This window comes from Lissotriton vulgaris, chromosome 1_1 (assembly GCF_964263255.1).
Source record: "Lissotriton vulgaris chromosome 1_1, aLisVul1.2, whole genome shotgun sequence".
Lineage (NCBI taxonomy): Eukaryota > Metazoa > Chordata > Amphibia > Caudata > Salamandridae > Lissotriton > Lissotriton vulgaris.
In genome coordinates this window covers 976,389,804-976,461,892 of record NC_141685.1, presented here as the reverse complement: position 1 = coordinate 976,461,892, position 72,089 = coordinate 976,389,804, and the positions used below count along the sequence as shown (strand labels likewise).

At 44.9% G+C, this 72,089-nt stretch overlaps 1 protein-coding gene across 1 annotated transcript; it reads left to right on the top strand.

The window, feature by feature from the left end:
* The first annotated feature begins 15,046 nt into the window (after window positions 1-15,046).
* On the top strand, window positions 15,047-68,252 carry PET100 (PET100 cytochrome c oxidase chaperone). Its single transcript, XM_086960318.1, has 4 exons — window positions 15,047-15,133; window positions 24,342-24,428; window positions 55,918-55,950; window positions 67,741-68,252. The coding sequence occupies exons 1-4, from the start codon at window positions 15,107-15,109 to the stop codon at window positions 67,822-67,824; spliced, it is 231 nt and encodes a 76-aa protein (XP_086816444.1). The 5' UTR covers window positions 15,047-15,106; the 3' UTR covers window positions 67,825-68,252.
* The last annotated feature ends 3,837 nt before the right edge of the window (window positions 68,253-72,089 follow it).

The window sequence follows — 72,089 nt, the reverse complement described above, 5'->3', positions numbered from 1 at the left end:
GTACTTTTGGTCTTATGATTGTTTGCTTTCAGTTCTTGGTACAATGACCATTTGCATTATTGTTCTTGTTCTCTTTATGTATAATTTGAATCCTAATCATTTTCAAATACACTTCATTCGTGTTTGCATTCTTGATTTCATGGTTTTTATGCCTGAAAGTCCTTTGCTCTCTTTTTAGGGCTCGGGCCTGCCGTACACTGTGCATGCAGTGTGGCGCAGCGAGAGTCCTTTTCCTGGCGTTTTGAAAATGGACCTTGAAATTCCACGCAGTTCGTGTGTGTTATTTCCAAGGTCCATTTTCATTGGCCTTGCGTGCGTGCTGTTTTGTAACAGAACACGCAATAGGCCATAGGCGGTCGCGTAGCTCCGCCTATGGCCTATTGGTGACTGTTACGCGCACCAGAGGCCATATGTTTTGAATTATCGCGGCTCGACAGCCGCTATAATTCAAAACATATGCTCGCAGTGGCGCGCGCGCACCACTCGCGGGCATTTTTTTCTTTTTTAGTTCGATTCTCTCTCATGGTCTCTTTCTTCTGCAAAAAAAGACCGAGCACGTAAGACTGTTGAAGCGCCACATGTGTTGGCCTTCCTGTCTCATACAAGGCAACGTTTGGTAACAGTTGAAAAGAGATAACGGGTGAAATGTGATTTCTCATTAACGTATCCTGAGAAAAATGTAACTATAAGAATTCAAAAATAAAAACATTTCTGCTAATATTGGCTTGCATGCATGTCAATAGCAACAGTGTTACTGTTGTCACTAGAGACCACCACCGTATGCATTATCTCTGGCTTGGACATCTCCCTCCCCCAGATCCGTGACTGCTGCCACCTTAAACTCCATTCAGCGACAGACAGAACCGGCCACGGAAGGGCTCTTACAGGGGCTTCCAGGAGGGGGGAGGGATTTGTGCGGGCTGAGGCCGTTAGAAGGTAAGAAAGATCCGAGGATCCCCCGCCCGGGAAGGTGCCTCGCCTTTACGTAAGGAGTCCCTGGAGCAGGCTGGGCTCTCATTCCTTGCTGGGTGCGTCAGAGGCAGGCGGGGAGCGCACGCATCCGCCGCCACCAGCCCCCGCCTCCCACCACACATGCAACAGGAGCTGAAGAGTGGCACCCCCTCACACACACAGGCCACTGAACACGGGGAGTATCTTCCCCCACTAAATACTGACAACCCGGAGGAGTACCGCCACTCACACGCACAACAGCACTGACTGAGCGGCGTGAGCTCCCCTCAGAGTGAAGGCACCACAGCTCCGAGTTGACTAATGCTCCTCCACACATCAACCAGTGCATCCCAAGGACTGTCCACATAGGGCCATACTATGAGCCCCTCCGAGATCCCCCTTCCACATTAAGCTCCCCCTGTACCCCAATAGGGGGATTCCCTAAAGTAACATTCAGCTCGCTCGGGTTTTTCAGGTCCACTGGGGAGTTCGCAAACTGGTTTGTTATCTGCCTTTTGGGACTTCGTGAGGCATGAACCTCTCAAACGTGAAAGCAACACCCTACGGGCCACCCAACCCGTGCACACCGATAAAATCCAAGGGGTGTCCCTGCGAATGCATCGCCGAATGAACTAATTCTCACAAACCATACTAACTAAACAAGAGGCACGCGTACGCAAGAGGGCGAGTCCTCAGTTACCGAGGCGTAGCTCGCTCAAGATATCCGTTAAAGTATATCTTGGGAACTAAATTGTGTGGTAAATGACACCACCCATCAAAATAAAGTGTCCTGACTACTTTCCCAAAAATATTTAGAGGCCCAGCGCAGGCTCACCCCAGAGTCCGCATCAAATGGCATTGCTGAGCATGGTAGGGTGTGGAACGGCAACTGCCCGTTCAGTGCCAGCCAGCATTGCCCCCAGCATTGCTCCTCTAATAGAGATTTAGAGGTAAGAAAATGATCTACAATTCCAGAGTAACGTGATCGAGGGGATTACAGTAATCAGACCCCCCTGGATATAGCGGCATGGAATAGCAAATTTAGCGGCACAAAAATGGAAATTTAGCGGCACAAATATGGAAATTTAGCGGCAATTTTGCGGCATTTTAAGTGGCCATTTTTCCTACAACAAACACAGATATCTTAGTTTTTTTAGTTATTTAACAACGTGAAGCTATGTATATTTGGTTTCTTTACAATGTAGACACTTTGGGGCAGATTTACAAGCCCCTTGCGCTGCTTTTTTGCGCTTGGTGCCACTGTACCTGCTGCACTAATGATGGCTATACCTATCGCCCCTTTTATTAGTAAGCACGTTAAATAGTACAGTGTATTTTGAACACAACCTGATATCCCACCGGATGCCCGTTCCATCCATCTACCCACCCACTCTTCATCCATCCATCCTTCCCCTCATCATCCATCCATCCTTCCCCTCATCATCCATCCATCCTTTCACCCACCCCCTCATCATCCATCCATTCCCTCATCATCCATCCACCCATCCACCCTTCCCCTCATCATCCATCCTTTCACCCACCCCCTCATCAAACATCCATCCATCCATCCCCTCATCATCCATCCATCCATCCTTCCCCTCATCATCTATCCTTCCCCTCATCATCCATCCATCCTTTCAACCACCCATCCATCCATCCATCCTTCCCCTCTATCCATCCCCTCATCCATCCATCCTTCCTCTCATCCATCCTTCCCTTCATCCATCCATCCTTCCCCTCATCCATCCTTCCTTTCATCCATCATCCATCCTTCCCCTCATCCATCTTTCCCCTCATCCATCATCCAGCTACCCTTCCACCCATACATCCAGCTATTTAAATTTTCTCTCCATCCTTCCCCTCTCATCAATCCATCCATCCTCTCTCATTATCCATTTATTCAATCTTTCATTCATCCATTCAACCCATATCCTGGAGTACAGAAAGGTGCCATTGCTTGTTTGCCTTCTATGGCCGGTAGTCCTTTTTTTAAATCGGAAAATTGATACTCTGCTAATTCTTTAATCTATAGAATAAAACCATGATTTCATAGTATGCTCATAGAGAGCCCAGCGTTTTGCACTAAACTTCAGCTTTAAGGAGAAGCTTGCTACGATCCAATGCTAAAAATCGTACATGGATGGAGCGCTTAGTGCAACATCTTTAAAGCAAGGTCAGACATTTGGCTAATACAATTCACATTAGAGTAGAAGTGCAAGCACATAGACAGTTCCAGGTGTGCATGCTGCAGATAATCTCTCAGCAATGCAAGATTCGAGTTAAAAAAATATATATTAACAGATTTAAGGTAGCGTGTCTTTTGTTTTCAATTTAAATTGTTCTCCGTTTCTTTCCCAAATTGACTTGCTGACTATGTTTAAATTTGCCAGGTCAGTAAATGAGCCTTCTCACAGGCCTAAGACTCGAAGTTCCTATTCCTGTCACTGCAAACCCTTTCACATTACACTCGAAGGAGAACTGCTCTGTCCGATTCCTGCTCCATCCTCTGTGACAACAACCCATCCCCCCCTCCCCTCCTGTTGATGTGCAAGGTGAGGGCTCCCATTGTCATTCTTGTGGGCCAGGAAGAGGTGCGAACGAGCGCAGTCCCGGGCAGCTCTGAATGACAAAGAGCCTAGACCTTCACACTGCCAGCTGCAGCCGAGCTGCTTTAACCCTCTGACCCCAGTGTCTGTAGATCATCTACAGGTGTGGGGCAACCGGTGCATGTCTTTGGATAAAGCAGACCCCCCAGGATATAGCGAAAAATGCCGCGATTTCTACAAAAATGCCGATTTCGCGGGCATTTTTGTAAAAATCGCGGCATTTTTAAAAAAGTGCCGATTTCGCGGCAAATCGCGAAATCGCGATATCCTGGAGGGTCTGAGTAATGCATTGCAACAGGTTCAGGTCACGAAACTCATGCACTGTCTAAGAGGAGGTAAGGGAAACAGGTCCCCCCACCACACACACACACAAACAAACCCACCCCAGGGCCTTTACCTCGCGCTGGCCGCCACCCACCAGTATCCACATACTAAACCACACTGACATATTAACACGGTCACCCCAACACATTATAACCCATTAAACAGCCTCAGACTTTGCGCCTTTTCTCACAACGCCGCGGAGGGCGAGAAACGATGCTCCCTCCGTGGATAATTACCCTGGGCACACAAAGCACGCCCGCCTGCCCACACACCCTGTGCAGAGTGAGAGTCACTGCAGAGTGAGAGTGACTGCAGAGTGAGAGTGACTGCAGAGTGAGTGACTGCAGAGTGAGAGTGACTGCAGAGTGAGAGTGACTGCAGAGTGAGTGACTTCAGAGTGAGAGTGACTGCAGAGTGAGAGTGACTGCAGAGTAAGAGTGACTGCAGAGTGAGAGTGACAGCATGAGTGACAGCAGAATGAGAGTGACTGCAGAGTGAGAGTGACTACATGAGAGTGACTGCAGTGTGAGTGACTGCAGAGTGAGTGGCTGCAGAGTGAGAGTGACTGCAGAGTGAGAGTGAGTGACTGCAGAGTGAGAGTGACTGCAGAGTGAGGGTGACTGCAGAGTGAGTAACTGCAGAGTGAGAGTGACAGCAACATGGGAGTGACAGCATGAGTAACAGCAGAGTGAGGGTGACAGCATGAATGACAGCAGACTGAGAGTGACAGCATGAGTGCAGCAGAGTTAGAGTGACTGCAGAGTGAGAGTGACAGCATGAGTAACTGCAGAGTGAGAGTGACTGCAGAGTGAGAGTGACAGCATGAGTGACTGCAGAGTGAGAGTGACTACAGGGTGAGAGTGACTGCAGGGTGATAGTGACTGCAGGGTGGGTGACTGCAAAGTGGGTGACTGCAGAGTGAGTGACTGCAGAGTGCGAGTGACTGCAGAGTGAGAGTGACTGCAAGGTGAGTGACTGCAGAGTGAGAGTGACTGCCGAGTGGGTGACTGCAGACTGGGAGTGACTGCAGAGTGAGAGTGACTGCATGAGAGTGACTGCAGAGTGAGAGTGACTGCATGAGAGTGACTGCAGAGTGAGTGACTGCCAAGTGAGTGACTGCAGAGCGCGAGTGACTGCAGAGTGAGAGTGACAGCATGAGTGAGAGTGACAGCATGAGTGACAGCAGAGTGAGAGTGACAGGATGAGTGACAGCAGAGTGAGAGTGACAGCATGAGTGACAGCAGAGTGAGAGTGACTGCAGAGTGAGAGTGACTGCAGAGTAAGAGTGACTGCAGAGTGAGTGACTGCAGAGTGAGAGTGACTGCAGAGTGAAAGTTATTGCAGAGTGAGAGTGACTGCATGAGAGTGACTGCATGAGAGTGACTGCAGAGTGAGTGACTGCAGAGTGAGTGACTGCAGAGTGAGTGAAACTGCAGAGTGAGAGAGACTGCAGAGTGAGAGTGACTGCAGAGGGAATAACTGCAGAGGGAGTGACTGCAGAGTGAGTGACTGCAGAGTGAGAGTGACTGCAGAGTGAAAGTTATTGCAGAGTGAGAGTGACTGCATGAGAGTGACTGCATGAGAGTGACTGTAGAGTGAGTGACTGCAGAGTGAGTGACTGCAGAGTGAGTGAGACTGCAGAGTGAGAATGACTGCAGAGTGAGTGACTGCAGAGTGAGTGAGACTGCAGAGTGAGAGTGACTGCAGAGTGAGAGTGACTGCAGAGTGAGAGTGACAGCATGAGTGACAGCAGAGTGAAAGTGACAGAATGAGTGACAGCAGAGTGAGAGTGACTACAGAGTGAGAGTGACTGCAGAGTGAGAGTGACAGCATGGGTGACAGCAGAGTGAGAGTGACAGCAGAGTCAGTGACAGCATGGGTGACTGCAGAATGAGAGTGACAGCATGAGTGACTGGAGAGTGACAGCATGAGTGACTGCAGAGTGAGAGTGACTGCAAAGTGAGAGAGACTCAGCAGTGTGAGTGTTCCAGAGAGAGCAGGGTATGCATGTGCGCTTACACGGTGCACTGACACACAGGAGCTAAAACAAAGAACAGCTGAACATGTGTCTTGGGAGCTTCATGGAGGCAGTCGGCCCTCTGTTAAGGGAGAAGCAAGGAGGGGACGCCCCAACCAATCAAGCGCAACTACTCACAATCTACTCTACGATTACAACACAGGCCAATGGGCAGAGCTAGGTCTTTTCGCATTACGTAGGGTGAGCAGTGTGTGATTGTGTAGAATGAGCAGTGTGTGAGTGTGCAGGGTGAGCAGTGTTTGAGTGTGCAGGGTGAGCAGTGTGTGAGCGTGCAGGGTGAGCAGTGTGTGAGCATGCAGGGTGAGCAGTGTGTGAGTATGCAGGGTTAACAGTGTGTGAGCGTGCAGGGTGAACATTGTGTGAGTGTGTAGGGTGAGCAGTGTGTATGTGCAGGGTGAACATTGTGTGAGTGTGTAGGGTGAGCAGTGTGTGAGTGTGTAGGTTGAGCAGTGTGTAAGTGCAGGGTGAGCAGTGTGAGAGTGTGTAGGGTGAGCAGTGTGTGTGTGTGTAGGGTGAGCAGTGTGTGAGTGTGCAGGGTGAACAGTGTGTGAGTGTGCAGGGTGAGCAGTGTGTGTGCAGGGTGAACATTGGGTGAGTGTGTAGGGTGAGCAGTGTGTGAGTGTGTAGGGGGAGTGTGTGAGTGTGTAGGGTACGAAAACTCAAACTAAGTCCACCACACACACACATAACACCACACACATAACACCACACACATAAGACCACACACACACACACACTCTTACCACCACACACTCACCACACACACACACACACCACCAGCCGTCAGGGCACACTTTCACCAGGCACAAACACCATCAGTCGTCAGTGCACGCTTTCACCGGGCACAAACACCACCAGCCGCCAGTGCAGGCTTCCACCAGGCACACGCCACCAGACATCAGTGCACGCTTTCACCAAACACACACACACCACCAGCCATCAGTGCACACTTTCACCAGGCACACACAACACCAGCCGTCAGTACATGCTTTCACCAGGCACACACACCACCAGCCGTCAGTGCACGCTTTCACCAGGCACACACACCACCAGCCATCTGTGCACGCTTTTACCAGGCACATACACCACCAGCAGTCAGTGCACGATTCCACCAGGCACACACACCTCCAGCCAGCAGTGCACGCTTCCATCAGGCACACACACGACCAGCCATCAGTGCACAATTTCTACAGGCACACACCACCAGCCATCAGTGCACACATCAATTATTAACGCATCCACAATTTATCTATTGTAGCAATCGCAGTATGGTGAACTTTACTTTTAAACATATTCATCTAAAGCGCAGCATGCCACCATTGCTACAATTCCAATCCAACCCACATAATTCCTCTACACACCACATGCATACACTCCATAACACATGGCTAAAAGACATTGCCATTTACAATGCCATTAGCTCTAACTCAAATAAATCCGAGACCTATCGCATTTCTAGTGCTTGTTATTCATGTGTTTGCTGGGCCTGGATATTATAGTGTTTTCTGTTCCCATAGGATCTGATCCCAAAGCGGAATAGGAGGCAGATGGCTTAACTTCCTGCAGCAACGAAAGAGGAAGGACTATGAGGGACATTTGCTTATATGGACTGGCTTTATGGACTGTGATTGGTAACTTGGTACCCATGGTTACCGACTAGGTTCATGGGAGATGTAGTTCAAGGAGTGTGTTTTCGTTTCACTTCGAACTTGCTGTTTAATTAATGAAGAAAGATTATGCATAATCCTCGCTTCCGCGTCCTTAATAGAATTGAAACTTTACTTTGTGCTAATTAGGAAATTTCTCAGTACTGCACTATCAATGTGCATGAGCCACGTTTGCATTGACAGAATGTCTTTTTAAAGATGCAGTGCAAGCGATTACAGAGGTTAACTGGTGGAACTTAAAATTGCTCAACAAATTATTTCAGTGTGGTAATGCAGTGATAATAATGCATTTGCTTTCTTTTACCCCTGATGAGTGACACTTGACAGGGCTGGGTTTCCTAAGAAGGCACATTCCAGCTTTTTGTTTCCTTCACTGGCTGACAAGGTGGCTTCCAGAGGAAATTGTCACAGGTTCACGCCTCGAACCATCCAGTCCAGACAACCTGCCTTGCGTCCAGCTCTTGCGACATATGTTCATGTTTTAGGATTTCACAAAGGACTAGCCATGATACATAAGCAAACTTTACATTAAAAAAAATGCATGGCAACATTTTAAAAGTAGACAGTGGGAGATTAAAAAAAAAAAGATGAAAAAGAATCGGGGGAAAATATATTTTCCCCATTGACACATATTAAAGCACAGGCAGTTTTTAAGAGGGAGACAGCTAAATTGCCATTTTGGCTTCAAAAATCAGAAGGCTCCCATCGGAAATGGGTTTGTTGATATGTATCATAAAATTCCCTATATTTATTTTATGTCAAAGGCCCGGAGGCCAACATTATGCATATCCCTTTTATTACCGCCCAAACACAGCAGAAACAATATCTTATAACTTAGAATACTATAAAACATTCCAGAACTTAGAACATGAATAAGTCCCCATGCAGCAGCCATCTTCCTCTTTTGTTGCTGCTCGAACCAAAGATAAGTACCATGATTTTTAGTCTGACTAAGAAATTTAAGAAAGAAAGATTTATGTACAAAGGTATGAGGTTAATTTCATTGGGGATTATAAGTGAAATGTGTTTGCTAGATAAGAGTTTTGTGGAGCAAAATAGAGGAAATATTAGCTTTTTTGTTGTCGAACGAGTCAAATGATATAAATTTGAAAATTAAGGACTTTTATAGATAGGGAGGAAAGTTTTTATGAGGTATAATAGGAGAAATGTGTTGCGAAAAAGGTAGCGGAATACCGTTAGTTTAGGTTCAGTTGGCCGTTGATGAGCGCGTGGTAGTGTCTCGAGAGCTTGTTGCGTAGAAGGGGGGCATCGCGTGTCCTAGTGTCTCGAGAGCATACAGCGTAGCTGAGGGGCATCGCGTGTCGTCATGATCAAGCACATCTAGGCGCGTGAGCAGAGGCAGCTTGAGGAACGTTGAGGGGAGAGAATTGCGTGGACTGACGCGTACAGAAGGAGAGAGGCTTTCTGGGCATTAGGGGCCGCCGTACGTACGTTACGTGCGCCGGCCATTTTAGAAGATTGGGAGACGTAAGGAGTTTAATAAAGAGACGTAGTCGGCCATATTTTGGGATGAATGTTTTTGTCTGACTGAACGGTGTCAGTTTCAGTCAGACGAAGTTCGGAAGGTCAGAGGGAGGTGTCGGTTTGTGGTTTTGAGAGCGGAGAGTTTAGATTTAGGTAGTTTTTTGGTAGTAAATACTTTGGATTGTATCAAAGGGGAGATTCAAAGGAAAATAATTGATTTCAAAGGAGGATTTGAAGGAAAAGGGAAGAAAGATGAAGAAAGAGGATTTAAGTATGGAGGAAAGGATGAAAGAATTTATGGAAAAGAATTTTGGAGAGTTTTGTGCTAGTATGGAAAAGAGAATTGAGAGCACAATAACAAAGAGAGCTAAAGAAGGTAAGAACAGACAGGGAACTGGTGAGGAGGATGGTTTCTACACCACAGAGAAGGTCGAGGTAGAGGCAGGTACTTCTTCGGGAGGAGCAAAAAGAAAGGAAAAGAAAAAGAATGTGATGAAGAAGAAATCAACAAAAGAAATGGAAAATATAGGAAAGAAGGAGAAGGCTATAAAGGCCAGAGAGAGTGCTATAAAGGCACAGAAAAAAGGACATAGTACTGTGGCATGTGATAGTAGTTCGACTAGTGGGGATGTGGAGCTTACGTGCAGCTCAAGTATGGAGGATTCTGATGTGGAAGAGGTAAAGGCTAAGAGAAGGAAGTTGGATGAGGAGATTACATTGGAGTTGGAGGATTTTGTGGATCCTCAAGGAGAACAGATGTTTGACCCATTGTTGATTCAACGTCCACTATCTCCTCAGTGGTCCACTGTTGAACATGTTGCCAAGTACATTAGATATTGGATCAGGAGGGAGATGCCAAAGGAGGTAAGAACTTGGTTGAGGTCGGAGTGCTTGAGACCAACTCTAAATAGTAAAGTGGCCTTCACGCCAGAATTAGTTCAAAAGATGTTAACTTTTTTGAATAACAAAGGGGGAAGAGACCCAAGAAGGGGACTAGACAAAGGATTGAAGGGATGTCAGGATAGGATGCTTGATATTCTGGGTCCCTTTACTAAGATTTTTGATCTGTGCGAAGAAGCACATACTAATAACACTGGAGTTGACGTGGCAGAAATGCGTCAATGGGTTCAGCGTGCTGTATGTTTGCTGGGAAATGCTAACGCAGCACTCTGTTTGGAAAGGAGAAAGAGTATCTTGTTTAAGATAGATCCAAAACTTGCAGATTTGGCTGGCAAGGAATTGGGTGAGCAGAGCAATGGGCTGCTGTTCGGGGATGATTTTGTGAAGGACATGTCTAAGTATGTGGGTACTTTCAATACTTTACAGAAAGCACAGAAGGATATTAGGCGTGTTTTTGGTTGGGCCAGGAGAACAAGGGGTCGGTTCCCCGGCCGAGGAAATGGAGTTACCAGAGGTTTTTATGGAAGAGGTAACAGACCCTATGGAGCAAGTTATGGAAATGGATTTGGCTATGGTTATTCAGGAGGATATGGTTATCAGAGGACCAATCAAGGAAGTTTCTTCCCACAAAGACAGAGGGGAAGAGGAAGAGGAGAAAGATCAGATAGGAGGCCAAGAGGAGTCTCAGGTAAGCTTCTTACAAGACCCTTTATTTATGGAAGTAAAATTGGGCGACAGACTAGCCCAGTTTGTTTCCAGATGGCAAGAGATAACGCAGGATCCTTGGGTTTTGGAAACTGTAGTTGGATACAGGATAGATTTTATCAGTGTGCCAGTTCAGGAAAGGGTTCCAAAAGTGTTAAGGTTTTCAGAAGAGGTGGAAAAATTAGTAACAAAAGAAGTGTTGGAGTTGGAGAGGAAAGGAGCAATAGAGTACGCAGAGGAGGTGCAAGGTTGTTTCATAAGTAATTTGTTTCTTGTGGAAAAGAAAGACAAGAAGATGAGACCGGTAATCAACTTGAAGGAGTTGAACGATTGGGTTGTTTACAACCATTTCAAGATGGAAGGGATACATATGTTAAGAGATTTGTTGAGAGAAGGGGATTGGTTAACGTGGTTGGACTTAAAGGATGCATATTTAACTATCCCGATGTGTCAGGAACAAAGAGATTACCTTCAGTTCAGGCGGTTGGGAAGGCGCTGGAGGTTCAAAAGTCTCCCTTTCGGATTGACCTCAGCTCCTTGGTGTTTCACCAAAGTGATGAGGCCAATTGCGGCTTGGTTGAGGTCAAGGGGGATTCGTTTGATTGTATATCTAGACGATATTCTGATTATGGCAGAAGGGAGAATTTTGGCGAAGGAACAAACAGAGTTTGCGGCGAGAGTAATAGAGGATTTGGGATTTGTTGTGAACAAGGAGAAGTCTTGTATGGTTCCAAACCAGGAGATGACGTTGTTAGGTTTCAAGATACAGATGTTGGATTGTGTATTGAAGTTGCCTATGGAGAAGATGAAGAAGATCAGGAAGGAAGTAAGGAGGGTGAAGTCTGCGGAATGGATTACTTTGAGACAGTTGGCACGACTGTTGGGTCTTCTGTCTTCTTCGATTCAGGCAATATTCCTAGCTCTGCTACATTATCGTGCATTGCAGAGGCTGAAGGCGCATTATTTAAGGAAAGATGTGAGGTATTCTCAGAGGATTGTGATAAATCAGGATTCACAGGAGGAATTGGAGTGGTGGCTGATGAGTCTGGAAGCTTGGAACGGTCGAGTGATTTTTGGAATGATGCCAGAGGTGGAGATAGAATCGGATGCGAGTTTGTACGGTTGGGGAGCACGTGTGGAGAGATTTCGAAAGGGGGACAATGGTCGGAAGAGGAAGGACATATGCACATAAATTGTTTGGAGTTGTTGGCGGGATCGTTTGTGATAAAGAGCTTTGTGAGGGACAGGATGAAATGTTGTGTACTTCTGAAGATGGACAATTTGTCTGCGGTTCAGTATGTGAACAAGATGGGTGGTCCGCGTTCAAAAGGGTTAGCGGAAATAGCGAAGGAATTCTGGAAGTTTTGTCTGGAGAGGGAGATTGTTGTGCAGGCTCAATATATACCAGGGTTGAGCAACGTAGAAGCGGATTGGTATTCAAGATACCTGAGGGATGCGAGCAGTTGGAGGTTGAAGAGAGAGGTATTTTTAAGTCTGGAGGACATGTGGGGGCCTTTGCATGTGGATCTGTTTGCAGACAGATTGAATGCTCAGCTGAAGGAATTTTACAGTTGGAGGCCAGATCCAGAAGCGAAGGGAGTGGATGCTTTCCTGCAGAGCTGAAAAGGGGGAAGATGTTATGCGTTTCCCCCGTTTTCAATGATTCAGAGAGTTCTGAACAAGGTCAGAAGGGAGGAGATAGAGTTGGTTCTGATAACTCCTTTTTGGAAAGCACAGGTATGGTTCCCGGATGTGATGAATTTGTTGGTGGAGGATCTGGTACTTCTGCCAGATTGCAGAGAGATTTTGATGGATGCTCAAGGAAATTTTCACGACCTGGTGATCTCAGGGCAGTTGAAGTAGATGGCATGGTTGATTTCAGGAGAATTTGGCAAATGCAGGGATTATCAAAGGAGGCTGAAGAGCTTGTGTCAAAGTCGTGGTCTAAGGGAACATCTAGGGTGTATGGATCGGCTTGGAGAAAGTGGAATGGTTGGTGTGTTGAGAAGAACTTGGATCCCGTTTCGGCACCTGTAGTAGAGGTTAGCAAATTATTTGTCAAGTCTCTTTTGTAGTGGTTTGGCATATAATTCGGTTAATTTGAATAGATCTGCAATTTCAGCAGGTCATGATTTTGTAGATGGAGTTCCGGTGGGACGACATGTTTTAGTAAGGAGGTTGGTTAAGAGTGTTAGGGTGGTTAATCTGTCGAAGGCAAAGTATGATTCACTTTGGGACGTAAATTTGGTGTTGAGAGAGCTTGAGAGTTGGGGACAGAATTCAGGTTTGGAGTTGAAGTTTTTAACATGGAAGGTGACAATGCTTTTATGTCTAGTCTCTTTTAGGAGGGTATCAGATGTTAGAGCTTTGGATGTAGATTTGAGGCTTTATCAACCAGAGGGAGTATGTTTTGATTTAAAGAGAAGGACAAAGACTATGTCTAGGACGATTCTTTACTCATATTTAGAGGGTGAGAGTTCTTTGTGTGTGGTTAAATGTCTTAAAGAATATGAGAGAAGAACTTTTGCATTGAGGAAAAGGGATTGTAATCAATTGTTGATCTCATATGTTAGTCCTTATAAGGCTGTGTCAACTCCTACTTTGGCAAGATGGATAAGGAATGTGATGGTCAAGGCAGGAGTGGATATTGGCATTTTTGGGTCGCATTCTGTGAGAGGGGCTATGGCTAGTATAGCCTTTGTTAAAGGGTTCAGTCTGGGTGGTATTTTAAAGGCTGCAGATTGGTCAAACGATTCGACATTTAGAAAGTTTTACTTTAAGCCTGTGGAAAATGTGTTAGGGAAGGTTTTGGAAGAACTTTGAACATGCATAATGTTGCCCTCCGGGCCTTTGCCATAAAATGCAGATTTTCCACATTTTTAATGTAAAGAAAATCATGATTTTATTAAAAAAGGCACGGAGGCTAATATTATCCCTTCTCTGTGCCCGCCCTGTAATTAATTTGTTTGGTTTGTTTTAAGGATGAAGATGAAGAGGATGTTCGAGTTGGAAAGAGGAAGTTTGGAAATGGAGTCTGGAGAAGATTGAAGACAGAGGAATTTTGGAGTTTATTATTTATAGTTTTTTCGCAGTCACAAAAGGGGAAGATGGCTGCTGCTCATGGGGACTTATTCATGTTCTAAGTTCTGGAATGTTTTATAGTATTCTAAGTTCTAAGATATTGTTGCTGCTGTGTTTGGGAGGTAATTAAAGGGATATGCATATTAGACTCCGTGCCTTTTTGAATAAAATCATGATTTTCTGTACATTAAAACTGGAAAATCTGCATTTTCAACATGGTTTTTCTGTCTTTATTTGCTTTAATTATCAATCAGTATTCGTCAAGGCAGTACTATAAGAGGTTTTCTTCTTATATTTACTGTTTAAAGTATGTACAGATAAGGGGGGGGGGGGGCAGCTGTGGGCTACTTTGCTAACTTTTGTCCCCGCCTGGATATTTAAATATTGGTCATGCCAGCCAGCAAGCAGAAAGCCATGTGGCAACCCAAAGACCTCGTGATGTATCAGTCTGCCTTACAGGAAGGGCTTCCATTAGTATGCACAAGGAATTATTACAAATCTGAAAAATAAACTAAACTATGCTGTTTGTCACATTCAATTTTTTCCTACTACATGCAGTATACACAGAAAAATACAGGGCAACAGATCCGATTTAGGGGGTCAGTCCCAATTTTTGGAGTAAAAAATGGCTTTATCTTTTCTCCCGCATGAAAATGGAGAGAATAAACACCCCTGCCGGTGCACCCGATTTTCTTTTAAATCTCCGTTTTTGCTTTCCAAATGTTAACATGGATACGTATTAATTCCTCATCTCGGCACGTGCATAACAGAGGATCGTACGTGTTTGCTTTGACTACAAATTGATGAAGACACGAAGTCAGCCAATCTAAGATAGTCGTTCATTTTCCATTATGATCCGGCTTCCTCACGACCAATGAAGTAATAAGTTACATAGGAGTCTATCGGCGAACGTTACGATGAAGGAAAATTAGTTGAGGAGCACGAGAAGAAAATGGAGTGAGCGTGGTCAAAATAAAAACGTTTTGTTTTAAGAACATTTAATCTAATGTAATGAAACACATATAAATAACTGAATCAGAAAGTCAATATAGTATTTACTGTGATTTATTTGGGCATGTACTTAAAAAAACACAAAACATATATAAATATATTTACAAATTGTTTTTGACATTTTTCATCAAAGTGAGAAAGATTTAGTCATAAATAAATACAACTGTTTATGAAAACTAATTGATAAATTAATATTTTACAATGATACACTGATATTTCGGCATACCTGACTCCATTCCAAGATGGTGGATAGATTAGTGTCCGCCGGAAAGTCGTCAAAGCAGTAGGAACTTTCTCACACTTCCTGTAGAGGTCCTAGCGCTGCCTGCTGCTGCAAGATGGGGGTTAGATTAGAGGTTTTCCGGGTGAGTTTGACAGAGGAATGCCGGCGAGTAGTACTGTACTGCAGACCCTAAAGATTTAGAGAACAGCTGTGGTGACAGCTTTTAATACCCATTAGGGCAGCACCAGATTTGTGCCCGTGTATTGGGTATATGAGCTGTAGCTACTTTAGAGGACACAACAGGAGCATATGGGCACACATCTCAAATTTTAGCTGAAACGTAAATGAGAATTTGTTCTAGCCACTACAACTGCGGCGTGTGCTTCAGCCCGCAGCACCAAGTGCCATATAAAATATACACTTTATGACCTCCTTGAAGGCAGTCGCAATGGGATTCAGGGTGCAGGACTGCCACCAGCTTGTCGGGCAGTCCCGTTTCCCACCAGGATGGCGATCGGACATAAGTCTGTCTGCCAACCTAAAAATCAGACCCTAAATGTGTGAATTAAACAGCCCAAATGTGTGAAATAAAACAACGTGGGGGACATGTCCTGGGAGTATGCCCTTGGTGTTTATTTATTCTATTTCACATGTTTTAAAGTTCTGACTATTAAGATCAGTAGATGGAGGCACATAGAAAGTAGGATTTGCCCAAGATCCATCACTTTGTTAAAATAGGGGATCTGAGACTGTAGCACACTGCTACTTGCTGCAAAGGATGTTCATTTGCTACCGTATTGCATTTTGATTAATATACCATGCGTTTGCGCACCTCTGCCATTCCAGTTCAATTAAATACATGTTAGGTGGGGCTTTTAAATGTATTCTAAATACTCCTGTTATTTCTAAAGAGGTAGGAGAGGAAATCGTCAAAAAATAATTTCCCAAGAGCACACAGTTTGGCAAAACGTTTGGCCGGGATTCAAAAACGTGCCTCCAGGTTCTCATTTCCAACAATTCCATTAGACCACAACTACGGTGGCAGTAATTTGCATGGCAAGGCCAAGGGATTGCATTTCCCAGGGAAATATTGTGCTGTGGGCCCTGCACAGCATTAGAACACAGTGTTTATTTCCAGCATAGTTAGGAGTAAGGGTAAAGCTATTTGATGTCAAGTATGCTAGTTCGATGGCTAACACCTACCCATTGGACCAGGTCCTGTAGCAGCAGGTGGTTACTGGGCAGTGTGTTTGTTAGATTCTGATATTTACCATTGGTGTTTCAAAGCTTAAAAATATTGTATTCCATTTGGCTTCCAAAACTGTTCATTTTCTGAACTTGTTTCTCAAGAGTTGCAATATTGAGCAGTCATGGCTTGCTCCAGGAGGTGGTAAAGGGATTACAACTCAAATACTGTATGAATAGGTATTTGCGGGACATATGCTTAATCTCTGGTAGAGTGATATCTTTTAAAATGGCACGATTTAGAGGAGATGTATTTAGAATGAACTAAAAAAAAGTGCTTTGTGACTCAGTTCCCCACACCCCAACAAATGTCATCTGATATCTTTGTGTGAGTAAAGTGTGGCTGCATGTCAAAGTGTGCTGCTAAGGGTTAATGGAAAGTTGGTCACCCTGATCCTAATATGTTTTAGTTGATCTAGGAAGTCCACAATCAGTTCCTATAACAGTATATTGTAAGTGAAGGACACGAGTGTGCTGGTGCTTGCATGCCAATCTTTGGTCAGAGAAAGATTTACACCAAATGACCAGACAAAGCCATATTTAATTTTTAGAGCCACAAATTGCTTTATTATACTGTTCTAATGCTTAATACTGACTTTGCGTCATTATAAGTTAATATAAAAATTAAAATCCTCCTATTTTTCCCTACATTTCACTTCTATGTGTGTCTAAAAACGAGCATTTTTACTTGTGAGCAGGAAGATGGGTTGGGGTCAGGAATATGGCATTGCATACATGTGCCAGAGTGTGTGAGTGGTGGCTTTCCTATTTGATTCAGTATGTGCTTGTGCAAGGTCTGTCATAAGTGCTATTCTTAAGAGAGGAGAACTGAGGTCATGTAATGTGTTCATTGCAGGGCTCAGCATGTGTATCTACAGGTCAAGGGAGTGACGCTGTGCTGCTTAGGGGATTGTGGTGCAGGACAAACAAGTATTGGTTCTGGTTTCTGGGTTGTGTGAGACACTATTCTTAAGGTTTTGGGAGACTGCAGAGAACTATTTCAACTCCAGCAAAAGGCATTCTGATGATCTATATAACTTGACAACATTCTCTAATTAAAATGAGTCCAGGTTTTGTAGGTTTCAAAAAGACTTTTTTGCAAACTTGTGACATCACTGAAAATTACGTCACATTAATAGTGGTGGGTGGAGTTTGATTCAGCAGAATTATGCTGAATTACAATAAAATTCCACCGCAGAATTCCGCAACAGGCGAGTGAGAATTTGGTGTTATTTTCAAAGTGTAAAATGTACCCTTTTGTCCAAAGATGGATGTTAAGTTGCATTTTGCGCTATGATAATAGTGCAGCCAAATACCATTCATCGCCCTTACATACTCTACAGTGATTAAACGTTAATCACTACAAACTATGTAGGGCAACAAGTGGCTAATAAAACTTGTATTACATTATATTATGAATACGTAAGGACGCTGAGTGGTATGCTGTGGTTTCTAAACTTTAACACCACTGCATATCACTCAGCATTCGCCCCTTAATATTCTGCAGTGATTAAAAGTTAATCACTACAGGTGCACAAGGGTGCCGATTGGTATGCAGTGTTCTCTCAAGTTTAGAAACCACTGGATCACTTAATTCCACCAGTGGAGTAGCATAATTTGAATTAGTCCATAATTCCCTGTTACAAGAATAAGACAGAATTACCAAAATTCCTGCAGTTCTGCCCTCGAAATTGAAACCTCTGCCTTGGCCTACGCATTACATTTGGCCTGGCAATGAGTTAATAGAAAATCACAAAGCATGAAACGGGATCCAAATCAGAGAAAATGATCTTGTGGCTTCTGGCCCAGATACAACCATGAGACATAATTTCCATGATAGAAATGAGTAAGATGTTATCACTGTGCACAGCTTTTAATTTGCTTGTACCTCGTTTAATGAGACATTTTGGAGAGAGTCACAAATGGTACATTGTCAACAGCATGCACAGAATAAGCAGAGATGATTGTGTAATCAATTCAGTTCAATGTTATTTGTTGCATTCGGTCAGCGACGGGCCTTTACTCACAAAATAAAAAGTTTGCAGCTGCAGAGCAAGTTTATTTAATAGGGGATGGTAATGCAGGCGTAAGAAAGGAATTGATCAGAGCAGAACGCAAACTTAGAATGTGCCATAATCAGAAAGGTGTACTTGGTAATAGTTGCAATCAGAGCAGAGTTGGCATTAAAAGTCCATCTGAGGCTTTCATGTGGGAATCATTTTTCAAAGAGTTTCGTCGGGTCGGCTTTTTTTCCGGATTTGATTAGAGCGAGATTTATAGAGCACGCCAATTTCCCGTAGGTGTAAAGGTGCTGTAGTCTCAATGTTACGATTCAGCCACAGCCAATTAACAAAAGTGCAGAAACACAAAGGGGGATTCCCTATAGCGTGGAAAGCCATGTCTTTAAGGCTTTTCTGAAGGGAGAGTGTAATTTAATATCAGACAGATGATTTGACAGCGAGTACCACCGCCTTGCTGCCGCGATCGAGAATGCTACCCCTCCCCATCTCTGGGCATTGTCACCAAGTTAAGGTGAGCTGAGTGAAGTTTGCTGTCCTTTTACATGTATTAGATCTTTGCGGCTTCCTTTAGGATTTCTTTGACTGCTCTGATGATTCTTCCACAACTCTCTGACTTCCACTTCTCGGCTTATGTGAGTTGCTGGTGTTTGGGAAAAATGGGGACTATATGTTTTAGATTGGGAGAAGAGAGGGTTTGGCATTGCATGCAGCTATTTAGTACCTAGCTTGAAGGTCCATTTCTGGTGTTACTAGCCTTGCAAGCATTTTTCGGCCACTTCACCTTTGTTGTATCCTTGTTCCTTAATGATGGCATTTTTTGTTGTCTCTCGTTCATCTAATGCTTTAGGAAGCAAGCCACTGTGGCTATGTTTTGGTTGATTGGTTCCCTTCAAGATATAGTGTCATCTCGTCATAGTTTCTGATGCTTGAGTCCTTTGAGGCTTTCCATAGAATCCTCTTCCGCAGGACCTTGTATCAAAAAAAGAAGTAGTAGAGATTCTTTATATTTCTCACAGTTGCCTCCATTTAGATTTGAGTCACTTTTGCCCGAGCAACATCTGCAATGCTGTTGGTCTAAGGCAGGGGTCCCCAAACCGGTCCTGGAGGGCCGGATCCATGCAAGATTTTTTGGATATCCCCATTGAGATACATGTAGTAATTTAAAAAATCTGGCATGGATCCGGCCCTCCAGTACCGATTTGGAGACCCCTGGTCTAAGATCTTACATCATGTCATACAGAAAGTGACTTGTCCTTGTTGTTTATGATCTCAGATATGTTTAGGTGTACATGGTTGGAGATGTCTTCTCAGGGTAGATGAAAAGTTCATGAACGCAGCAAATAGGCAGCCTTGCTTGTGTTAAGTGTACTTCTCCATTTGGTGTTGTTAAGGTGAAATCATAGTTCTCTGGTGAGAAGGGTCTTAAAAAATCTCCCTGGTAGGGCTTAGTAAGCTAATTGGCATCAGTCTATTCTTGTCGGTTGTGGATAATTATTTTGGTGAAGATCTTGCCTTCAGCATCAACAGTTCGGTCTGTAGGAAGTAGGACTCTCTGTACTTGTAATTACTTATATAGTGGGAGTATGACACTTGCGCCAGGAGATCGGAAATAACAGTTTAGATGCTCAATCAGTGAAAATTGTTCGAAATAGGGGAAGCCACTATATTTGGAGCTGTTTGAGCATTCATTTGGTATGAGATTAGGTCTGGTGCTTTTTTTGTCTTTCTGTCAATTACTTTATGGATTTGTTGCAACAAAAGCCAATACTGGGTTTCTTGAATATTGGAGTTGTCTGCCGGGAAGTTAGTCATTCGGGGCTCTTCCTTCAATTATTTGGGCTTTTGGCACTGATTGACTCCCCATCCTTTTATCATGTATAGTAGACTGTTGAAATCTTCCACTTTTTAGGTCTCGCTCTCGAGACCTATTGTCGTCGAGATGCCTCTCAAGGGAGACAGACCGGGGCACGCGCGGCGATTCTGGTCTGTGGACGCGCACGTCCAGCCCGGCGCCGTGCACATCTGTTGCTCCACATTCACACTCACGGAAGCACACACACACTCACGGAAGCACACACACACACACAGGCAGGCACACACGTACGCACACGCGCACACATGCACACACACGCAAGTTCGCTCCGGCACAGGCCCCCGCCGGGCCTCCCTCTCACCTGCTTCGATAGCCGCTCCTCACCGCTGCTGTCGGGGACAATCATTTTTCATACTACGATTCAATGTATTAAAATGCCGCTCGCTTTCACATTGCGTCATGACTTAATAAGAGACTCGGTCACGAGATTCGTCTGGTTTTTGCCTACTGACGCTGCTGGTAGTCACCTGACCCGAAGTCCTAACTGTGCTTCAACAACAAAATCAGCAGCCATGCGCAGACTGGAAACCAGGAAGCTGATGCTGGCAGAGCAGACAGTAGTAACGAACCAGCAGTCGGTAACCATATTTTAACTAAATTCTTAAGCAGTCTACGGAATTTCGGTTCCATTTTTAAAACGAGTTCAAAATGTAGATAATTAATAAGCGATTTACTTTAGAGAAAGAGTAACACACAAAAAGAAAAGGAGACACTCGTAGCTCAAATTAAATCTCCGCTTGAGTGAAAGAGCAGAAAATGCTCGATAATGACTTGCAACGATGTTCAGAAACCTCACTCTTTAGTACCCGATGATTTGATAAACACTATACAAAGCGTATTGCAAGATCATTGGAATTTCTTTTTTAATACAGAGAGATTTCAAACCTGCTACTATTTTGAAGTTCGAAAACAGGTCAATTTGAGTTAGCTTGGAGCAATAAGTTCTAGAATGAGTGTCCGTGCCTTTTACTATGGAACAGTGCAAGGTTTGCCTAAACTAGTTTAAAATAGTACAATGCAAAGATTATTTTTATATTATATTGGGCCAGATAATAGGATTTAGAAGCAGTACCAAATAGGGACACATTAATTTAAATATTACTTTAACACGACCCCTGATATTCGAAGGCATTATTGTTCTGAAGCTTGGGATGCGTGTCTGGCTGAAACCGTTGTTTCCATTACATATAATGAATTGGGCATACCATTGAGTGCCACCCATGTAATAGTATCTATCTGAAAGAATTTGACATGATTAGAGCTGTAAAAAATAAATCCTGTCCCAGGAGAATTAACTCCCCTTGTGTAAAATGTTACTGAAGACGTAGTGACCATCAAGTAAGTAGATGTGAAAGAGGAAAAATGTTTACTACAATCCTATTTACAATGAATATCCCACAACAATTTTGGTACTATCATAATTAAAATAACAGTAGTGTTGGGTATTTGATCACAGAATCCTCTTTGGCGGGTCAGCAGTATATACCATCTCTGATACCTTCCGATATGCTATAATTTATATTTGGACTAAATTCCTCCAAAAGCAGGGCTTTAGGTTGGTAGGGTCTCAGGGATACAGACCCTGCAGTGATAAAAAAAATTATTGTGAAATTGGTCCTTATTCCGCTCTATATTCCTTTACATTTTCCCTGTAAATTTATTGTTACTTTACACTTACAGGCAAAACGTTTTGGATTTCTGAACAGTGTACACACCTTTAAGGTAATTAATTTAAACGATATAGTCTCAGAATTCGAATTATTCACTAGGAAATCAACTTTTTCTCATTTACCTGATATTCAAAACAGGAGAGACCCTTTGGGGAGGCGTATAGGTCTATTTTGTTTTAGGTGCATGCCCGTTACTGTGTCATACATTTGGATGCAATAGCTGTAAGCTCAGAGAGGGACCAAAAAGCTGGTCATGTGGCATGCTATACTAAGCACAGGAATTTTTATTACGTGTTTTAAGCAGCATCTGTTCTCTTCTGCTGTGCTGATCTGCTGCTCTCTTCCACATACATCCTTCTGTAACCGCACACACACATACATACAACCACACACACAACCACACAAACACACACAACCGCACACAACCACACACACACACCACACACACACACACAAATATCACCCCACACACAAACACACATCACCCCACGCATCACCCCACGCATCACCCCACACTCAACCACACACAGAACCACACAACCACACCAAACCACACCCAACCACGCCAAACCACACCTACAACCACATACACAACAATACACACACCCAACCACACACCCGACCACACACACAACCACACACACAACCACACCCACAACCACACCCACACAACCTCACCCACACACAACCACACACACACAACCACACACACACTCTATCTATCTATCGCCCTCACTCTATCTATCTATCGCCCTCACTCTATCTATCTATCGCCCTCACTCTATCTATCTATCGCCCTCACTCTATCTATCTATCTATCGCCCTCACTCTATCTATCGCCCTCACTCTATCTATCTATCGCCCTCACTCTATCTATGTATCGCCCTCACTCTATCTATCTATCGCCCTAATTCTATCTATCTATCGCCCTCATTCTATCTATTTATCGCCCTCACGCTATCTATCGCCCTCACGCTATCTATCTATCGCCCTCACGCTATCTATCTTTCGCCCTCACGCTATCTATCTTTCGCCCTCACTCTATCTATCTTTCGCCCTCATTCTATCTATCTTTCGCCCTCACTCTATCTATCTATCTTTCGCCCTCACTTTATCTATCTTTCGCCCTCACTCTATCTATCTATCGCCCTCACTCTATCTATCTATCGCCCTCACTCTAGCTATCTTTCACCCTCCCTCTAGCTATCGCCCTCACTCTATCTATCTTTCGCCCTCCCTCTAGCTATCTTTCGCCCTCCCTCTAGCTATCTTTCGCCCTCCCTCTAGCTATCTATCGCCCTCACTCTATCTATCTATCTATCGCACCACCACAGCATCACTCAGGGGTACCACAGCATCACTCAGGGGCACCACAACATCACTATGCGCTACACAGCATCTCTGAACGCCACAGCATCACTCGTCGCCACCACAACATCACTCAGCGCCACCACAGTATCAATCTGTGCAACCATTCAACAATAACTGGTTCAAATATTTTCTCTCAATGTTTCAAGCTTTATTACAAATGTCACAAAAAGATGTTATTATTTCACTTCTGTTCTTGGATTTTCGTCACAATAAAATACACTGAACATAATCTTCACAAAAGTTATTTACAAAAGTTTAAGCTATTGCCATTATAAATTACAATAACTTTTATTTAATATTAATTATTTAAAAAAATTAAAAGCCATTGTTATTTGTAATATCAATACATCTAAGTCACGTAAATACAAAACATGTTGCATTACAAATGCTATAGGTGTCACATTTGCAAAAGATAAAAGTATTGGCATTGTAAATGACAAAGCTATTAATTTAGCTATTTTCAAAACCAACACATAAATAAAACATTTGTCATTTACAAGACCAATAGCTCAAACTTTCCTAATGCGAGACCTATTGCATTGCAAATGCTTGTTTGCAGTTTGCGGATGCTCTTGTGTAATCACAGTGTACTTGAGGTGTCTGTGACTCAGCCGTGATGCTATCACAGCTCACTGGCTAAAGAAACAATACATAACGGGGACAATTAGCCCTAATCTCACTAACACTGTGTTAGTTAGTAGCCACAGGAGTTGTGAAAAATGCGATGTGATCTACAAAGGTTATTGGTTGACTGTGATAAATCTGAAGCAATAGTGTTGCCTAAATAGCAGTAGCCTACAAAAAGTGATCTGGTAGCGTTTCGTAAGGCTAAGGATTTTTGCAGCTCTGTTGAGTCAATGTTTATTTGGGCCCAGGTGAGGGTCTCTTGCGGGTTAGGAGATAAAGTTGTGGGCAGTATGAGATTGGTTGTTTGAGGTTGTCTGTGGATTAACAAGGACAATGTTAGGAGCTGGGTGAATTTGTGCTGGGGGAAGTTCTTGAACTGTGTGAAGATCTGGAACTGTGTGAAGATCTGCTTGCACCGAGGTGTGCTTAGAGATCTGCAATGGAGCGGTACTTAAACCACCACTGGTTCCAAGTACTGTTTTCATGAATGTGGTGTAAGCATTGCAGATCAGCACACATTTCATGTTCTATTTTTTCTTGCAGATGATGCTCTATCTGTCGTTCCCAGTTACCATGTTCTGGATTTCCAACCAAGCTGAGTACTTTGAGGAGTACGTAGTGAAACGAAAGGCGAGTATCTGCCCACATGTTTAAGCTGTCTCAGTTAACTTTACTGAAAACATCATTGCTGCTATGCTACAAGCATTGCTGAGTGTTCTCAACATTTCATAGATTCCTACCAGTGTAAACAGTTGCAAAACCTGCATAGCTGGTTTATAACTCCAGCCAGTGGTGGCGTATTGCAGACTAGCATACAGAGACTGCAAATGGCTAATACTGCTCATTTTTAATAAATATTTGCCTAATAGTATATCTCCGCTTCTCAATGGCGCGCAGATATGTGCGGTCCTTGAAAGGTGCACTGGATGCATAAAATGAACAGTTCACTATACTATATAGGCTAGATATAACTTTATTCAAGAACTTGGCGCTAAGCAGCGGTGAGTATTAGTGGAGTAAATTGTCTTTCCGTCTGGTTTCACAGTCAACCAAACAGAAGCAGACAACCTTGAAAGGAGGTGATCTTGTAGGGAGATCAATTAATTCAAGAAAAAACCCGATATAATGCATTCATTTCTAAAGTGAGGTTGGCTGAACATCCTAACATTAACTTTAAGTAGAGCTGTCTCGTAAAGTGCCAGTTGGAAGGTTGTTTTACTGGTTTTTGCAGTTTTGTACTAGAGGAAAATACCATATCATGCACGAAAGGTTGAATCACGGGCAACATTTATAATAAGGATATATAGTAATAAAGAGGAACAAAACAGTAAGTAGTGTTTGTACAATGAATGCTTTTGGCATCAGTATGGTTTCTGTATTGCGGAGATAGTCGTTTGCCCATCCCATGAGAGCTGGTAAGCACCCCTACTAAAACTAAAAGCGCACGGGAGATAATTCGTACAAATAAATCACACTTATTATGAGTAAAAAAATTAAGCTCAAAGCAGAGAACGAAAACTTAGGGGTACATGTGTTTTATTTACATCTGATACTTAATAGAGCACTACATGCAGCTTTGAGGCTGATTCCGAGAACGCAGATCTATTTTATATTGGCACAGAAGCAGTGTTACAAGTTTGCCCGCTGATCTAAATTCAATGGCATGCATTGGTGGACTGCAGAAAGTAGTCCACACAAGAAAGATACAGAAATAGATATGGCTACAGGCTGTCATTATTGCATTTGTAGTGTTGTTAAAAAAGGCTACTTATTGTCTCTTTGAGCAAGGCCTGCTACAAGAACTTTGTCCTGGATGCCATAATAAACTTAAAAGGGCCTTCTCTGGTGGATGCTTCTATGTGCAGATTCCGCTCTTGAGTTTCCACCAGGAGCCAAACTAGATCCAAATAAGTTGAAATAGTTCTCCTGCACCAGCAAGAAATGCCAACTCATCTCGAATCTGGGGCCTCTCCTGGTGTGATGTCACTGGGCTGTACATGTGGTGCCACTTCGGCACTGTGACTTAAGTTCTGTTTTACTGCATTTTTCTGTTTTTGATGTGGACCTGGAGTTGCTCTCTGTTCCAAAATTATCCTGTATATTTTCTGCTGTGTAGGGCTTAGAGGCAAATCAACAGAAAAAGAGATCAAGCTGCCTTGGGTATCTTTCCTGCCGTTTCTGGGACTCTTCTTCGGGTCAACATGATGTCTGTGTGTCAAGTCTCGTACACGTCTTGGGGCCTTTGGGATGGATAGAAGACCGGGAAGGGTCTTACTACACATTTGGAGGCAACCATGAGCTCCAGCCTCTACATGAGTCACAATCGCAATATAGATAGTTTGATGTGGCCTTTTTCATGAGTAAGTACCATGTTTCAAGTTTAAGACTTACATTGCTGAGGACTCCTCTTCATGTGGATGTCCATCTCCCTTCAGGGACAGGGCTTTGGATCGGCGCAGACGCTGTCTGACCTCAACTTCTTCTTCAATATCCAGCTCTGCTGAACATGAGCCTGATGTTGGAGCCCTGCCCTGTTCCAGCTCAACGTTCTGTGCTGCCAACTCCACTATTGGCTTTTCTGACCATTGGGGCTGGCCCTCTTGAGGTGGTGACTTTCACCGAACCTCTTAACTATGTTCCACCCTACGCCACCTTCCTATGTTAGACCTTCAGATCCTCTGCATTGACAGCTGTTGTTTTGCCTTTTACTTTGGGGTTGTCATCGACTTCGTTCTCAGGACACAAGAGGAGCTCTTCTTTTGATACTTTAACGGTCCTGCACAAGACTGGTTTGGAAATTTTACAGCCCTAAAAGTAGAGGTGGATATAGATTCTCTGTGTTCTTGCTCGAACTCTCACGAAGTTCTCTGATTTGTGCCCTAGACACTACATAACCTCAGCACCTCTGGTGCAATGAGTCCAGATTGCCTCCTGTCAGCCCCATCTATCTTTTAACGAGGTGTTGAGCAAGGCGTTTGACGTCCTGGAATCGCCTCTACGCTTGGACACTTGGCAAAGATTAAAACTACCATTTTGAGCGAAATTATGTAGACTGTTTGCTGCATGTCAGAACCCTTATTGCCTTTTAATGAGGCATGATTGAACTCAGTCATTTTAGTTTAGAATAGATCAGTTTCTACCCAAGCCTTCCACTGTAAGGTGGCTTGCCGTCACTGACCCTCCTGGGCGACTTGCCATTTTTGTCTTCACTCACGGCTATGTAGGGCATAGGGCCATGGGTTCTCAGTTATACAGGTGTCTGTGCTGATCTTTCCCTACCGTCTTAAGCAGATTGGTAGTTTTTGTTGGCAGAACTGATGGAAAATTGTTTTGCTTTGGGAGTTTTGCTCTTAGGTGCTATAATACCACACGCCTTTTGGTGCATTACTTGCACACTCTCTAGGAGTTGGCACACCTAGTGGTTCCTCTCTTACTGGATTGTATGAGAATAATAGCAACAAGGGGTTTGGCCCCAGGCGGCTGGACAGTACCGTAGTAAACGAAGAGAAAGGGGGCGGGTTTGTCCTAGCCATCACTTTCAAATGCTGCTAAACCAATTTAACAGACTAAAGGCCTCACGATTTATGTATCGTTTGTTACATCATATTGTTTCATCACAAAGTTTGTATGTTTTTATTTTATTTGTTGCCTTAATATGTATAATTTGTTATTGATTGAAACTTATCCGCACTTACCTGACCCATTCATAAATGTAGAGTAAAGTGCACAGAACGAAGTAGCAAATAAATGCTTTTAGTCCATATCAATTGAATTGATGGCCTTTAGTCTGTTAAATTGGTTTAGCAGCATTTCAATGTGACGGCCAGGACAACCCCCCCCCCCCCCCCTTTCTCTTAGATTGTATGAGAGGCCACTTTGCTTTATAGGTTCATGATGATTTTTGGGTTGCTAGACCAGTTCTTAGGCTTGGTTATAATATCGCTGGCTCAGGGGCTACATTTATGGGCTCCTTGGTGGTCTTTTGTACATGAGCCTGGTTGAACTCCTTGGACCTTCAGCGATATTCTTGTGCAAATGTGCTGAATGCTTTCTTTGATGGATCTCAACTTTTTAATAAGCATACTTCCCTAATTGTATTTCATGCTGGGAGGGAGGGGGCAGGGGGAGGTAATGCCTGATAAGGGAGTTTACTGCCTGTTGCAAACATGCCACGTAGATGTCGCAGGCGATTTGGTAGTTTTACTGGTTTGTAACCTTACAGACTTTAGCAACACTACGAAACTTCTCACAAGTTGTTTCTGCCCTCCCATACCTGGTGGGGACGTGGTGCCTTCATAGGGTACCCTGACCAGACGCTACAGTTTGTTTTAACTTAGTCTCTGACTTTCCCTGTGAGACCATGTTAAATGCTTCTTTAAGAAATAGGTTTAAAAGTATGTACCTTTTGGGAAAGGTGTTGTGTGCACTGAGTCTATCCTTAGGTTACCATGCAGCAGGGCCCACTGTTGCTTTCTCCCTCCTGATCGCCTGTTGCCAAATTCCCAGGCAAAATGATATGACAAAGTTTAATTCCTCTGGAAAGGAACCATTCCTGATAGAAAGGTCTCTAGTGGTACCTGGCGAGACTTTGCCCTCTGGTTGAATGTATTTGGTTTCTGATTGCTTGTTTCATGGATGTTCATTTCTTCCGCAGTAGGAAATAGTGCTTAGGCTACGCTGTGGTTGCTCATTTGGCTTTCAGTTATTTGAACTTGTAATCCTTCCTTCTCAGTTCAAGTGTTCGCTCACTTGTGTTGAGAGAGAGAGATAGTCCAAATTCTTCATTGTAGTCTGCTGTGTTTTCGGGGTATTTAGTGTATGTCACCAACCACCTTTGGAGGTAAGACGGATTATATGTTTTCATCAACTTTTAGCTATTAGGTTATTGTCACACTGGCTTCTTCTTGAGGTAGGAGATAGGCCTGACTTGTAGGTATTGTTGCCTAAGTGTAGTAGGAGCAGATTTTGCCGTCGTCTTCTGTACTTCAGAACTGGCCGAATTTAGGTTGGAGCTACAAGAACTACTGGGAGTTTGTACACATCAGAGAAAGGTCTCCACATCATAGGTAGAGATACTCTATGGAGCAACCCTGAGATAGCTTGTGCTGCAATCTTGCGTAAACAACTAGTTAGCAGCTACTGAGGGGGAAAACTCACCCAACTTCAGGAATAAATCTGCCACTAGTTCTTTCACACAATTTTTTGGGTAATCAAGGATACGTATAATTTGGAGCCATGCTTAGATGAAATACAACCGGACCTAGCTAGGAAACTGCGTGTACAATTCAGGCACTGCTCTCTCCCTCTGCATGCAATTACTAACAAATGGTCCGGCAGTTCTGCCTTGGGGTGCCCAGCATGCGGTAGGGGAGAGGAGACAGAACTCCATATATTCTTTTTCTGTCATGGATGTAAAAAAAAAACAGACAAATATGGTTGGTACACTTGTGCAGGAACCTAGGTACACGACGCTGTGAAGAATCATTTAGGCTCCTAAAATGCAAATTGTTTATGCTGTATCCTGCTTTTTAAGTTCTATGTGGTGGGCACCAACGGCTTTTTTAGGAACCAGTAATGGTTTTAACTCTGAATGATTTTTAACTGTGACTGCAATAATTGTATCTTATTTTATCAGGGTTTTAGTTTTTTAATCTGTTTCTATATACTGTATGTGTGTGTAAGTGTTCCTTTATGGTCCACGGGCCGAAATAAAGAAAGATTAGATTGGATTTGAAATTTAGAGCCAGTGTAGGTGGGTGCTCAGTGGAATCTTGGTTGCTCCTTGGTATTCTCTTTCAGATGTGGTTGATCAGGTTATCTACAACTGCTAATGTCAGAAGTTTTGCTAGGATGGTCCTCATTTCTGTCTATGCAGTTTCAGTCATGCTAGTGCCATCATTGAAGGCAATGCCTTGGACAGGTGTGTACTGTTTTGGCACAAGACACTCTGAGCTATTTCTTCTGTTTCCTCCTTCTGCTTGGATTCTTCTGTCACATAGGATTACCATTGTGGGAGAACTGGTCCCTGTCCACTGGTTCTTTTGATTGGTAGGTGTGTTGGGTGCATAGGACATTGGTCCCTTTTTGGGGAAGACACCACTTGAAATGCCTCTCCTTAACAATAGTTTCTTCTGATGAATTTAACCTGTTGGTTTCCCAGGAGGGTATTTCTACACTTGGAGGATATCTGGTTGCATCTTTTATCGGGCTACCCTTACATCTATGCTCGATAGTGGAGAGGGGAAGGGGAGAGTGGGAGCTTTATATCCTTCTACTTTCTCTTATTATTGTTGACCTTAGTGGAGCTTGGTTGACTTTCATCGGCAGTCGTTTAGTATCAGTCCTCCATGCGTGGCATTACATTCTTACTTTTCTGGGCTATTACTGTTTGGTGTCCCACCTTTTTAGGTCTCGCCTATCCCATTCCGCAAGGAATGGATAGGGGAGAATTATAGGAGGCAAAATAAGTTCTCAAACCAATGGTGGATTTCAAACAGTGCATGTGCTCGTGAACGCGCTTGTCCCCGAGCCGCCTGCCTCCTAGAGCTTCACTTCAAAGGGCTTCACTTCAAAGGCTCCGCCCACAGCGTGCGCTGCTTCACTTCAAAGGGCTTCACGTCAAAGGCTCTGCCCACAGCGTGCGCTCAGCCTCCGGCATTTCTCCTCGCACGGCCGGCCGGCTGTACTTTCACTTTCACTTTCACGGCCGCCATTTCTCCTCCCCCCCCCCCCCCTCCCCACAGCAATGCCAAGAGCTTGTTTTTTAACAAGTGCCCCGTTGTGCGCTTTCAGGGAATGGCGGACGTGCAACTTTGTTTACATGCGGATCGTCAAAACAAAAGTACATGGCCGCTATTAAAATGCTGAACCCATGCACAATTCCACCGTCAGGTTTCTGGGTTCCAGGATCACGAGGATCACCTTTCCAGGATCTCAGAGATGGTTAGCGGGTCTTGAAGGGAGAATCGGGTTGGGGAGTCAGCATTTAGTGGCTAGAATGCAGGCATCGGTACCCGTGCTGCTTGTGAGGAAAAAGCATGGGGAACTCTGCTTCAGATTTCTCTGAGGATATTTTCCAGGTAAAGTTAGATCATTGCAATAAAAAACAGATTCACACTGGCTTCCACATGAGTTTCTGTGCGCAGCAGCTTGTCGGCGTCTACCCAACTGTCTGATCTGTGACCGGCTTCACTTACACCATTTGGACTCCTAAACTTCTGTTGCTGCTCTTACTCGTGGCCATCTTCACAGGTTAGTGAGTTTTCTGCATAATGTTAACATATTTCCACTCTACATATTTAAAAATTAAAGGGGTAGCTGCAATTTAATTGAAATTAAATGCACCATCTAAATATGCACAATTTTTTCTAATAAAATACATATTTTAATAATGGAAAATTGGTCCCACCCTCACTTATGTTGCCTGAGTTATCACTCTATCGTCTGCGTTACCCTGCTACCATCCTCTCTCCTGCTGTTTATGTTGCTCTACTCCCACACGTATTAGAAAAATGTCATAATTCTTCCCCCTTCCGCTGCCCATGTTGCTCCTCCCAACTGCCCCCCTCCCCTCATTGTCTTTTGCCCCTACCCGCTATAGCAAAAAAAGATGCTATGACATGGATATCGCTTTCCCCCCCCCCCCCCCCCGACTTCTGTGCTGCTTCCCACCCTACCTTTATGCCGACTCATACCCCGTTCTCCCTCCTGCCAACAATAAAAACAAGCCCTATGACGCTGCAAGCATTGGCTGTTTCATAGATTTTTTTTATACATATATATATATATATATATATATATATATATATATATATATATATATATATATATATATATATATATATATATATATATATATATATATATATATATAACTTTTCGGCACGCTGCACATCATAGCTAAAAGACAATAAAACATTGACAAAACCCAATGCCTTCAATAGGAGCAACCGATTGCCTTTGCCGTTGTGTGTTTACGTTTGAGTTTCACTTGGCAACCGAGGTCTATCTCCACATGCCCTAAGATGTGCACTTGGTGAGGCCCTTTAAAAAGAGTGCAAATAATGTTAAGTTGTAGCCATTTCATTGAAGAAAATGTTCACCCTTACTCTGAGAAGACAGAGTATACAGATTTGGAGCTCGTTGTCTAAATGTTTGATGTATGGTGTTAACGTTCATACAGCTGGTCTTGCCTTTTGAAAGAGCCTTTCTTAAATTTCCATCTAACATGTCACCTTATTTGACACTCTAGCAACTAGAGTAACCTAATTACCGTGACCCACACAGGGATTGCACACACTAACATTTCAAATTCCAGCTACTTGTTTTTATTTTCTGTTATTTCACAGTTGATGCAGTTGACAGAGATGCATGTAGTTTGTACTGATGTGGGCAGAGGACACTGGTGTTGTTTTGTGGGGTTTAATGTTTTTTTCCGTTACTTCACGGAGTCTCCTGGTACGTAATTGTTGTTGAATTTGGGGAAACACCATCCAGCAGCTTTCATGTAATGCTGCTGGTTTTTGATGCTGTGCAGGTCCCAGCAGTAAGCCTCAGCTGACCTCACGCAGTCCCAGGAGCTTTCAGATCGTGAGTCAGCAGTAGGGAGGGGCAGTGGTCACCTGTGGGTATGCATAGGCGGGATTCGCCGTAGCCATCCCTATATCCGTGATGCAGTGAAGGCACAATTCCAGAGTGGGCGCCAACACAGCCAACAACCCCAGAGTGCCATTGTACTCCCCGTACCCCTCTGGTACGATCTGAACGAGGTTCAGGGATTCAAACTACACCACCAAACTACACCATCAAACTACACCATCTAAATCAAAATCCTACATCCAATTCCACCCTCCACCATCCAACTACACCCTCCAACTCCACCCTCCAGCTACACCCTCCAACTACACCCTCCAACTCCACCCTCCAACTCAAACTCCACCCTCCAACTCAAACTCCACCCTCCAACTCAAACTCCACCCTCCAAATCATCTCTCCAACTCCACCCTCCAAATCCACCCTCTAACTCCACCCTCCAACACAACCCGTCAACGCCACAGCACCACTCAACGCCACAGCACCACTCAACGCCACAGCACCACTCAATGCCACAGCACCACTCAATGCCACAGCACCCCTCAATGCCACAGCACCCCTCAATGCCACAGCATTAATCAACGCCACAGCATCACTCAATACTACAGCATCACTCAGCGCCACAGCATCACTCAACGCCACAGCATCACTCAACGCCACAGCATCACTCAACGCCACAGCATCACTCAACGCCACATCATCACTCAGCACCACTCAACGCCACAGCAACACTCAACGCCACAGCAACACTCAACGCCACAGCATCACTCAACGCCACAGCATCACTCAACGCCACAGCATCACTCAACGCCACAGCACCACTCAATGCCACAGCACCACTCAACGCCACAGCATCACTCAACGCCACAGCATCACTCAGCACCACTCAACGCCACAGCACCACTCAACGCCACAGCACCACTCAATGCTACAGCACCACTCAACGCCACAGAACCACTCAAAACCACAGCACCACTCAACGCCACAGCACCACTCAACGCCACAGCATCACTCAGCACCACTGAATGCCATAGCACCCCACAATGCCACAGCACCCCACAATGCCACAGCACCCAACAATGCCACAGCACCCCACAATGCCACAGCATCACTCAATGCCACAGCATCACTCAAAGCCACAGCATCACTCAACGCCACAGCATCCCTCAACGCCACAGCATCGCTCAACGCCACAGCATCGCTCAATGCCACAGCATCGCTCAATGCCACAGCATCGCTCAATGCCACAGCATCACTCAATGCCACAGCATCACTTAACGCCACAGCATCACTCAGCACCACTCAACGCCACAGCACCACTGAATGCCACAGCATCACTCAGCACCACTGAAGGCCACAGCATCACTCAGAACCACTGAACGCCACAGCATCACTCTGTGCAACCATTCAACAACAACTGGTTCTAATATGTTTCCTCACTGTTTCAAGCTTTATTACAAATGTCACAAAAAGATGTTAATATTTCACTTCTGTTCTTGGATTTTCATCACAATAAAATACACTGAACATAATCTTCCCAAAAGTTATTTACAAAAGTTTAAGCTATTGCCATTATAAATTACAATAACTTTTATTTAAGTATTAATTATTTAAAAAAATAAAAGCTATTGTTATTTGTAATATTAATACATCTAAGTCATGTAAATACAACACATATTTAATTACAAATGCTATAGGTGTCACATTTGCGAAAGTTAGAACTATTGGCATTGTAAATGACAAAGCTATTAATTTCGCTATTTTCAAAACCAATACATAAATAAAAAAATTGTCATTTACAATACCAATACCTCAAACTTTCCAAATGCGAGACCTATTGCATTGCAAATGCTTGCATTATGTCCAGTCATGGTGTTCCGGATATGTTGACAGATTTCTGTGACTTATGTATTTCACCTTTCTCCTTTGGTGGTGGTGGTGGTATTCGGGGATGAAAATGCCAGTTTGTTATCACCTGGTGTGTCTCAAGTCATGGCTTGCCTTGTGGCACCTCGATTTACATGTAGTATTATTTATGTGGAGTCATTGTGATTTGTTGGATCTTTTCAGGTCCCTTTCCTTCCTTATACATTGGTTAAAAAAAAATAGAAATGTATTAAAATGAGAAGTTATACATTAGGGGTCTTCTTATGTCCACCAGGTTATTATTTTGGACCTTTTTGAAGGCAGAGACAGTTTCTGGATATTTTGGCATCACTAGATATCTAGTCAGGAGTGACCAATTCTTTCCCCCTTTCCTGCTTGCTAGTGGCAAGAGTATTAGCTGGATTACTATGCGGGGTTGCTTGTTCCTTGTCGTTAGTCTTTCCTTACAGCTTGGACTTACAGGGCTGATTACTTCCGTGGGTCTCCATGGCACAGTTCTCTTCAGACTTTCCTTCTCGGTATTATTGCTGTGCTATTGCAATTCAATTCAAAGAAGTCTTTATTCGATTAATACATCATAAAAGACATACATTACAGCATACACAAAAAAGTATAAAATTAATATAAAACAGAATAAAACCATCTAAGACCATATTAAATCACTTAAACAGGCTTCATTTGAATGAATATAGAAAATTGCAATAAATCACATTAGATTACCACAATATCACAAATCAATATGGGCTGCACAAGAACTGGAGAGCATACGATTATAGTTAGACTCCTAAGTCAGTTTAATGAACCTGGTTCTTAGAATCCAGGCCCATCCTAAATATTTTGCTACTCCCGTTACAATTAATGGGGACAAATTTGATTTTAATATTCTACTGGCATTAACAGCCGAGCGCGTGCCCAAGCTTCTACAAACCGGACTTAACCATTTGGCTCTAGGGGCGACATACAAGGGGCAGACAAACATAAAATGGTTTAGGCTTTCGCCCTGGCCAGGGCACTTAGGACAGAGCCCAGTCCCACCAGAGCCCCACTTTTTGGTAAACTCCCTTAGGGGCAGCGAACCGCATCTGAATTGATGGAATAATTTACGGTCCAGGGGCATAGTTATGGCATCCCAATATTTTTCAAGATTGGGAGCATATTTAATGGCAACAAATAAACTAGTGAGATTACTAGAGCTCAGTCTCGAATGTCTGTTTTGAACCACCCAGTCCCAATAGCGTGATTTCAAATCCTTTTTGGAAGGGAAAGTTACGGATGCGGGATCTGACCACAATTCACCATACCCCATGGCACACAGGGTGGTTCTTAAATCCTTAAGCCAGCCTATATTAAAAGAGCCTGGAAGATCTCTGACCTCCAGGCAGGCTCTTGCATATAAATGGAGTTCCGGCGTTGTTCAAAGACGACGCCAGAATGCTAGTGGACGAAACCTGGCCTGGTCCCCCACAGGCTGACACCCAAGATCATACAGAAGCGGGATCCGTGGTGTTGACTGTGGGAGACCCGTTGCCACTCTAAGAAATTTATTTTGGGCTACTCTCAGGGGATCCAGATTACTAAAGCCCCATAGTTCCGCCCCATATAAAACAGAGGGAAGAACCTTCGATCCATAAATCTTAACTAGTGGCGAGATTGGCCGGGTAAAGGAACCTTTATGCTCTTTAATCAGGGCTCCTCCTATCTGCATGTGCTTTAGAGCCATAAGATCAACCTGGTGGGACCAACTTAGGGTCTCACTGAATGTTACTCCCAGGTAAGTAAACAACTTAGTTTGTTCCAGGGAAGTACCCCCCATAGTAAACCTTGCTGTGATCGGGTTGTGTTCTCTTAATACCATAAATTTTGTCTTAGACACATTCACCTCAAGCTCGTGTTCGCTGCAAAATAATTCAAACCTCGTCAGGGCCTGTTGAAGACCCTGTCTGGTCTTTGAGATTAAAAGAGTATCATCAGCGAACATGAGCAAGGGGATTTTCATTCCAGCTAGGGACGGGGCGTCGGTGGGGTGGTTGTCATAGTATTTAGTTACCCTGTTAATATATAAAGAGAAAAGGGTAGTGGCTAGTACACACCCTTGCCTTACACCTTTAGCAACAGGAAATCTATCCGTTACCTCCCCTGGTTTACCCCAGCGTACTTGGGCATAGGTGTGTGTGTGTAAATTCACCAGGAGGCGTACAAGGGGAGCTGGCATACCCAATTCTACTAGACATTTCCACAACCCTGCCCTCGGAACGAGATCAAATGCAGACCGTAAATCCACGAAGGCTGCATAGAGGTTACCTTTACCTAAAAGAACCGTCTTCCAATAAAGAAGAATAAAACGAAAGGCCTGATCTAAGGTACTCACATGAGACCTAAAACCAGCTTGAAGTGTGGTTAGGATATTGAACTCATCAATCCAAATCCTGAATCCTGCCAAGAACAAGGCGGGCTGAGATTTTTTGCACCGCGTCTATAAGGCTGATCGGCCGGTAGATAGAAGGGACCGGCCGGTCACCTTTCTTGTATATTGGCAGGATTTCAGCCCCTGCCCAGGACTCGGGAACCCTTGTGCCAGTGACCAGGGCATTAACCAATTGAACTAGATAGGGAACTCATAGATCCTGGTCTTGTTGGAATAGGTCAGCTGGAATGCAATCAGGACCGGGTGCCTTTCCCCTTGGAATAGATTGCAGGACAAGTTTGACTTCTCTACTCGTAAACTCCAGTAGATCAGCCGACACTGGACAGAAAATATTATCCTGTGCACTACTAAGGCACCTGAATTGTTCCTCGAAATATCGTACCCACTGTTGTTGACCCACCGAAGCTGGGCTTGGACGATCTTCCTGGGAAGAACCCCATTTTAATAAATGCCAAAACTGTTGCATGTTCCTAGAGCTACATGCTTCTGTTAGTATTAACCACCGTTCTTCGTCCCAATTGGCCTTGGCTGTACGTTTTGCAACGTTAAATGCCTTCCTACAGGACCTGATTAAAATATGATTCTTAAGCTTTAACGCTTTAAACAGGTCTCCATGGGTCCGACGGCACTCATCATTGAACCAATTAGTAGTTTTCATTTTCCCCCTATTACCCCTTTTGGAAATAGACTTTATAAACAGTGTTTTTTAAATGCTTTAAACAGACTGGTGTGAATATCAGTAATGGTTGCATTAATAACCTCCCTTGAGTCACATTTAGAAAATTCTGCCAGTGAGTTAGAAACCAAGGATCTGATCATTTTGCGTGCATCAACATCTACAGAGATTTTTGGCCAACGTACCCTTCTCATGTCATTAGTGAGTACGACTTCATCCTGCACTAAGTTGGTCATGCATTTTACTGGCCCAGAAAAACTGAAATCCCTTAGTTCCACCACCAATGGATCATGATCACTTTCCCGGCGAGACTTAACCTCCATATCCACTACAGCAGCCCACAGCTTAACGTCCAGTAATATATAATCAATACGGCTGCTGAATCTATCATTACTAAAGGTATGTCTGCCCGACCTGTCAGAGCGCACTCTACCATTTAGAGCACGCAAGCCCTGATCCAGGCACAGTCCTTTGATAAAAATAGCCGCTTGTGACCATTTTTTTATCGGGGCTAACTCAAGCTGGGGAATCCCCCAAACCAAATCTTCGGCCTCAGTAAGTAAGCCGTCATCCTGACTCAATGGTTCAAAACAGGTGTTTAGATCACCCATGACAACCTTGTGTCCTACTACCGATGCACCACTTAGGAAATCGTCCAAAAGGAGGAGGGTTGGAGAGACCCTACCGCCCTGGGTGCCCCTAGCGTATATGTTAATCAAAGGAATATTCAATCCACTGGAGGATTTAATGCTAACCATTAATATGTCGGGGCTATCAATGAAAACTTCCTCGGCTATCACACCCTCGTACTGCCGAACCCAGACGGTCAGGCCACCCATGGCTCGTCCTCTATGACCTTTGATAGCCGGTTTACTAAAATTCAAGTAGCCAGTAAGGAACATTGGTGAAGGTGCCCAGGTTTCTTGGAAGGACCATACATCGCCTTGCTGTATAAAATTCACCCAATCCGGAATACACATGCGGGACTCAAGGCCAGCTATGCTCCAACTTCCCAGCTTGATACCACATAGGACCGCAGAACTCTAGAGTTATCTTTGGGGGAGGAATGAACTACATCATCATGCAAAGGAGGGGCTTCATGTGTAAAAACATCGTCACTCCTTGTATCAATGGTACAAGGGAGCCCTCCCTGAGTGCCAGTCACCATTACAACATTCTCTACAGTTAAATCAGCTTGTGACACCGGTTCTTGTACCGGTTTCATATCCCCAGTCCCACTCAAGAAAACAGAACTCCCCTTAACACTTTGAGATGACTGACCCTTTGGATCTTCAACATGACATAGTGCATTACCTGGGATAACAACGGTACCCGTACAATCTATATTAGCCTCTAGAACCAAAGGTAGGATAGCTGGTCAATCGTTATACTTCAACCCCGAGAGAGGTTCATAAAGATTACTCAACAGGATGTTCCAGTACTCGTTGGGCTGGGTGTAATTTCCTGGATTGTTTGAGTTGAGATGTAAACTATGGGGCTGGCGAGAAAATGGAAAGGTTGATGCATTGGGATGGCCAAAAAACGAGGATTAAGGTTAGCCCAGTTAGGAGTGTGTGTGATGCTATTGTAGCTGGATTGGGCATGTGGTCTAAACATGGCCTCCGGGTTTATAGGTGGACCTTGGAAACTGGCTTTGAAGTTAGTCCATTTCAACGAGTAAGGTTCTTTTTTAGAACGGTGTTGGGCATGGGAATTAAGCAAAGTCTCAGGGTAAAAGTAACTGAGATTCCATTGGAGATACCTCCCTCATTGTTTCCCAAGTACCAATCACTAATATGGGAAACAACTCTGTGATCCTTAAAGTTAATGATCACACTGTCGCCCTCTATATCCTTTGGACGAAGACCCACCCACTTACATCTTCTAACTGAAATAATGTCCCCATTTAGGTGGGCAGGAAGGGGTCTATTGGTTTTCAGCCCAAAAATAACTTTATTTTTCAGGTTTGCATTATTTTCTAAATTCCCATTTGAAATTGGGGGCACACCCGTCAAGATAATAACAAAATTGGCCTAGTCAGGGGGGTAGGTCTACTATGTTCCTACGATTTAATGTGTGTCTATGAGTGGAGTTATTAGGTTTTACAGCCCCTTGATTTACAGATGGCTTTTTTGCCAATGGAGTTGGCTTATTTGAAGCCAACATGGGTTTCTCTTTAGCAAGATTAGTGGAGCAGGGAGGTTTAGATGGCAATTGGGAAGCATTAGATTTAGTATTGTAATTGGTGTTACTATTGTTTTTGTGAGGATTACTAGGAACTGCAGTGTTAGCACTAGTCTTTAATAATGGAATAGGCTGAGTATTGGAACTCGTTGAGTGGGGTGTAGCGGCTGAAGCCAAGAGGCGATCCATTTTATCTCCCAGGATCCTAACACGCTCCAAAAGAGGGAGCATATATGATTTTAGGAGTTTCTCGAATATATCGATACATTCCTTATTTAACCCAGTAACGCTATCTTGGGGAAAGGGTTGGTAAGTGAGGAATACCTGAGGGAGCCTCAGTCACGGGGAGAACCGTGGGATCGGTAATAGGATTTGCTATAGAAGGAGAGGGAGCATGATGACTGGTACCTTTTCTTTTAACACCACCCTTTTTCCTTTTTTTCCTTGGTGGGGAACACACAGCCCTTTTAGAGTTCATAGGCTTAGATCCAATCTCACTGTTAGTATGTGGCAAGATATTCTCGCATGGACCTACACTGTCTAAGGAGCCATTAGTAAGGGTTGAATGCAGGTTGGGCGCTATAATCTGGGCAACAGGAGTGTTAAGATCAATAAGACTAATAGAGACGATGGGATGGCTATTTATATTACCCTCACTATTGATTACAGAGTGAGTGGGGGAGGTATTAGGGGCCCGAAAAATACTGTGAATTTGGTCGGTACTAAATATATCAGCCTCTCCGGCCATCCTCCCGGTATTAACCATTTCTTGTGTGTTATTTAAATCTGTTTGGGTAGACAAGGGTTTTTTTTTTAAGGTGTTCTATAGAGCGTCGACGCTCCGCGCGCTTCTCAGCTAGTAGGAGTTTTTTATCTATCTCCTTATTTGCCTTCTCGAAATATTTATCGAGAGGCCCAAGGAACGAAACTCCGACACAGGATGGTAGTGAGCTAGACATATCAATAGCTTGACAGAGTTAATAATGTACCTCAAAAACTTACTAGACCAATGAGACAATACAGCAGAATGAGTAAAACAGGGAGTAGATGTTAGAGACCCGGCCCAGCCCAGCCTCCTTCGGCCTCTGACGGCCACAGACTGTCCCGCCCTGGTCCCGGGCTTCTCCCGGTCGCTCCCGCGCAGCGGGACTAGGCAATGGAATTTATATTGTCAATGTGAGAGGGGAGGAGCATGCAGGGAGAGCGGCCCAGGTGCTGGCTATTAGGTCAGGCGGGCGCTCCTGGGACTTGAAGTCCTGCGCCCGCACTCGCTCGCAGCCCTGCAGAAAACAAACACCCACAGTCACAGCCTCAGGCGTAAGGTAACAGGCTCCTCAGACGAGCTTTGCTGATGGCAATGATGATTGAAGCCCCCACACGAAGCGGGACCCGCGAAGCGGGTTCCGCGAGCAGTAGCTTGAAAAGCAGGGAAAGTCTCAACGGCACAGAATCCCAGCGTGCGCACTATGGAAAAGCGTCCCCTGTATAGCTGTGCTATTGCTTCAAGAGGTGAGGAATTTGCAGAAAAATTAGTTATTGTCAGAAAAAAACTCTTTTTACATAATCACCCTAATTTTTTTATGAATGATGTTGCTTTTTTTTAGACTTTGTACACTGCGGCTTTGCTTTCTAGTTCCCACTGTTTGAGCTCTGAAAGAGGGCAATCCCTCACTGGCATATTTATATCTAAAAGGCAATAGTATATGGTTTAAGAACTGCATCCATTGCTTGGAAAGTTACATCTAACCTGTGGACTGCAGCACTTATTGAACCATTCATTAGGGCGATAAGGAAAACATGAGTACAAGACTATCAATGTAGTGTGCCTGCTGCGGTTTAAACCTGTTTTGCAACAAACTAAAATAACCCTTTTTGATAGATAAAATCCTTCCTTTGAAATATTAGTCAGTCAATCCTATGTAGGCATCTTAGTCCACAAGGTAGAGTGCATGATTTTTCACTGTGGTAGGCCGAGCTCCCCAGATAGAAAATCAGAGCACAGATTAAAATACTAATACTATATATGTTAAAAAGATAATAATGACCAATTTTTAACAGTTATAAAAAATCCAATTGAATGGTGAAGTCAGGTATTTTAATACATTTTACGGAAAAGTAACTTTAGAAAGTTAGCTTTTCTCTGCCTGAAGGTCCTGAAAGCAAATTTGCATTAACTCTCCAGCTTACATACATAAAATGTGAATGAGGTGTAAAAGTCCTCCTAGGAGTTACACAATAGGTCAGCTGCTCAACCTGAATGTACAAGGATGACTCTTTTGAGCTCAACGAAAGGGTGGGGCTATGCCCCTCCTGTTGACACCACAGAGTTAAAACCTCCATGGCAGGTCTGCCTGAGGCTCATGTAAAACTTCTGTGCCCTTCAAAGCAAGCAAAGGGGATACTGGGACAGTTCTTGTGTATTCCCTGTCTGGTTGCTAAATGACCCTCCTCATGTCCATCCAGACGTCTGTCTCCTGGTTTGTTGTGTGGATAGGCCCTGTTTCAAACTGTATTTTAATGTTCGATGTGGGTGGACACTTGTGATTTCCATAGTTCACTTCCATACAAACCCCTGGCCTTCAGAGCGCAAGTCTGGAAGTGCTGAAGCCTTTGGCCATCGTACATTTTCATTGACGCATTGCCTTTTGGGTGTGTTTGCCGAAAGGCAAACAGGAATTACTGAAAAAGTAGATAGACCAGGGCCTGGGAATATTTCTCCACTGGTCAGAAAGGGACTAGGCATGTCTTAGGGGCTCCTCCACCCACAGGCTGGTGTATCTTACAAAGCTGAAGCCTCAGCCAGCCTTCCTCAGAACACTCCCTGGTCATATGAAAGAACAGAAGAAGGACTGCACCTGCTGTTTGAAAGCTGCGAAAAGACTTGAAGGGTTGGTCCTGTTCACATTTGCACCCAAGGCAAAGTAGTGGACGTCATTTGGCAGACCTCCTGTGTGGCTACAGAGACACAAAAAGCTGCAAGTGGCCTTTTTAGGTCGAGCAGACGTACTCTCAATGCGTGAGCATTGAGAGTGTCTGCTACAGACCTAATGTGGCCCGTATTCAGGAGAGTGGACACGACTCAGACGCGCGCTTTTGCAGTCTCAGTTTTGACCGCGGGAGCGCGCGTCTGAGCCGCGCTTGCGCAGAGTAACTCACAGCCCCTGCTCACACACAGCCAGCCCCCACCCCTCTGCATGCACTCATACACACACAGGCGCGCGCGCTCACACACACACGCTGCCGCCCCCCACCCACCCCCCTGCATACACAGAGACACGCAAGCACGGAGCCCCACTCACCGGGACACATCCAGCCCCCACCCCTCTGCATGCACGCACGCACACACAGGCGCGCGCGCACACACACACACACACACACACACACACATACACACATACACATGCTGCAGCCCCACTCACCGGGACTTCTACTCCGCAGGACTCTTCCGACGTCAACGGGCACAGGGACACCGGCATTCCGCTCCTTGGCTTCCCGGGCGGACGCCGGCTGCACGCAGGGCTCTCCTCTCTCTGCACCGGAGCCATGCGCCAGCCACTGCAGCCTGCCTCCTGGGAAGCTCCGGTCGCGTGTCCGGCCCCGCCCCCGTCCCAACAAAGGTTGCCTGGCTTCCTGTTGAAGCCGGGTTGCGGCGGTGAGTTTGCTTTTTAACCCTTTCCTGTCTGTAGACACGTCACCCTGGGCACCGCGTCAGCACATAGGACTTCGATATGTGTAAAAGTTGTGTTTTATTTTATTCGCCCGCTTTTCTGTGCTGACACTTCCTTGTTTCCCTGCGCTGCAGAGACCCGGGGGAGCCCCTCGTCCGGGTGACTTGCATTTTGACATTGCTAATTCAGTCTGTGTGGTGGGCTGTTTCCTGTCACTACTGGCATTTCCATCTGGCCCGAGTGACAGCCCTCCGCTTTCTGACCAGGGTCAGGGTGGGACACAAATTAGACTCGGACATCCAAATAAAAATGCCCCTCATTAGCGAAGAAAATAGCTACAAAATCAGGTCAGCTGGGAACTCGTGAAGACATGAAACCCCCCATGACTTGCCTTCTAATATTAATGTAATTATTGTGGGAGGTGCTCCGTCTCTCTCGTTGCTGGCACCCTGCAGCAGCACAGAAACGGAGCCCCCTTCTGTACCTTGCTTTCTAATGTTCATTTCACTGGCATGTGATGTGTGTAGTTCTTCTCGGTAATGGCACCTTCTCTTGGATTCTACCGGGACCACGAGTGCCCCTCTCTAGCATGCATGGCCTTGTGTCATTCATGTCGTTTGGGAATTGTTGTAAACATTTTAGTGCTGTCATTTGATCCAAAAAAGTTGGAGGGCTTTGTTTGGCTCGGTGCTGCCTCTTTTAGGACCTGCACGATCCCAGCGCGCCCTTCAACGCCACTACTTGTCTCGTGATATTAATTCCTCGTCTCGGTTGTTTAGTTTCCTCCTCCACTTTCACCCGGATGTGCAGTCTGGCAGGCGGCTCCTCTTCAGGAATGGTAACATTTTTCTAATGAAAGCATGACCGGGAGAGGACACTTCTCGAGTTTGAAATGTACCTCCGAGTCTGATGGGTGGAGAAGCTGGGAGTGGTGCCCTTGGGCAGAAGAGGCCCCCACAGCGGACTCCCACTCTGCCACGATGACTGCCAACCCCGCAGGCCACGGCTGCCGCAGACATGGCTCCCCTCCCCCTTTAATTAACCGTGCACCTTAGTGACTTACTAACCGTGACTTACCAAATGTGTAACCTGTAACTATGGTCTGATACTCATGTAAAGCGCTCTGATACCTCCGGGTCTAGGCAACGCTATATAAAACATTTCAAATAAAATAAAAATCATGCACCTTAGTGACTTACTCACCTATTCCTAAAAGTGCCTGAATGCAAGGCTTTATAATGGGGAGTGTCATGGCGCTTCGCGTGTCATTCATTATCTCTGTCCCCGCCTCAGACCAGTTTCTGGTGGCGTTGATATTCATGCAGTCTCACAGCTGGGGATTCTCACGTTTCAAGTCATGGAGAATTTGCGTAATTTATTGGCTGAAACATTCTTGTTTGTTTTGTGGCTCCATGTGTCTGGAATTCCTGCGTTGGTGTGGGACACTAGCGTCCCTCTGAGTCTTGTTAACTGTTCCGGTTTGCAGTTCATGACATTTGACCCCAGGCCGCTCTTACATGCTTCCTTTCCACTCCAGGTGCAAGAGGCATCCTTTTACCCTGCTGCTGCCAGAAACAAGGTGGGCGCACATAGATCCATCCCTGGTTCTTCAGATTCCCTGCTGTCTGGTTCTATTCAAGGGAGTGTATTTGAACTCTGTGACTGAACACAGCTATGTACAAGCAGACTTGCACAACCAGTCAGCACCTTCTGTGTGTGGGTGTGGTTGGAAGCTCTTTTGCTCTCTTTTCTTCACCAGTAGAGATGTGGCTGTTGAGCCGGAGGATGATGTAACACTTACACAATGAAAAGAGTCTAGCTAAACCTCTATTCCGGCGCTTAATTTGTAAAATAATATATGCATAAAAGTGCCGGAGCTCAGTTTTCTCGGGAGTTAACCACAGATTCTACTGAATGCTGGGATTGTTGAATTCTGAGGCTGCCTTGTTTTGATTCCACCTCATCAACCTTTCTTACACCACTTTACTCTTCCTGTCTTATACCTCACTTTCCAGATTCTTTTTCTTACCCCTGCTGTTTTAGTACCAGTTTTCTTATCCTTTCTTCCTTTTTAGCCTTTCTCTGTTGTGCTCTACACCAAAGTCAGATGACGAAAAATAATTCTTGGACCTCAAAAATAAGTACTGGTGCCCACTACCTGCACTACATGCCCATCCCTGTCTGTTTTTAAATCTGAAACACTCAGCTGTGTTGTGTTGGAGGCAGTTGACTTTTGCAGTAACATCAAGATCTCTGTTGTGACACTAGGTGTGGAACCGGAGAACTACACTGCCAGCTTCTCCTAGTCACCCTCACACCCTCACACCCTCACTCACCCTCACAACCCTCACACACTCGAAGCGGCGGGAATCAGAGGAACAGCCTTACTTTGGTTATACTCCTTTTTGAGCGGCCGGACTCAAGCGGTTCGTCTGGGAGAGTTCTCTGCGGAATTTCAACCCATACAGTGTGGTGTCCCCCAGGGTTCCTCTTTGTCCCCCCTTTTATTTAACCTCTACATTGCCCCCCTCATCTTTGCTTTACAGCAACTGGAGGTCTCTGTGTACAATTACGCAGACGATCTCCAGCTCATTTTTTCCCTTTCCTCTACCCCCGAGTCCGTGTCCAAAGTCCAGTCCATTATGACCTTCATCCAGGACTGGATGAACTTCAACCACCTGAAGCTCAACCCTGATAAAACGTAGTTGGTGCTGACGGGTGGTTGCTCCAGCCCTTGGACCTCCTCCTTCTGGCCCCCCTCACTAGGTTCCCCTCCCACTCCTGTATCCTCTGTCAAAACTCTTGGATTTAAAATCAATAACCAACTCTCCCTACATTCTCAAGTTTCTGCTGTGGTTTCTTCAGCCTTCCTTTCACTTAGAACTATCCGCAAAGTCTCTCGATTCTTTGCCCCAGACGCGCTCAAACTAATTCTTCTAGCCATGGTAACATCCCGCCTTGATTATGGCAATATCCTCTACCATGGCATGCCCAACTACCTCATGAGACATCTCCAGCTTGTTCAAAACCAGGCCGCTCGGCTGGTTTTTAACCTTTCTAATCACACCATGTTACCCCACTTCTCTCTTCCCTTCACTGGCTCCCTGTCCGGCAACGCGTCTTATTCAAGCTCGGCTGCACCATTTTTAAAGCCCGGACAGGCTCCTCCCCTTCCTTCATTAACTCGGCCATTCAATCCTATACTCCCTCACGAGACCTCCGATCCGCTTCTCACCACCTCCTCCTGGTTCCCCGCTTCAAAAGGAAGAAGTGGGGTGGTTCAAAATTTGCTACCACAGGTCCAGCCTTCTGGAATTCCCTCCCATTGCCCCTCAGAACCTGCACCCAGTACCCCCTCTTTCGTAGAGACCTCAAGAATTTCCTCTTCACCCAAGCCTTCCCATCCTGAATGCTCAACTTTTTCCCCTTTCCGACACACTGAGTAGCAGTTGCCAGTGAGCGCCAAGAAACCGCCAGGTGTACGAGCGCTATACAAATCCCTTCAAATTCAAATTCAAATTCACCCTCACATCACCCCACCCTCTCACATCCTCGCACCCTCACCCTCACACCATCAAACCCTCACTCACCCTCACACCATCACACACTCACCCTCACACAATCAAAGCCTCACTCATCCTCACACACCCTCACACCTCCTCGGCCACACACCCTCACTCACCCTCACACACCCCCTCACCCTCACACACCCCCTCACACCCCCCTCACCCTCACACCCCCCCTCACCCTCACACCCCCCTCACACACCCCTTCACCCCCACACACACCCCTTCACCCTCACACTCACCCTCACACACACACAACCTCACCCCCTCTCACCCTCACCCACCCTCCCTCACCCTCACTCACCCTCACTCTCACCCTCACACCCCCTCTCACCCTCAAACACCCTCTCGCATCACTCATTCGCCACCACAACATCAATCTGTGCAACCATTCAACAACTACTTCAAATATGTTCTCTCAATGTTTCAAGCTTTATTAAAAATGTAACAAAAACATGTTAATATTTCACTTCTGTTCTAGGAGTTTTGTAACAATAAAAGACACAGAACATAATCTTCACAAGTTATTTACAAAAGTTTAAGCTATTGCCATTATAAATTATAATACCTTTTATTTAAGTATTAATTATGTAAAAAAAAAATGAAAAGCCATTGGTATTTGTAATATCAATACATGTAAGTCACGTAAATACAACACATATTGCATTACACGTGCAATATGTGTCACATTTGCAAAAATTATAACTATTGGCATTGTAAATGACAAAGCTATTAATTTGGCTATTTTCAAAAACAAAACCTAACTAAAAAATGTGTCATTTACAATTCCAATAGCTCAAACTTTCCTAATGCGAGACCTATTGCATTGCAAATGCTTGTTCCTAAAGTGCCTAACTGACCAGTAGCAAGTGGACTTGGACTAGATCCTACTACATTGCTGCCAAGGTTTCAGATTGCTATGTGTGACATTTTCATGGTTCAGTGTAAATAAGAGTGACATTCAACAACTATGCGTGACACTTTCTCATGAGCAAAATCAATCAATGAAGACGCAGGAAACATATATAAATATCATAAATGACACCCATTTGAGCAACGAGAAACTGCTGAAAAGCACCAAAAATGGATCGGCACTAACTTGATACAGACTGCGTGACTGCAGTGCTCCGCAACAGAGGGCAGCCAGGCACTGCCGCTGCTCAGAAGATGATCGCAGCCGCACCATGCGGATTGTGTGATATGGATATTGAGTACACCAAGTTGACTGGTGATGGCAGGTGGTCGGAGCATTTGCTGCCAGAGGAAGCAACAGGATGTTGTTTAACTGCACCAGAGAGAACCCTGTGTTTACTCTGCTCTCCCTGCACGGAGAAACTGTATTTCGCCAGCCAGTTAACTCATTTCTGTAGTTTCAGTAAGTTGTTTTAGTTAGGGGGTGGGTGTTCTGGTTTATGGCTAGAATGGGCCTAGCTGCCACGTTTTCAGTTTGCTCATGTGTGATTTTCTAGACTTTTAGGGTATTTATGAGTAACATTTTACTGCCTTATGTGTAACACTTTGTAACGAATTAAAGACAGTTCTCTATAGTTTATTCTTCCAAATGTAATTGTTTCATAACTTCTTGTAACCAGCTTTTCTCACAACCTATAGGCTGCACTGCAAAAAGACAACGCTTTTGACAATAGCTTTTACCAATATTCCTTTTTCTTTAGAGACCCAAAATGCGTTGACATTCTTGTTGGCTGCAAAAGTAGTTACCAATATAAACCAGTGCGGCTCATTAAGACCAAGAATAAAACCCCATTCAAATCATGTCCTTAGAGGTAAATATTTGGTCACTGGGCGAAAATTATACCTCTAAACAAATGCACAGTGCTGCTCTTTGGAACAATGATTATTTTTTAATGATCTCTTCATTATTTGCGCTGTCACGCTCGTGGTGCTATACCGCCCCCCGTACCCTATGCCTCTATTTCCCCCTTCGTTTGTCGAACAAATAGCCAACCTCACCACCTCCTCCCCTCGTGTAGCCATTTTTGGGGACTTCAACTACTGGTATTCACATCAGGACGCTGGCCCTCAGGCCACTGAGCTCTTCGAGGCCCTCTCGTCCCTTACCCTAAAACAACACATTGATGCCCCCACACACACCGGAGGCCATATCCTCGACCACATCTGGACCCATGGGGTCAAGCTTTCCCATCCGGTGATCACCCCCTGCATCTGGTCCGACCATTTCCTGGTAGACGCCACCCTCACTATTACTGGCCATATCAGAGCCCCTCCTTCTGAGGGCGGCATGGCACGAAAATGGAGGGCTGTAGACACGCAGGTCCTTCTTGACCTCCTCTCGAAATCCCGCCCCTCCCTCTCGTCTGACCTCAGCACTGACAAGCTTGCTCATGACATCTCTCACTGGCTTGTCTCGGCTAGCGACATCTTAGCCCCCCTCACCAAATTCCCTCGGTCACGGCACAATCACTCCCATAAGTGGTATAACCCCGATCTTAAAAAGCAACATCTTGAACTTCGCCAACTGGAGCGTAGGTGGAGAAGGGACTACCACACCTCTAGCAGGGAGTCTTACTTGGCTGCGCGCAACAAGTATAAGAAAGCCATCATTGCGGCCAAATCTACATATATCGCGGAAAGAATCCTCTCTGCACCTATTCAATCCAAAGAAATTTTCAAAGTGATTGGGGAACTCACTACTGACACCAGGACTCTCCCTACCCAGGCCCCTACCCAGGAATCTTGCAATGCCCTTAGCCACTTTTTTGTTGAAAAAATTGTTATGATTAAGGACTCTATCACCACCCCCTCTCCTGACGCTGTTTCCACCCCGGTCCCCCATAACTCTTCCTCACTTCTACACTTCCCTATTCTTGACTCGACCACCCTAGCAAAACTAGCTACCCGGGTCAAGTCTGGGTCCCCGGATGACTGTTGCCCCCCGTCTATACTGCGAGACATCTGTATCTCTCTTCCCGAAAGCATTCTTCCATTGCTGAACTCGTCTCTTTCCTCGGGTACGGTGCCTGGCTCTTTTAAGGAGGCCGTTCTAGTTCCTCTCCTGAAGAAGCCAGGGGCCGACCCATCGGTCCCTGCCAATTACCGACCTATTTCCCTCCTTCCCTATTTCTCCAAAATCCTGGAAGCCCATGTTACGGCTAGCCTCTCACAGTTTGTCGAAAATTCGAACTTCCTGGAACCCAACCAAGCCGGTTTCCGACCCGGCCACTCCACGGAGGCAGTCATCTTAGCCGTGCTCGACACTCTGAGAGACAATGCTGACAAGGGCATCCCCCAGGCCCTGGTCTTGTTAGATCTGTCGGCCGCTTTCGACACGGTGGATCATGACATCCTTATCCGCCGTGTCGAGCAGGCCGGCCTCCAGGGCCCGGCGCTGGCTTGGATCCACTCCTTTCTATCTGGTAGGTCTCAGACGGTCAGTCTGGGGACCTTTCGTGGACCCAAAGTCTCCTCCACTTGCGGTGTCCCCCAGGGTTCTTCTCTGTCCCCTCTCCTTTTCAATCTCTATCTTCGCCCCCTTCTTCTTTCTCTGAGGCAGTGGGACGTCACCGTCTTTAATTACGCTGACGACCTACAACTCATCTTTCCTCTCTCCACCCCTTCTGCTGTCTCTAATTTCCACTCTGTTATGTCCCATATTCTTCTCTGGATGAGCCAAAATCAGCTTAAGCTGAATCCTGGAAAGACAGAGCTCCTTCTTCCCGGCAGGAGCTCCATCCATTGGGGTCCACACTTCTGGCCTTCTGAACTTGGTCCTCCCCCTGTCCCTGTGACATCTGTGAAGAGCTTGGGTGTCATTATTGACTCCGAACTCTCCCTCAAGGCCCAGGTGGGGGCAGTGGTTTCGTCCTGCATGTTTCAGATCCGCAGGATCAGGAAGGTTGCTTACCTCCTGTCCCCCGCTGTCCTACTTCAAGTCACTCTGGCCTTAGTCCTGTCCCGTTTGGACTTTTCCAATTCTCTTTATCATGGCCTGCCTAAAACCCTGCTTCACAGGCTACAGGTCGTGCAGAACCAAGCGGCGCGTCTTGTATTTAGGACCCCCAAATGGCAGTCGGCCAAGCCCCTCCTTGCTAAACTGCATTGGCTCCCTATCAATCTCAGGGCAGCCTTCAAGATCGGCTGCCTAGTATTCAAGTCCCTTACTGGCCCCTCACCTAGCTTTCTGAAATCTCTTACCACCCCCTACTGCCCCCCCCCCGCACTCTCAGATCCTCCCATCTTCACCTCTTGGTCATCCCACCCTTCAAGCTTACAAGGATGGGAGGCCGAAGCTTCTCATATCTTGCCCCTACATTCTGGAATTCTCTTCCTTTTTCTCTCAAATCTGTCACATCACTTATCCTTTTCCGTAAGTCCCTTAAAACCTGGCTCTTCCCCCAATCTGGATAAACTCTAATCTGCCCCTCTCAGTATCCCAATCAGCGCCAGGAAACCTACGGTGATAGTGCGCTTTACAAAAACCTCCTAACATAACATAACATAACATTTCGGTCGCAGGATGGCAGCTGTGTTCCCAGAGATGCAGCAGGGCTCTCTTGCTGCGCATGATGTAGTACCGAGGGCAGGCGAAGTTTAACTTTTATCAATAAGGAAATCTGTGAGCAGTATGTACATGGGGCCTCTACGCTCGTTAGGGTGCGATTTTACATAATTGAAAGGGCGGCCAGCAAGCAGCCTCAGAAACAGACCGTCATTAAGTCGTCTCGGGTAAAAATATGCTCTCATCTGACTTCCCTGTGTGGTGCCCGCCGCTAGAATACCAAAATCATCTAGATAATGCACCGTGCCCTCTTCGATACCCAGAGGCTGCGAGGCACTCCAGCTCTGACTTGCATGAGTGAACACATGTAGACCCAGGTGCTGGCCAGCACAGAAAGCAGCTACCACTCATTTAGTTGGGACGAGCCCTTGCACCTCGGCCCGAATAAACAACAAGAACCTAGTTCGGACTGTAAGATATTTTAGATGCAGGATTCACCTGGTTGCGGAGGGCAGGGCTAATCTCAGGAATTGTTTTTTTCTCATTCATGCTGACTGCACTACCCAAAACCTAAATACAGTAATCTCAACTTAAATACAGTAATATCAACAAGAGGCGGCGTGTGTACGTTGTCTGTTCGTGGCTAATTGGCGTGCTTGTGTGTCCCCTTTTTTTCTGTGTGTGTTGTGTGTGTGTGAGGTGTATGCAAGCACATTTTAATTAGGACCTCGGCCAACTTTGGAATGATACATCAGGGGCTAGGCTGAGCACTTACTTTTATGCAGTGTCTAGACGGTAGGCAAGAGCCAACGTGGTGATGGCTGGCCGTTGCGACCCGAATCGGACCCTGCCTGTGGCAATGCCAGCCACTGGGCATGATTGAGGCTCACCTCCCAGCTAAGCTCAGCTAGCTGCAGTCAGGGAGGTATGTTCTGGGCTGCCGCCAACCCCTCTGGCGCCCGCCAGGCAGTCCGTGGTTCAGTTAGCCGCTGATCAGGCTGGGGTTGGTGTCACAGGAACTCATCCATTACGACAGCAAATGTATAAGGAGTGTTCTGCGGCCACGCGTGATTGAATCGTGGGCATGTCTGTTACATCGTAGCAGAAACTACTAGAGCTCAGCCAGCCCCCAATTCTGCGTGATCAGCGCGCTGCTGCTTTCTCGGTCACTAAATGATATATTTCAGTAGCCAGCGCTCCCGCAGCTTGACAGCTGAGGAGGCACTATATGCGTGACTTTGCATTTCAGTGCTGTGATGCGGACCACCACACTGATATGCGTTAGTCTAACACCTGATGCGTGGTACTTGGCAGGACTGCTAATATTGGCCTTGGCAGGACACCCTGAGAGTCTCTAAGTGCCTCCCCTAAAGGTCTTGGGGGCATTCGATTTGGAGTCTCGTGGTTGTTATGTCACCGGAAGAAAGTTTGGAAACTTTTGAACATTTTCTTCCAGACCAAAGATACTTTTTTTTTTTTTAACTCTTTGACTTCCAGACTTCCACCGGGACCTATAGACTTGGTGTGTTAGACACATGCTACATTGCGTTCGTACTGAAATTGCACCTTGGTCCTGGTCTATTGTGACTATTGACTTTCATTGGCCCTGTATGTTTCTAGGTGCTTTTTCTACTTGTATCTTAAAAAATCATTATCTCAGTCTCCCCTTATTAGATTTTTGTTGTATTCTTGTAATTTTGCTTATTAAAATGTTCGTTCTTTTTATAAACTGGAGTGGCATTTATATTGTGTTATGTTTTTTACTTTTTTTTAAAGTTTTCGTACTTTTAAATGCTTTAGACATTTTTTTCTAATTTAAGCCTGTGTACTCTGTGTCACAGCTACCAAGGGGTTACCTCAGGTTTAATTTTCTGGAACCTTTGACTGGATCTGAGAGGTTAGTGACTTTATGAAGTCCAGTGATCTTCCGTCTACCGAAATTCATAATTCACATTCTCACATTTTCCTTTGGTAATGATGACCCACCTTCCCATTTCGAAGAGTAGTGTGTATATGATAAGATGACTGACTGACTGACTGATAAGGTTCAGTTCGTTTTTGAACTGCATTTCTGTGTTCCTTTGAATTTTGCCTTCACTTCTTAGGGTTTAGAGAAAAAGGATGTGAACTGTGGTTGAAACCCCTTGTTGGCACCATATACTGCTCAATGAAGTCACATCTGAGGAGTCTCTGGAGCTGAGTTAAAGGCGCAACGCCATTTGTCGGTGGTGGAGAGCTGTTTCATATTTTCTGTATCCAGTTTGGTGCCTAGAGGAGATTTAAGAGGTGAGGAATATGCAAGTAGATAGAGTCTTAACCAGAAACATAATTTTTAAAGGTAGGTGACTTATTCTTCCTGCTCTTAGCTCTGGTTGTATATTAACAACAATTGGTTCATTGGGGAACACAAAATTACTTTTACTATCTCATACACTATGTAGACATTTGAAACACAAAACAGAATCCAGAGACCATCTAAGAATTTATGTACTATTTTATAAATTTTAGTCATTCATAAATACTGATTTCATAATTAAATTGCAAAGAAGGCTGTACAAAACAGTGAATAGTGCAAAAAGTGACTTAAAGTGCTCAGTGCTTACGGCGCAAAGTGAAAAAAGACTGTACAATTATTATATACAATGGGGGAAGTAACGTGTGGTCTATGCGTATTATACAATTATCAAAATGTACACCGTATTAGTCAGTACTTGGTACATGATATCTATGCACATAATCCACTTATTTGTCGACGTTTCGACCCTTAAAAGCAAACATATGGAGTCAACAACGGGTCTTCATCAGGACTGTGGGGGACAGCAAACAGCCTTCATTTAACCCAGCCGGGTTGAGGTGCGAGTTGAGCTGTATTAATCTGTTCTGCCGTGTGGCTTAGAGTTCCGCCCCGACTAGCATTCTACTTTAAGGCTCACCACTATTTGAAAGCCAATCTGGGAATAGATATGACTATTCTACCCAGTAGGATTCCGGAAATGTACAGGACTGGAGTTCCCAAATTCGTAATCAAGTTGAGCTGTATTGATCTGCTCTGTCGGCGTGGCTTTTAATTCTGCCCCGACTGTTGTTGAAATTATGAGGCTCACTGAAATTGGAACCCAAACTGGGTAAGGAAAAGTATGTTCCTTCCAGTGGGGTTCGGAGATGGTTTGGAACTCGAGTTGCCTGGCCCGCAATGGAGTGACTAACTCCTCACTTATCTACACGGTTTTATGGGGACAAGGGATGCTGTGCGCCGGGGAGAGAATTCTTCCTGGACGGCGCTGCTCCAAAACCGCACTTTAAGTCACTTTTTGCACTATTCACTGTTTTGTACAGCCTTCTTTGCAATTTACTTATGAAATCAGTATTTATGAATGACTAAAATTTATAAAATAGTACATAAATACTTAGATGGTCTCTGGATTCTGTTTTGTGTTTCAAATGTCTACATAGTGTAAGTAATTTTGTGTTCCCCAATGAACCAATTGTTGTTAATATAGATTAATTGCCCAGGTTCATAGGGATACTGGGTTTACCCCATTTTGTTGTTTAATTAATCTTAGCTCTGGTTTAGCACGGTTCATACTATGGCCTTACAGTAGAAGATTCTACCTCCGAGCTCAAAATATTTACTGCCATTAGGTGGTAAATGTTGTGTGGTTGCAGATATGAGTGCTTGTTTTTTGTGTAGTGTGTGTATTTATTTATTGAAGGTACCATGCAGCCTCATACCAGCAACCCTTATGCAGCATGAACACTAGCTTAATGCTAATTTTCTGCTTAATGGTATGGCAAATTCCTCTGCACTATTAAACAGGCTAAAACAGGGCAGCCAAACAGTTTTTTGTTAGTCTTTTCTTGAATGCGGAGTAGACATTCTCGTGATCATGGTATCAAACGAGACCTATCAATATATTTGCTTTGTAGTCAGGAAGAGTTGAAGGTGGATCAATGATCTCTCCTTATGAATGGTTCATTGGTTCATCAGTGCTGCTTAAACAGTAGGCAAACTTTAGCATCCTTTAAACTAAAGACGGCTGCTTGAAGAAAAAATAATAGTAAGCGCATATTGTACAAATACTTTCATAAATGTGAACATAATGATTACAGTGTGAAATCTGCATTTTACATCCAAAATGGCTGCATGACTCTCTACACACCTATAATTCCAGATTTCTGTAATCAGTACCAATTTATGTACAAGAACAATAAAAATGTTTTGAAAAAAATGGCTGAATGAAGAAAGTGTTCTGTTAGAACTCAAATAGGCTTTTGAGTTATGTTTCAACATAGAAATGGGTTTTGTGCTCTACTGTGAAGAGGGGGGGGGGTGTTTGAGGCTGCTCCATGTGCATACACAGGAGCTGGAAGAAGACTGTGACTTTAAGCTACTCTGATGTGTAGAATCAGTATTCCTGTTTATACATGTCCTGAAAAATAAAAGTGTTGACTTTAGCGTGGTTTGTGACAGTTGTATATGGTTACAATTGTATTTAACCTTCATGGTGATTTAGAAGTGATAGTAACCACATTGATACTTAATGACCCATATATTTTAATTAAACAATATTAAGTGCAAGCATCGCATTTGTTCTTCTCAGTTCTACCAGAGAAGATGTTAAAGTGTTTGCTTTCTTCCCACAGAGGGAGATCTATCCACCGGAGCTCAATGAACAGGTAAGGGGTTAAGTGATCTTGAGAGTGAATTAGAAGCTTACTTATCTATGAATGGCCGGATGTCTCTTACTACTCCTTGCCTAGCTCACTCTACATGGATTCGGAGTGGGGTGGAGGTGCTCTAAACATATCTTTAGCCTTATGATTTGCTAGTTCACAGCCCCAAATCTCTTTTTGCCCTCCAAAGACTTTCAGATTCCGATTGTGACCTTTACGATCATTGCCTTTAGAGCCATAATAAAGAAATGGGGTGCTTCTTGTGCTAAGTGGGCCTGTCTTATTGAAGTCACATTTTAACCATCATTCCCTTGCATTGCTGGGTAGGCCACTAGGATTGTTTTCCACTGGTGTGTTGTGGTTCGTCCTACTAGTGGCTTAACGAATTATGAGGGGGCCCCCCTCCTAAGTACATGGAGGGGACTCCCTACGATCAAGACTCAGTCAGGAACTCTCAGCACAAAGGTCGGGGGCTGCGGCGGCTAATGTTACGCCACTGCATCCTACTACGGCTCTGCGGACTGGGCCATGCACACCCTTTCTGGACTTCACTCTCGGGATAGCAAAGGTGAGCAGTCAAAGGCTTCTCAAGAAGGTAGTGTGAGGAGACTTGGGCAGAGACTTAGAGCTCAACCAGCCATCAGCAGTTTGTATGTCAGGACTCACTGGCGAGGGCAGTGTCATACGGTATGATTATCTTTGTGCATTTGCCGCACATCCTTTCAGTCTTTTGTAGTCCGGCCTTGCGCCACCTGCTGAGTAGGGAGGCGGCTTGGCAGTTGCTGGATGGTGCGCTTGTGGGGCTCTTACTGTTGGCGGCATCTTTTGTGTTGCTTCATCAGGGCAGTGGTATCGCTCCTCACATGGCCTTCTGAGTGTTTCCGAGTGACAAGCCGGATTGACATGTGCTCACCATTTGCAGTTGTGGCCTCTGGGTCGGGGACAGGTGTTAAGAGTTGGCAGCACTGATATCTTCTTGGGCGAATGCACCACATGTTCGCAGCAGCAGCACTAGTCCTTGAGACATGCTGCAAGGGTTCTGGATAGCACAATGTTGTTCGACTTCACTGTTTCTTTCCGAATTAGCCACATGAACCACGTTTTGGAACACCGGATGACCAACTCATAACTCCAATCAGTCCAAGCGATGCTTCCACTTGGCAGTCTGTTTCTTCTCTGTGCTGCGCACACCAAGCACCAGAGCTGGACTTCTCCTCATATTGGAACAGTCAATGACCTTCCTACTCAGAGCACGCAAGCAGACAGGCTTCTAGGGGGTAGGCAGACTCAGCAAGTAGTGCAGACTTCAGATGATGTCCCCTCACCACTGGGAAACTGACTATTATGCAGATCTGATCTAACAGCAGTTCTCTGAGTACACTGCAGAGCACTCCCTTGAGTAAGAAGAGCTTAAAATTGTAAGAAAGTGGGTGGTTTGATTCCCACATTTATACATATTTTTCAGACTGTAGATTTACATTCACTGTCTAATGTTCTGAAACCAGTGTGGTGTGGTTCCGTTTCAAATGCCAATTTCTGGCCTTAGAGCAGATACACAGTGCTTTTGCGCAAGCTGATATCCCTCATAGCAGGTAGTGATTACGCTGGCTGCAAACAGGAGTATTAAGAACATAGGCACAATGAAGTGTAAAGTCTCTCTACCTGGCTGTCTTCAGCCTTCCTGAGGTAGCATCCAGGCACAGCTAAATTGTCAGTCTCTGCCTACAAACATCTACACTAAGAGGAGGATCTGCTGATGACCCACTTCCTCTCCCCTACCATCTACGAAATGGCAGCACTCGGGAAAGACTTGTCAGCAACCACTTGCTAAAATATCCTCATAGAATTTCTAAGGGCAATCCATGTCTCCGTCTTTCTTGTTGAGTTTCTGTATTTCCAGCCACAGAAATCCAGGCAAAACACTTACACTGTGGTAGCTGCCATTATCCTCCATCTTGTGCTGTTCCAAACCAAGGTTATGCAAACTATACCCCACTACCTTCTGCACTGAGACTCATCCACACTCCGAGTCTTACTACTGAACATGTGCTACATACAGACACCACATTAGTTGCTCACCGTGAACAGTCTATACACAAGCCTTTTTTCTGCAACTGTGGCTAGCAGTCTGAAGTTTAAAAAAAGAAAGGCATTGCCATTATAGCTGGGTAGCGAGAGGGAGCACTGGCTGGACAGAGCAGAGACATCAGATGTAAGGACTGTGTTGAAGGACAGTAAAACAGAAAAGAAAAGATGGAGCACAGAGAAAAGGGGCTGAAGGGCGGATAGGTGGGGGTCAGACAGAGACTTAACATATGTCCATGTGAGAAGGGTCTCAAGTGCGGAATGGCAGTGTATCCAGCAGGTTTGGAGTAGAATGGTGGAAGCATGGAAAATATGTCTCAAAGGATAGGGGAAGGGATGGGGTTGAGGCTGGTGATCTCCTAATTAAAAAAAAATTTGAATAAGAAAAATCAATGTGATAAAATGGATAAATTGGTTAAAATTGCGTGTAATTGACCCTGACACTTCGTTCTGCCCTTACACATTCTCTAGTGCAGGCCCTAAAATGTGTTGATTTCATATTTTATAAGCACTGCATAAACTGCTTTATTTACCCCTGCAACCCACAATATCCACATTGTTCAATATATTTCCCCTGCTTGGTTTTGCGAGCATCCACACTTCCCAGTGTTACCCTAATGCAAGTCTCTACTGTGTATCTTGATTATTCTGGCCTCAGCGCTCACAACCATCATGTGTCCACGCTGAGGATCACTTATTGGGTTTGGTGTATGAGATTCAGAGAAGGGCTATGTGGTCTTTAGGGGTATGCACACTATGCTTGCCTTTCTTATCAAGAAGGACTGCTGCCCCTTTGTTGGCTGACATGAATTTGGCAATGGTGGCAGTGTGTTTTAATTCTAGTCCTAGAGCAGTCCTTGTTCCGTATTCTCAACACGTGGTGAGTGGCCTCCGGCTGTTTTCCATCTCAAGTTCTGCCTAAGTTTGTGTAATCTGGTCTTTTGCTACATTCTGTGTCTCTAGATAGTGCATGTGTGTGTGATAGGCATTGGTAGTAATTGATCGTGGAGAGTGTGCAATAGCCACTTCACGAATGCTATGTAATATGAAGGTTAGCGTAGCATTATGTATTGCTAGCATTCCTGAAGCTTTTATGTGGCATGTGGCTGTGGGAGGGTGGCCACAGGGCTCCTTTTAGATGTGCTGAAGAGACCTTTAGCTATGTTCTGCCCTTTGTTTCTTGCTGGATGACTCATTAGATACGAGGGAGGGTGTGGGAAGTTTGAGACAACAGTTTTGTCCGAATATAGGGTCAAACGTTAGTACCGCCTATGCTCTTGATTTCCCCAGAGTTTCTACTTCCAAAAGGCTAATGGGTGGCCTGTGTGAAGGCTTCTCTCCTCTTCGTGTTCATGTTGTGGGTTTCTCCCAGTGGATACTCTCACTTCCTGCTGTCTACCATCTCCTGGAGAAAAATAGTGTGTCTGCTTTGGAAAAAGCAAGATACTCAAAGTGAAGGTACTGCCCAAAGTTTTTCAGAAGAGCACAAGTAGATTACACAAACCTTGTGTGAGAACGGAGTGCCAGAGGACTGACACTGCCAGCCACGTCTCCATGACTTTTCCATGACCAATATCGATGACACCCTGCTGGGTTCAACGTCTGATATCCAGGACTGTTGTCTTTGAAAGTCAGCCTATACAGATGAGGGGGTGTTGTCTGATGAAGTCATCAACTATCTCCGGGAAGAAGTTATGGGTTTTGCTTTGGTAAAGGAACCAGCCTGGCCTGTTGAGAGATCTGCTGAATGAATTCTAACAAGAGGTGTCTTCCACCGGGGAAGAAGCTGTTCTTCAGCTGCCATGTGGCAGAGCTGCCCGAAAAGTACATTGACCCGCTGATAAAGTTGCAGAAACACACTAAGAATGTGGTACGCGTTGCACTGAGCTGTGGTGGGCTTACTGCAGTTTTGGTGTGTTTAGGCCACCTTCCTTTGCCTGGGAGCATCTGACCGGTGGCCATCAAGTACCAACGGATGGACATTGTGAGCCCATCCCCATCATGACTGAAGTAGGTCTCACTGTATCCCATGCTGCGCAAGAAGAAGTGCAACTACATCTCCTGGTCACGGCTGAGAGCTGGTCTGTGCTCAAGAAACTTATGGTCCCAAAATGATATGACGAATCTCTGTCTGTGGCTGTCACTGCAGCGTGACTATGCTGATGCTGGTCCCTGTACCCTGTGACCTTGGACCCCTCCTTCATCACGTGCCAGGGATCCTGAGCGTAGTTTTTTGGGAACAGCTCTTAGGCCCCCTATGAACTTTTGTTAACTTTCCTCAAGATCTGTGGGTGGGCTGTGCATTCTGTGTTTAGGTGGTTTTTTTTGCTTTAGGCCTGAAGAACATTGTGCCCTGCCTGCGCTCCTATGCGGCCTCCCTGGAACAGCTGCTCGTGCCAGCCCAGCAGGAAGGTGGGGCTCGATGTGGAGTTGACGAAGGAGGCCTTGTGATTGGGGTCATGCTACAGCATTCAATATAAAACAGTGGACTTGACCTCCATCGAGCTGAATGAGACTGCAGACATTGCCCGGGGCCTACTAGTCCTAGAAATCCGATGCTGTTCAGTACTTGCACTGTGAGCATACACTTTGTCAAGTTTTCACCATATAGCCGTTTAGCTTTGTCTTAACTGTAGAATTGCATTAGTAGACACTGTGTCCCCTAGTTATATTGCTGTGTCATATTGAGTATTTACTGTAAGAAAACATATTACTGTGTCATATTGAGTATTTACTGTAAGAAAACACTTTCTTTTTTTATAAAGTCAAAACAATGACCCAGCATTCCTTTTTTTGAGTGAGATGTTGATTGTTGGGTTCTGAGATTGTTGGGTTCTGACCCTCAAACACCACACCACCTTGGACAGCTTGCTTTGCTACCCTAAGAATAAAGTTCTATAGTGGTGTACTTAGTGCTCAGTTAAGTAATGTCCCCAGTAGATCAATCCCCGGGACATCATTGGTAAGCGGACCCAACCCCCAATGGTTGAGGCCCATTAAGCCCGGTGTGCCTCAGGACCCAAGAAACGGCTCTGATAATCAACCCTTTTTTTTAAACACTATTCAAACAGCTAAGAGAAAACTGCCTCATATCTGTTCTTTGTTTAACAAACTCTTCCGGGAGCAAGGAGTCTGGGGCTCTTCACAGTTGTCCTGTGCTACTGAAAAATAGAAAGGACTGTCTCCAAAGGCAGGGTTTGTTGTGGGCCCTCTGTCGCTATCACTTCCTGATTCCTCTTACAAACAATCCATGGCTTTTTATTCAGACCACCTCCTTGGCTACATGGTCCCTTCCTTATGAGCCACTCTTCAAGATGCCTTGATTTTAAATGCTGTGCAAACAAATGATGGACTGAATCCTGAACAAATGAAACACTCGCCCACAATCCAGAGATCTGGGTTACATCCATTGTTCTTTTGCTCACCATGCCACACCAGTTTAGAACAATCCATATGCAAATCAGTCTGGACCCTTCACCCTATGGGAACAGTACAGCCCGAACTGCCTGGACCAGAAACAAGCAGGCTGTGACCGGTTTTGGGGTATCACCCCTCATTAGCCAGGCTAGCTTGAATCCAGTGGCACAGTGAGCAAGGGACCCCTGCCTGGGCATACCCATCCACTTAAGGCAAAAAGTGCTGCGCAAACAAATGATGGACGGAATGCCGAACAAATCAAACATTCAGCCCAGTCAGGAGATCTGGGTTCATTTCAAATAGAGCAGGATACTAACAGCCTTTTTAAGTGCCACAGTGTTTGCAGAAAAGGCACTATATGTACCACCTTCCCTGATCATGTTCAGCTGTGTGATTGACTCCTGCCACCGTGGAAGGATGCTCCTCTAATGGCTCTCCTGACAGTGTAACTATGAGTAATGCGATGACATGAACCAGTGTTCCAAATAAGAAACTACAAAGTGAAATAATAAATGCTGGATGTCTTAGTAGGCATGTCTCTGTTCGCCGGTTACATGGCATAGCAGTAGATTTCATGTAGTTTAATGATGGTCTCCTTGCCCATCTTTGATTTTCCTTTGAGGTCAGCTTTGATGATTCAGTCTAATGAGCATCACATCGTCATCACACGTGTTATCCGCACTTTGAGTTGTTCAAGTGAAGTACCAATTAGGAGACCCCTTCTGAAAAGAGGCCCTTCAGTATGTAGGAGGCATTTCCCTCCCAGACAGAGAAGCGGAAATGTTATTCAAGTAGACGCTATTTTGATTCAAGATCATGTTTCCAAGGGTTGTTTTGTATGGTGAGGTGCCTGAACAGCTTTTAAAAAGCAGGGCTCATCCTCTCCGATTTCAGGAGCCACGTTAATGCAGCTGTGGGTCGATGGGAGACATAAGGAAGTTTTACAAGTGGCATAATACCTTCTTAATGCAGGCGCCTTCACTTACGCTTTGAGATATTCAAAAGCCTTTCTAAATAGGAGCATATAAGGCCTGTGTGCATTATACGTATATTTGAGGGTTTAATGATAGCAAACATTTTACGATATCCTGAATCTTTGTTCTAGAATATTATTATTATTAATTCCAATGTTTCCCCCAACAGGCTTGAGATGAAACAGGTTTATTGTGTAGGTTCCACGTTGGGTTACATATAGTGTTCTGCTCATCTTCTGCTACTGACAGATCTTTCGAGAGCAACATTCTTAAATATTATACAGCCCACAGGACAGTCACATCCTGGTACAAGCAGGCCAGAGATGGGACAGCAGGAGTTAGGACGTGGCATAATTAGCATTTGGAGTTAGTGCTTTTTTTTATAACAAACAAATGATTGCTATGCAAATTACATATTGCGAGAAGCTGGCCTGGTATATGATGTCCACTAATGTAAGTGGGCACCTTGCACAATCCAGACAGCGCTTATGGTGATTTAAGAGGTCTTAGACAACCTTAGCAAGCTCTCTAAGTGGTAGCTCTGGAGAGCAGCCTTCAGGCTTAGTCCTGGAGTGTAAACCAGCTAGTTTCACCAGAATGCATTCTTATAGTATAGATTCAATGAAAAAGAACGATACAGAATATTTATAAAAAATATGTATTATATAATGCTCTTTAGTATGTTCCAATATCTCCAACACAGAGATAAACACAATATCTTAGCAAAGAAACACAGTAATAGCACGAAATACAAAGTGGCCCCGGGTGGGGAATGGGGGGAACAAACCTAATGCTAATAAAGTGGTATAAGTACGACGACTCGAGTAAAGACAGTGTCGAGAGGACGTAGAAGTGCTGAGAACCACCCAAGGTGAGTAGGCAGGGACCCGACGGAGAGCATGTGCAGTGTGGAAACAAGACTGCGTGCTCCATACAACTCTATGTGCAAGTCACGGTTGGAATTTTAAAGATTACGGACCCTTCTCATATAGACCCTTGAGAAACCCCTTGGAAGACAGAAGGTTGGAGAACCACCTCACCCGCGGAAACCCTAATACCCACGTTACCTAGACCAGGGAAGCCAAGTGCGTACGTGTAAAGTGGTGTTGTGAACCGCCGTCGAACCCAATTGAGGATTTCAGGAAAGTGCTGCTGCTGGAAGAGGAGAAAGTGTCCGTGGCAATCCAAACGTGGATTCTTGAAGAGGAGTGCCTGAAAGCAGTGGGGACAGAGTCTATGCCACTCAGGAGTGACCAGGAGACTTGGAAGATGAATGCCGTCCGATGTCGGTGCTTCAGGGGGAGATGACGATGACCTTGACTCTGCAGCTGTGAGGACCAGGGGATGCTGAGGAAGACCAGGACCCGGGTACGAGCTGTCCCACGAAGAATGTCGAGTGCTGAGGGGTCGTTGTCCAGCAGGAGCACCAACAAGCCTTTGCAAAGGCAAGCCACGCAGGAATCAAAGAAGAAGCACGCCAGGACCAGCAAGGTCCAAGGGACTAAACAAAGGCAGGGGAGTCAGGGCAGGTCCTGAGCAATCAGGAGAGCCCAAAAGTAACAAGTGTGACCCTTAAGTGGACCCACAGGCCGGAGGCACTGCTGTCACAAGAGGACCTCAAGCATCTCACCAAAAGATGCTGGCCACGATGCACACAATGCGGTGTGGCTGAAGATTCTGGTCACTGGAGATGCTCGAGGTTGGGGCTACTTGGAGCCCGAAGATCTTCCTGTAAAGAGGCCAACAAGCCTTTGTAACTGAAAGTTGGACTCTGTGCACAGGGGTTCGGTTATTGCAACCCCCACGAGGGATACTGGCCTCAAACTTGGTGAGAGGGTAGAGTAGGCCTCTGGGGCTATGGAAAACCACCACCATTGTTGCAGAGCCCACAATGTCCGGAGGAGCTCAGGATCTGCAGACCGGTCGACTTAGTTGCTGTGCCTGCAAATGCAGGGGAGTGACTCCAAGGGAGATTACTTTGGTTGTCTTTGATGCTTCACAGGCCTTGGAAGGTTCCTGTATGATGCACAGGCACAGACGATGCAGAAGACTGGAAGGGAGATGAAGTCAGGCCCAAACGAAGTCCATTGAGGTCCAGAGTGTCCAGACGGTAGATGTGCAGTGCTGTCTGATCTGAATCTTATCCCACGATGAATCTAGTGACCTACACCCAGGTAAGCCCTTAAGTACCTTAGGGAAAGGGTTGCAAAGATTGAGGGGACCCTCCCAGGGGAGGGTCTGGACGGGGGAGGTTACTCATGTCCTGTGTCCAGTTTCGCGCCAGAGCAGCAGCCAACGGCTCCCAGAACTGGTTTGAACTGTACTATGCACAGGTACACCACGTGTGCCACTCATGCAGACTTTCTGGCGCTGGCAAGCACACCCACCCGGTCCCAATACACTAAATCCTGTCTGGGAGGTGGACACACCTCCCTGTGACTGGTTGCCTATTGTTCCACCTTCCTCTGCTCGAGCTTGGCTCAGCAGCAGGAGGGCAGAAATGTGTCTCTGGTCGGCAGCAACCATTTTGTGCTGTCTGGGTCTAGGAGACTGCTACCGGGAACACTGAGAGCCTAACAGAGGGCTCTTCCAGTGCTTTGAATCATACCTCCAACACCGTTTACGGTGTGCGTGTGTCATACCAAAATGTTTAATATCAAACATGATAGGATTCGTTGCAGCCATTTTGGAGATGGTTATCGCGTAATTACGCGGGGCCCCTCTATATAGTATATGGCTGATTCACTGACAACCCGGGAGAATCAACTCTGTTGACTGCTCAGGCAGGGGCACCCTCTCACTTCTAACCAAGCACCCTGTCTTCAGGATTGCAAAGGGCTGCTACAAGGGTGACGCAGGTTTTAAGTGCAGTGACCCTTAGATACAGTAAACCTATATCATATATAGGTGGTGCAACCACCAACTTAAACAGTCTACAATGGCAGGCCTGTAGATCCCTTTTGTATGGTCTCCTATGGGTGGCACGATGCATGCTTCAGCCCATGGGAGACCTCTAGGTTACCTATACCCTGGGTACCTTATTATCATATACTTGGGACTGATAAGGGTACTCCAGTATCCAATGTGGAGTGTGCATAAGTACTCAACACAACAATTTAGGGAGAAAGAAGATAGACTGGGGTCCTGATTAGCAGGATCCCAGTCAGACTAGTCATAAGACAGCTTAGCACCAGGCAAAAACAGGAGGTAACCATAGAAATAGATCCTATTTTCCTACACATACCCATACCACTGATCCCCACTCTGGATGGCAGGCCTTGCTAACATGCAGGCTTGTGGTGCAAATGAAAAGATCGGGCTATGGGTTCTAGTCTGTGTGCTGTGCACAGTGTCTGCTTCTGGGTATCCATGCACGGCGACACAACAATTGAAGGTTTATTGGAATGGAGCTGAAGAAAACTTTATTAAATATTTGAAAAGCCGTTTCTCTGGTTCTGTCGCTTCATCACTAGGCCATCATTCATTCTCTTGGTTCATGAGTGTATTCATGTTACTCTCTATTCATGGGTGACTGGATCCTTGGGAGCATCACAGTTTCCTGGCCACTTGAGGGGAAGTAAGCCAGGCACTTCTCAATACATTTGATGATTTAGAAGCTGATGGGTGTATTCCAAGCTGGGAACTCACTGTCCCAATGTAGAATCGATTTCATTTCATCTTGACCTTCACTCTCTTACTCCTAGTCTCTCACTTCTTGGAGGCCCTTGACCCTATTGGCCAGGATATCTCCTGTGGATGTCTAGTTAGAATTTACCTGACTGTTCCTGGTGGAGGGATGTCACAAACTCCTTACAGAGGTCATTGCTTTAGTAGCTGGCTCCTGTCCAGGTCGCATCACTTGATATATAGCCTATAGCACTTGCTTGAGGAATGTTGTACCTTTTTTCATAGATCACCTTGCTTTTGGGTAGCCCTTTTAGTCTTTCAGAGGGTTCTCCTGAGGCTCTTACTCAAAACCTGCAGATGGTGAGTGGGTTGTCTTCATTGTTGGTCAGGGGAGTAGGTCATGCATACATGTACAGCCTACTCTGTCTAGTGTTCTGTGTTGAAAGAAATGTGTACACTACTCTTATACATACAATATATAAGCATGCACAGTTCAAGCTCCTTACCTTTACATACAAAGCACTACACAACACAGGTCCAGCCTAACTGAACAGCAGCGTGCATTTCATTAACCAACCAACCTCTCAGTCGAACTCTCGTCAGCACACCTACCACATATACCCAACAAAATGTCAGGAGGTCATGCTTTATCGTACCTAGCTCCTAAAGCATGAAACAACCTCCCACACTACATTAGACATCCTCATAATTTCTTGAATTCCGCAGGAAGCTTAAAACCTGGCTTTTCATTAAGGCCCCCGAGCACTGCCCACACACCTGCAAAGCACCAGGATACGCTCACAAGGTGACAATACTCTATAAAGATCTACATAATATTTGGCTGAAAGGTAGAAGAAGCACATAACGAACTCAAAAGTTTAAGCCAGTAAAATATATGAATATTAAACTCACTAGAGGCACAGAGGTAGAATGAGATATTAGACAAAAACTACACACCACTAATATGTCTCTTGCAGGTAATTGGGGAAAAAGAGAACAACACTTTTTCTTACCATAAAATTGTGAGCGTACTCTATTTGGTTGGCACTGCTCTGCCAGACACTAAACTCGTAATAGGTTGGTGCTGAAGATTGTTTCTCTGAAAGCCTATATTTACCAGAAGCAGCTGGAAAACGCTGCACCCTCCTGGAATCACATGCCAACTATCTGTTCCTGAGACCTGCTACCAAAAATGAATCTCCTTTCTTGATCGATTGATAATATTCAGGGCTGGGAAGGTATTTGGCTGATTGTGCCAATCGGGTTAAATGTGGTGTTATAGTTAGGAGATTAAGTACTTCCCTTGTAAGGTCTGGTGGATCATTCATATAAGCCCGCTACGAGACGATGGTATACGTACATGTGGGAGTACCTAGTTTGAATATTGGTTCATATCTTTCTTGTGGCAGAGGATGTGTTTTGTGAATGACTGGCATTGGTGTGTAATGTTTAGATAAATACTCTAGCCTGTTTTCTGTAGTCAGGACTGTAATTAAGGTCATGTATTCTGCCTATTTTGCATTGTTCTTCCTGGGCCAAATTGCAACAGTTTGAGGAAGATTTGTGAACAATTTATAAGATTCTGGTGTAAATCTGGTGCCCTGTTGTCAAGATAGGGTTTGATTGCAAGACATGTCATGAGGGGTTGTGCTAACAGATTTTTTCTCTTTTTTCATGTTTTTTTTGCCAGCGTAAAGAATTGGAAGCTTTTCAGGAGCGGATGAGACTAAAAAGGGAAGAGCGCCTGTTGAGGCAGGTGGAGAAGGAGCAGTGACATCACTTTTTCTCAATATATTTCTCTTTCGTTTGAAACCAATGAGTGAAATGAGGTTGTGATAGGTACAATTTGAAGATTTCATTTCTCCCAATCCTGGCACCGGTGTTTCTTTGCCTTATGTTAAACTTATTTATAGTGGAGCAGGCAGGTTCGGAAATCTCCACCAAGAACAGGCATTGTGTGCAGACTTTTGCGCAAATCCCTACAACAGAAACACTTAATGAGTTACTTTGTAATGAACCCTAATTCTCCTTTCTATTGAATCCAGATGCACTCTCAGAAATGTTAAGACTTTGTCACAGGTTTTAATCTGTGTTCAGGCAGTTTTTGAAGGGGTACTAGCACCTCCCTGTTGAGAGAATTTCTGCTGTATCTGGGGGTCCTTTGGATGTTTGTGGCCTCAAAATAAAAATTATTTATACATGCTTCTTTGTAATTTTTCAGTTTGGATATGAAATAGAAACATGGATTTAAGAATAATAATTTGAGGTCAAATGGCCCCAAGCAGTTGAGCATTGGCACAAATATTTTTTGGTCTCGCCTGGACTGCTTTTTGCTGCAATGTTGAAAGACGAATTGTGGACCATACCAAAAAGTTACAGTGGCCTTTGGGCCGGCCGCATGGCATACCATTGATTGGTGTTCTTCTCATTTACATTTGCTTGCTTCTTACTTAATGGCTTTCCTTGCTCTTTTGTGTTTGTCAGTCCCTTGAAGCATAGCTTCTTCGCCAGCCTTTTGGTTGGATTACTTGCATCCTTCCACTGCTCACATCCAGGGAACAAAGCTTTTTTTTATTCAGCATTCGATGAGTGTGTTTGGTTTCTGCTTTCTCCCTCATTTGTTGCATCCCCTTTCAAATAAACCCTCTCCTTTGCAATTTGTGTTGATCCCCTCTCCCCCTGACTCAAGCTTGTCCTTTACTTCCTTAACCCCAGCTTTCTTGGCTTTTTCTTTTTAAACTTCTTGCCCACCTCTTCATTAAGCTTCTCGGTTACTCCCCCCTGGTTGTTATTCCCCACAACCCCCTCCTGCATCTTCTTTGCTTCCCTGCCCAACCTTTAAAAGTTTGCTTTACTTTTGCTGCTATTTGCTGTCTGACTGCTCTGCTTTTTTTAAAAGGGCTTCTGCTCAAATTTAAACGTATTTTTTGTCTTTACGACTCCAAGTGGTATCTGCCATCTTGGAATGTTAAATGAAAAAATAATCAAAATGGCGGCCACGTGACATGGACATGCATATGTCACTCAATTTGGGCTTCCAGAGCGCCATGACACGCATGCACGCACACTCGTTATTGCATTTTTGGGTGGGGGCAGATGATGAAGAGCATCCGCAAAAAGCATTCCCTTTTTTCCGATGCACACAGCATCCATAAAAAGTACTAGAACAGTCCAAAACGCAAGAGCTATTGGATTATGCTAATGCTTTTGTTGCTTGCCTCGCTTTTTAAGTCTGGCGTAAGCAAAGACCTTATGATTTTAGTAAAAATCATATATGGAATAAACGTCCATGTATGGGCTTTCAGGCAGCCATCTTCATCTGTTGGTCTGTTCTAGTCATTCAGATTTCGCTTCCTCTCACTACAGCATACATTGTGGTGCAGTTGGTCAGTCCAGTTCAGCCATTCTTTCATTTCTGTGTGAGTGACGGTATTCTGCAAAAGCACAATGTCGTCACCCAAACAGAAAGTAGATCCTTTCAGTGCCAATGACTTGTGGGTCATTGCACATATTGTTTGTGCCCTCCTTTGTTTATTTAGTACATCATTGTTTTGATCATTAACGACCTCTTCTCCAGTCTGCCATTGCTCCTAACATTTGTCAGTGGGCCTTTGCCTGCCAGCGAAAGGTGCTGCCTTCAGCATTGCTGCTTCCCACACATTTCACCGCATTGGTAGTCGTGCTCCGTTCCCTGCCAGAAGCTGCCTCTTCGCTTTGTTGGTGTAGCAACAGTCACACTTTGTACTGTCTTCTGCGCCACTAGCAACGCTTCTACTCTAGCACCTTCCCAAATATTGCATTTTCACCCTAGAGTTCAGTCCTCACCTCGGATCAATATCATAAGGGAAATGAATAGGAAGTGTTGCCAATTTTTCAGCATCATTAAAAATGTGACAATGGGGTTTCTGTATTTTATGGTGAATCAATGTAATGGTAATATGGGTTGGTACAAGATGGCCACTGCATTTACCATGTACAGACACTGCTTGCCAGTTAAGTCCTTCTTCTATTTTACTTACGGAGTGCCACCAGTGACTGACCTCTGCCATCAAAAAGGCATAAGAGAAAATATGCAAGGAAATCACAACAATCTTTTATCACATCATAGAAGGCGAACCCTCCTTGACTCATGTTAAAGGGGCTTATGTAAAAGGTGACACCAAGAAATACCTCACACTGTCTGATGCAGGTCTCTCTCATTATCAGTACAAGTTTCATACTTCTCACCTGCAGGTATCTCGCCTACATGCCACTTCATATGTCACCACTTCTCTTCCTGACTACAGGTCTCACTCCAGTACTGCTGGAATTCTCTCTTTTTTTTTTTTTAGATTGGGGTGCAGTTCAATTGTGTCACCTCACTAAAGCATAGGAGATGTTTGGCAGTGTTCCTTCTAAAATACTGTAAGAAGAAAAACGTTTGAAGGGCTCCTTTTACTTCTCTTTCTCACCTAACCCTTTCAGGTTTTATGGGAGTGCTGTAGCACTTCCGGTACGCTTATTTCTAGTGCTACTGCCTCTCACCTGCTCTAGGTCTCTTCTTCCTCCTGACTGCCCCTCCCCTTCATGTCTTTGAAAGGGGAGGAGGCTGGCAGTGTCCTGATTGCAAGTCTCCCTCCCCTTCAAAGTCATGAGTGCAGTTCTTCTTCCTCCCACCTCATTTTCTGATGTAAATGCCACTTCTCCTCCTGGAATCTGATCTCATTCCTCTTGCCTGCAGTAGTAGCGTCTCCTAACTTTAGTTCTCACCCTTCCTCCTTCTCATTACAGGAATTCCTCCTCCTACTTATTCAATGACAGCTCCCATCACACAGGCGTTCCTCTGACCATCGTTTTGTAGGGTTCCTTCCCCTCCTTCTCACGGCAAGTTTTGTTTCTCCTTTAAATCTTTTCTCCAGGATCACACTCGCCCTGTCTGCAGGTCAGGTTACCCCTGACTGTAAGTCGCACAGCTTCTTTCAGTCTTTGTCTCCCTCTGTCCCCCAACAGAAGGCCTCCTTACTGTACCTCCACCTAGGCCTCAATGCTTCTTCCGCTGGCTGCAGGTCTCCTTTCTTCCACATTCCACATCACTCATGCTTCTCACAGACTAACAGTTTATCAATGTCAACAGGACTTTCACACCCTTTGCACAGTAGCTTTCACTGTACCTACTAATGGCACTCTCAGACCCCTCACAAACTAGCAGGCACACACTGTCAGAAGCACTCTTACACCCTTTATAGTAGCAGTCTTGCATTACTGACTGCACCTACAACCCTCAGAGATTGACATTCTTGTACTACAGACAACACTCAAACTCCTCACAGTGCAGCAGTCACATTAAAGACCACACTCTTGCATGTATCACAGAACAGCAGTCTCACAATACCATGAGCACCCTCTAACTTTATTTCTCACACTACAGGAAATACTCTCACCCCCTTCGACTCACCCTCACACCTACAGCATATCATTCACTCACTGTTGACCTCACCCTCAGACCCCTCACACGCTAGCAGTCACACATTACTGAATACAACCTCACATGCTTCACAGACTTGAGGCGTCACACTACTGACAGCAATCTCGCGCCTCAAAGTAGCAGTCACACATTACCAATAGCTTTATTATACCTCTCACAGACTAGAAGTCACACTATAGCCAACACTCTCACTTCTGTCACAGATCAGCAGCCTCAAACTACAATGGGCGTTCACGCCCGGCACACACTAGCAATCTCACTCTAGAGACTGCAGTCTCATTCCTCTTACAAAGTAACAGTCTCACATTTTGCATTCGAATGCCTCACACACTAGCATCACACACGAATACCGATACTCACAGACTAACAGTCAGACTATAGACAGCATTTTCACGTGCCTCAAAATAGCAGACTCACGATACCGACAGGACTCGCAACCCTTACTCTACTGATGGGCACCCTCACATCCCTCACTAAGCAGCAGTCTCACGATACAGATTGCATTTTCACACTTTTCACCGTCAAGCAGTTTCACACAATCAAGTCTCTCTTACTCCAAGTGTAGTAATTTCATG

Excerpts from the sequence above, each read along its gene's own strand:
- PET100 (XM_086960318.1), top strand. The coding sequence starts at position 15,107 with ATGGGGGTTAGATTAGAGGTTTTCCGG. Across the intron at positions 15,134-24,341 it reads TTAGATTAGAGGTTTTCCGG|ATGATGCTCTATCTGTCGTT; the intron begins GTGAGTTTGACA and ends TTTTTCTTGCAG. Across the intron at positions 24,429-55,917 it reads AGTACGTAGTGAAACGAAAG|AGGGAGATCTATCCACCGGA; the intron begins GCGAGTATCTGC and ends TTCTTCCCACAG.